This window comes from Hyaena hyaena, unplaced genomic scaffold (genome assembly GCF_003009895.1).
Source record: "Hyaena hyaena isolate Hyena2069 unplaced genomic scaffold, ASM300989v1 scaffold_252, whole genome shotgun sequence".
NCBI lineage: Eukaryota > Metazoa > Chordata > Mammalia > Carnivora > Hyaenidae > Hyaena > Hyaena hyaena.
In genome coordinates, this window is record NW_024080884.1 from 1,469,368 (window position 1) to 1,525,289 (window position 55,922).

At 44.1% G+C, this 55,922-nt stretch overlaps 2 protein-coding genes across 2 annotated transcripts; both read left to right on the plus strand.

Moving 5' to 3' along the window:
• The first annotated feature begins 12,216 nt into the window (after nucleotides 1-12,216).
• Nucleotides 12,217-21,309, plus strand: FAM111B (FAM111 trypsin like peptidase B). Its single transcript, XM_039245019.1, has 3 exons — nucleotides 12,217-12,364; nucleotides 13,542-13,708; nucleotides 19,070-21,309. The coding sequence occupies exons 2-3, from the start codon at nucleotides 13,628-13,630 to the stop codon at nucleotides 21,185-21,187; spliced, it is 2,199 nt and encodes a 732-aa protein (XP_039100950.1). The 5' UTR covers nucleotides 12,217-12,364; nucleotides 13,542-13,627; the 3' UTR covers nucleotides 21,188-21,309.
• A 15,170-nt stretch (nucleotides 21,310-36,479) lies between these two features.
• On the plus strand, nucleotides 36,480-47,671 carry FAM111A (FAM111 trypsin like peptidase A). The gene is made up of 5 exons (XM_039245021.1): nucleotides 36,480-36,549; nucleotides 37,414-37,535; nucleotides 39,019-39,048; nucleotides 41,425-41,588; nucleotides 43,985-47,671. The coding sequence occupies exons 4-5, from the start codon at nucleotides 41,508-41,510 to the stop codon at nucleotides 45,719-45,721; spliced, it is 1,818 nt and encodes a 605-aa protein (XP_039100952.1). The 5' UTR covers nucleotides 36,480-36,549; nucleotides 37,414-37,535; nucleotides 39,019-39,048; nucleotides 41,425-41,507; the 3' UTR covers nucleotides 45,722-47,671.
• Nucleotides 47,672-55,922: the final 8,251 nt, after the last annotated feature.

Consider the following 55,922-nt stretch of genomic DNA (forward strand, 5'->3'; position numbering starts at 1 on the left):
GTTCTCTGCTATAATTTGTTCCAGGACTCCTTCAGCACCTTTCCCTCTCTCTTCGTCTTCTGGGATTCCTATGATACGGATATTGTTGCGTTTGACCGTATCGCTGAGCTCTCGAATTCTTCTTTCCTGTTCCTGGATCAGTTTGTCTCTTTTTTTTTCAGCTGCTTGTTTTTCTATAATGGTGTCTTCTAAATCACTTATTCTCCTTTCTGCCTCTTCAATCCATGCATTGGAGGCCTCTAATTTATTATGTATCTCATTTATCGCATGGAATATATTTTTGTATAGCATTAGTTAAGATTCTTCTACATCTTTCTTCCATATGGCTAACTAATGATCCTAGTACTATGTATTAAATATTCCACTGAAACTTAAATGTCTCTTTTGTCCTATAACAGATTTGTATGCTTTGTATCTATTCCTGTATTGGAATCTAATCTTTTGTTATGCTGTGTCAGTGGCTTTATGGTAAGTTTTAATATCTCATCAAGGAAATCTCTCTTCACTATTCTTTTCCTTAATTTTCTTTTTTTTTTTTCTTATGGATTTATGTTCTGTGTGAACTTAATTGAGTTTTCCTGTTCCCCACCAACTCTTCCAATTACTTATTGTAACTGTGATCAGAACTGGACTCACTTGTTAAAATAATTTTGGGAGGATTGAGATTTTCATGACACTAAATCTTTTCATCTAGAAACATAATACGTATTTAAATTTTCTGTTTCGGTTTTAATACCATTTGGTAAAATGTAGTGTTTTCTTATGGTAAGCCAAATGAAATAAAAACCATTCAGGGGCTCCTCAGTGGCTCTCAGTTGGTTAAGCGACTGACTTCAGCTCTGGTCATGATCTCACAAGTCCTGAGTTTGAGACCTACATCCGGCTCTGTACTGACAGCTCAGAGCCTGGAGCCTGCTTTGGGTTCTGTGTCTCCCTCTCTCTCTGCTCCTCCCCTACACATGCTCTCTCTCTCTCTCTTTTTCTCTCTCTCTCTCTTCCAAAAATAAACAAACATTTAAAAAAAAACATTCAATTTACTAGGGTATTTTATGCCTGTCACAACTGTTGGTGGAATTATTTTCCTTTTCCATTTCTGAGTACTATTACTTTGTTATTGATTTGTATTTCTGTTCTTAAGTTCTAAACACGCTAACAAGATTCTTTAAGATTCTGTTTATGTGTTTTTTTGTTGGAGTCTCTTGGACTTTGTAAACACATAATACTATAATATGCAAATACAGATTATTTGCTTCTTTTCCTGTATAGAATTGGTTTTCTAGTTTCTTGCCCAATATTACATGTGCAGAACCTAGCAAAATAATACCAGTTAAGAGCAGCAATATCTCCAACCTTATCGCATTCCTGACTTTAATGTAATGGCTTTAACAATTCACATTTGTAATTATATTTGGTCTGTCTTTTTATGTTCAGAGTATCTTCCTACTATTTTTATTAGAATTTATGTTTGGAATAGTGATTGAAATTTTACGGGCATTTAAAAAATTTCTTTCTTTCTCTTCTTTTTCTTTTGGCAATTGACACACTCACACAGTTTTTCATCCTTTAACTTTGACTACACTGAAAGATCTTCTGAGTCTAAGTCATTCTTGCCTTTCTAAAATAAACTTTATCCATATCTATAATTCTTTTGATATATTGCTGGATATTTTATTCAGAATTCTTGCACCTATATTCATAAGTGAAAAGGTTCAATAAATATGTTTTATTCCTTTGTATTGTAATCAGATTTTGGATTGAGGAGTCTTTCCAGCTGTTACCATGGCTTAATATTGAAATTATGTGTTAATTTTTGGTTTAGGTAGAAGTTAAATATAAAATAATCTGATTTTGGGCACTTTTTAAATGATGAACATTTCCAGTTATTTTTATCAGTCAGCTAAGGTTATTTATTTCTTTTAAGTTCAGTGTTTGTTTGTTTTTTAATGTTTTATTTATTTCTGAGAGAGAGAGAGACAGCATGAGTAGGGGAGGGTCAAAGAGATATGGAGATACAGAATCTGAAGTAGGGTCCAGGCTCTGAGCTGTCAGCACAGAGCCCGACGCAGGGCTCGAACCCACAAACCGTGAGATCATGACCTGAGCCGAAGTTGGACACTTAACTGACTGAGCCACCTCGGCGCCCTGAAGATCAGTTTTGAACGTGGAGGGAAATCATCCATTTCTTTTATCAGTATACATGTTGCCTCGGAGTCACAGGTAAGCTTCTTTTAGAATTCTCTTGTTCCCTTTGCTGTCTCCTTCCTCATCTCTAGTACTGTCTGCTTTTTGCTTTTCTTTCTCTTGTTTTTTCCTTAAAAAGTCTTACCAAAAAAGAAGTTTGACTCTTTTTTTCTTGCCACTTAAAAGGGGGTTTATTATTTTGTCTATGCTTTTTTCTGTGTCTCATTCTCCATTTTTTTTTTTTAATATTTTTATTTATTTCTAGGAGAGAGAGACAGCGTGAGCAGGGGAGGGTCAGAGAGAGAGAGGGAGACACAGACTCCGAAATAGGCTCCAGGCTCTGAGCTGGCAGTCAGCACAGAGCCCGACGTGGGGCTCAAACCCACGAACCTCGAGATCATGACCTAAGCGAAAGTCGAACCCTTAACCGACTAAGCCACCCAGGCGCCCCCTCATTCTCCATTTCATTATTTTCAGCTTTCATTTTTATTAACTGCTCCCTTTGCTTTCTTTTGGTTCACTTTGATATTGTCTTTACAATCTCTGAATACTTTGTCTATCCCCAGTTATTCTTTCGAAATGAGGCTTTTTTTTATTTTAAAAAATTATTTTAATGTTTATTATTGAGACAGAGAGAAACAAAGCATGAGCCGAGGAGGGTCAGAGAGAGAGGGAGACACAGAATCTGAAGCAGGCTCCAGGATCCTAGCTGTCAGCACAGAGCCCGACATGGAGCTTGAACCCACAAACCGTGAGACCATGATCTGAGCCCAAGTCAATAGCTCAATCGACTGAGCCATCCAGGTGCCCTGAAATGAGGCTTCTTAATACATCTACTATTCTGAATACATCAAGGTTTTGCTTTGAGCCACATTGAAGAATCTGCATTTATCTCTACAAGCACCCTCCAATTCTTGAAGGATTCTTTTGAATGTTTATTTATTTTTGAGAGAGAGACAGACAGAGAGAGAGAAAACACAAGCAGGGGGAGGACAGAGAGAGCAGGAGACAGAGAATCCCAAGCACAGAGCCACACACGGGGCTTGTTTAACTCATGAACTGTGAGATCATGACCTGGTGACCTGAGACAAAGTCAAGAATCAGACACTTAGCTCAGCCACCCAGGCACCCCTTGAAGGATTCTTTAAAATTAGTTACACTACTTTATATTTCAGTTTACAGCAATATAATTTTCATTAAAATATACTCCCAGCTGAAACCCTCAGACTTACTGTTGATATTTACTTTCAGAAACAAATATTGTCTTTCCATGGAAGCTGTGGCTTGCGAGAATTGGGTTCCAAGTCTCTTTCTTCCAAGTCCATGAGAAAAATATGACAGCCAATTGCCTAGAGTGTTGCCGAAACTTCTGATGGCCTTATTCCTGGCTAGAGGCTTCCGGCTTTGAAGGAGGCAGGCCCTAACGCAGAAGCAGATTTGACCCTGGGACTCAGGGCTCAGCACATCTTAGCCCAGTCCAGCAGGCGCTTCCTCTTCTGCCTCATCCCTCAGTGCACATCAGGCTTTATACCCAAGCCTGCATGACTCTGGTAAGAGAGTGAATCCCATACCTGATCTTGCACCTGAATTAAGTAAACAACAAAGAACTATGAGAAACAGGAAAGAGATTTTTAAAGGTGGCAGAAACGAGGATGCAAGTATCAGTAAACATAATAAACATGCGTGGATTAATTTTCCCATGAAAATACGGGTCTTTCATGTATGGAGTTAAAAGCGAAGTCTGAGAAGCACGTGGGCTTTAGTCCACATGGGCTGCCATAAAAAAGTACCACAGACTATGTTGCTTAAATAAAAGGAATTTATTTCTCACTGTTCTGGAGGCTGAGAAGTGCCAGAGCAAGGTGCTGGCAGGCAGGTTTTATTTTGGGGGGGTCTCTTGTCTTGCTTATAGGTGGCCACCATCCCACTATGTCCTCGTCCGGTGAAGAGAGTGAGCGAGCTCTTGTCTCTCTTCCTCTGCTTCGAAGGACACCACTGTGGCAGCCCCACCCTCATGGCCTCATCTAAATCTCTTCACCTCCCCAAACCTCACCTCCAGATGCCATCGCATTGGGGGCTGGGGTTTTAACATGAGAATCTGGGAGTCCACCAGCACCAGTCCAGAGTAAGGCACATGTGAAAGAAATCATATGAGGGGTAAAGGGATGGAAAAAAGTCTAGCAGACCAGTGTTAAACCAAAAGCAAGGTGATAATGTGAACATCCAGCAAAACAGAACGAAGGCCAACGTCTGCCAAATACAGAATCCTCCCACAAGATTGGTCGTGAGTCTTCTAACAACACCAGGCAGCTACAAAATGCAGACAAAGAAAGAAAGATTCATAAGTCCACAGTCGCAGCAGGAGAATTCAGGACACTTTTCTCAGAAAGCCACCAAGCAAGTGGATTAATAATAATAATAATAATAATAATAATAGAGACTATTCAGATTTGCACAATACCATTACCCCTTGACATTTTGGTTATGCACTTATTTTGTGTGAGAATTCCTGTAGAAATCGGGTTGTCTGTGGATCACAGCTGGCCTGCAGGCACTATGGAGGGGAGGGATGTACTTCCACAAAGGAGTGCTGGCCACTTGTTCTAAGTCTACAGGTGCCTGGTCCATCAACTACATACCTGGCAAGCTGTGCACGTCTGATCTGAGTGCCCACACTCACCACATCACCCTGTGGCTAAATACCAGCACTGCCCAGCTGCTGAAGACCAACAGGGACATGAAGGTGTAGAAGAGACAGGATTTGACGAGATGGGATAGGCCCCAGGAAAGGCATGTCCTAGGCCATTCCCACCCACTTCTTACTTCCGCATCTCCACGCTTGAAAGGTTTTTTTGTATATATATAATTTATCATCAAGGTGGCTAACACTCAGTGTATACAGTGTGTTCTTGGCTTTGGGAGTAAATTCCATGATTCACTGCTTACATACAACACCCAGTGCTCATCCCAACAAGTGCCCTCCTCAATGCCCATCACCCATTTTCCCCTCTCCCCCGTGCCTACCCCCCCCCCAACCCTCAGTTTGTTCTCTGTATTTATGAGTCTCTTATGGTTTGCCTGTGAAGATTTTTTTTTAATAGTTCCTATCTCCACAGCAGGTCTGTTCCCTCATGTGTTTGGACCTGAGGTTTTCCTCCAAGTTCATCTGTCTACTCAAAATCTCTGGCCCAGTGACAGCACTTTTTCTTTCCCTTTTCTCTGCTGTTGCAAATTTATTCTGGCTTTATTTCTTTTTTTTTTTTTTTTCTTTTTCCATTATCGGATGCAGCTATTGGTGTGAAGAAGACCAGCATGTGCAACTCAGTTCACCACCTTGATAGCCTCTCCGCCTGGGACTCTGTCCTCACCCCTTCTCCCAGGCAGACCCCAGCCCCCACGTCACACCAGCGCCAGTATATGTACCTTAGGCAGTTGCCCTTGCCAGCCCTTGAACCTGGGCCCATCCTGATTCCCTGTGGACACTAAACTCCCCTGAAATATTACCCGAGTCTCAGGCTTTACATCGGAGTCTTCCTGTGACACGGCGAGCTATTTATTCTTTTGCCTTCGTGGAGGCCTGGCTTCAGGAGCAGGGGCAGCCTTACCATTGATCCCAGTGGGCTGTCCCTGAAGGTAAACTTGCCCTGCTGTGTTTAGAGTACAGAGGAGAGGCAGTCGGTGAGGTGGGACCATTTCTCCCCACTTCCTTACCTGAAGGAGCTCCTCTTGTCACAGGAAAAACTTAGGGACATTCCAGCAGAAGCCCCTGGCAACCAAGCCTTGCCTTGTCACCATGGGAAGAGTAGCCTGTGTGCTCAGGAGTGCGATTTTTACAGTGATGGGGCTGCGGGGCTCAGTGGGTTAAGCGTTCAACCCTTGGTTCTGGCTCAGGTCATGATCTCACAGTTCGTGAGTTCGAGCCCTACGTCGGGCTCTGTGCTGACAGTGAGGAGCCTGCTTGGGATTCTCTTTATCTCTCTCTCTGTCCTTCCCCCCAACCTGTCAAAATAAATAAGTAAACTTAAAATATATTTAAAAATTTAACAGCAACGCCCAGGAGTGAGAATAAAAATATTTAAAACCCAGTAATGGCACCAACCCTTCAGACCAGTTTGTCTTTCCAATTTCCTACACCAGATCTGGAGACTGTGGCACTTCCCTAGCAGCCCATAGGCTCTCCATTTGTCCCTCCATTCTGACACCCCCCGTGCACACGCACACACACACACACACACACACACCCCTCTACCATCCTCTTGGGCCCCTGATTTCATCTAGATTTAGTCCAAATCTTTATCTTCCTGTTCCCCAAACTCTTGTGTTGTAGGATCCTCGTGAAACCCCTTTTGGGCATCCTCACAGACCTTTTCGAAGCGATCCATGAGAAATGTATCTCAGATAAACTTTTCCCTTCAAGCCAGAGCCGCCGATTTTCTTATGCATGAACACTGAGCTACTTTGTTGGTGGGAAAATACATTGAAAATCAGTGCTTATGCTTGCGTCGTCATAGATTATCACTGGAAGGGAAGGGCGTCTAGAGAATGGGATGAAAAATTATTTCCCTTGCAGATTTTTTTCTTTTAAAAATTATACCCTGTATCTATTCAAAAGATAACATTTTCCAAAGGTGATATTGTCTCCACTAAAGAATCTTAACTCACCTATCCATCATAGTCCCTTATTAACTTTATGTTGATCACTAATATTTTTCCTAGTATCGCAATTGACTGCAAATTTCTCTTCTACTATAGGAAACAAAGCAACACCTCCTCTCCCTCTGCTTCCCCATGAACCAAAATAAGATGGTGTCTTTCAGGAAGGTTCATTCCTTAACTTCCTCGCTTATCACACCCAGAGGAGTGCGTGAGTTGGCTGAGACCAAACACCTCACTCCTCCAGCCCTGCTGGCCTGGAGCACAAGCCTGCGTGGCTGAAGCCACGTATGGTAGCCTTCTCTTGCCATCAGTCATTCCAGAAAGTCTACCACGGTCACTGAGATTTAACCATCTACATAAAATTGGCCAGAACTGTTTTGCTCACCAGTGTTTCCTGTCCTCATTATCTGCTGTTGTCTGAGGTCTGTGTTCCTACTTACTTACTGTTTGGTTACAATTCTTCCTCCAGTATTTTCTACACATGAGTATGTGAGTGATAGGATTTTTGATGTCTCCCAGAACCACAAATATCTTTCTCTGATCCTCAGAGGACTGACACCCTGGGACCCCACGTGTGAGGCTGATTTTTATTTCCTCCAACTTTCACATGACAAAGCTGAGGCTCAAAGAAAGCAGGTAACTTCTTCAAGGTCGTGCAGTTAGTAAGGGTGACGCTAAGCAAGAGGGGGTTTCGGACTATGATCAACAGTCAAAAGCACAAGATAAAGTAGGGCTTAGGGCTTAGCTCAGTGTCGACTTTATGGTGATGTAGGGCTGGACAGAGGCGGCAGAGCACATCCCTCTGCCTCAGCGGTGCTGGGATGGCCGCGGGAAGAGGGGGAGGCTGCGGAAACTTCTAGGCTCAGCCACAGCAAGAGGAGCTAGTGCATCTCTGTGCTCAACTTTATCGCTGGCTAGCTATGCTAGCTCTTCAGGGATATGTGCCTGGTTCCCAATGAGCATAAGTCATATCATAACCTCTACACCCTGTGTAGATTTCTCAGGATGTTCTCCATACATTGTGCGGAAACAGGCACACCCGCAAGATTCGTTCATCATTAGTTCAAGACACAGTCTGGGTAAGAAGTTCAATCCAGCGTCAGCTCTCAGGTGTCCTTGGCTGCTGTACAGGGAATAGGTCAGCTAATGTGAGGACAGGCTGTTCAGCCACGCTGTGTAACCTTTCTTTCTTCAGGGGCAAATCCGGGCATGGAGATTAAATCTTCTGGCTCCCAGCCCAGAACGCTTTGTACAAGCACCTTAAGAACTAGAGCTGCCTCTTCCTGGAGGTGCCTGTGTATGGGGCATCCACATTTCCTCCCTGTGGGGTAGGGGCAGAAAAATCAGAGAGAAGAGGAAGAGACTGCTGCTAACAGGGCCAGGAAGAAGGGTTAGGTGCCCCTGGCCCTGATGATCGCAAGAATGGAGAAGCCAAGAGGGGTCACAAACAAGCAGTCTCCCATCTTCCCTGTTCTCCCACCTCAGCCCCGGGCTTTCCCCTCCACCTCCCACCCTTCTCTCTGTTGCTTTCCTCCCACAGTCACCCCTCCCACCCTTCTCTCTGTTGCTTTCCTCTCACAGTCACCGGCACTGAGGACTCTCCTTGCCCTTCTAGAAGCTAGATTCTGATGCAAGGAGGCAAAAAACTAAGCCAAGCAAAATAATCATGTTTATTGTATAGTGAGATATAGTATATGAAAAAATAAAGCAGGATAAGAGGACAGAAGAAAACAGAGGGGGAGAAGGTCATATTCTATAGGAAGTATTCAGGGAAGGCCACCCTGAAAACCTGGTGGTACTCTAAAGAAAGAAGGAAGACAGCCAGGCACATAATCAGGGTGGAAGCTTCTAGACTGAGGAAGCACTTCAGAAAGTGACTGAGACGGTCCTTTGGAGTGAATGAAGAAACTATTTGAACCTCCATTTATATTTTTACCTAAAACATAAAAATCATATGTGCCTAACATTTAACATGTTAATTATTAAAATACATTGGGAGCCTGGTGGCCCCCTTGGTTAAGCATCTGACTTTTGATCTCAGCTCAGGTCATGATCTCATGGTTCATGAGATTCATCCCTGAGTCTGGCTCTGCACTAATAGCGCAGATCTTGCTTGGGATGCTCTCTCTGCCTCTCTTTTTCCCCTCCCCCACACTCTCCCTCTCTCAAACACATAAACTTTAAAAACATTAAGTAAAACATAAGGTAAATAAATATAGATGGGGTGAATGTGAATAGTCAATTTTTAAAAATTATAGGAATGGGAAAATAAAAGTTCAGAGATTACTACAGCCTAAGGCAATGATCTCCTGGAAGGCCCACGTGGATTTTTTCTGCATCATATTATCTGCAACAAAACAGGTATCAATATGCTGTGTATATCTTTTCCCTTCTAATTTATAGCACAGTCCCTACTCTTCTGTATTTTCAATAGCAACTAGCCCCATGGCATGCAGATGGGTCGCTAATAAATGAATAGATGAACAGATGGGCAGAAGGATCAATCAGCGTGGAGAGGTGATTCACTGGACGAACCTTCATGCATTGAAACTCCACAAAAGCAGCCTTGGCACAATAAAGGAGCTCAGCTTTGGCGTCTGACTCGAGTTAAAATCATTCAAGGACTACCCTGGGCGATTTATTTACCTCGTCTCCTAATCTGTGAAATTGTAAATGAATGAAAGCGAAGAACTGAGACAATCATCCGGACAGCTTCAAAGCACAGTGCCTGATGTTCAGTGGACGCTTACCACCTGTTATCTCCACTCTGCTCTCCAGACCCCCACTCCCACGCAGCCGACTCCCCATTATCAGCACCCGAAAATACTAATTTGCTAAGGCAATGAGGTACCTTGCTGGCTTTGACCCCTCGATTCGTGTTACAAAAATTCCAAGGACCCAAGAGTGATGGACAGACAAATGTGCGGAGAGACAGGTGAAGTGGGGCTTAGTTACCTGAGAGCAAGGTAAGTTGGGAAAAAAAGGGGGGGGCGGTTTGAGCCCGCCTGAGCTAGAGCAAACTTGGACGTACAGGTGTACCTTCAGGGAGCGCGTGACGTGGCATCGGCTACTCCGACCTGTCCGTGTGGTGCCACAAATGCACCCCCTAAAGGTGTGGGAAGATCTTGGGCGCCAGAGAATGGAAGAGTGGGCAAACCAACACCACGCTGCCTTTGGCCACAAGGAATGTCAATTCTCACTCACTTTCCCCGCCTCCTTTTCCTCGCCCTTTTCCATAAGTCTCGTCCTCTGGCGCCATCTGCAGGCCGCGCGCGGAACTCCAGCCGCGGGAAGACCCTTTGTCCGCAGCGAGTCTAGGAGACTGGGCGCTGTTCCTGGGCACTCTGTTCACTGGCCTGGGCGATCCTGCCAGGGGACTGCCCGTACTGCCCCCATTCCCAAGAGCTGCGTGTAAAAGAACCCTCGGGAGCAGAAGGAGGGTCACAGAAGTACTGGTAAGGGCGGTGGGGAGTGCAACTGGAGGAGATCAGAGCTGGAAAGGGCTGGAGTGTGCTGGGGTCGTGGAGGTTGACTGGACAGCGGAGAAGCAATGGGTGAGGGGCTCAGGACACCGTGCCTGCCTGTTTGAGTCGTAATCCTGGCCTTACCGATAGCTGCTTGTCTTCAGGCCGATTGCTTGATGTCTCTCTGTGGCCCCACAATTTCCTTTGAAATGGGGATAAGGTTGCTGCCTCCTATGGTTGTTAGAGGATAAAACTAGTTATTATTTGTAAATGCTCAGAGTACTTTTTGTTCAATGAAATTAACAATTGGATTTAAAGATAGCCACCTGCAGCACTGACGGCACGTTTTGAGAAATGCAAGTTACTGGGCCACACTCCCGCCTTACCGAGTCAGGATTTCTTTCTTTCTTCCTTTCTTTTTTAAAATTTTTTATGTCTTTATTTTGAGACACAGAGACGAAATCGAGTGGGGGAGGGTCAGAGAGAGAGAGAGGGAGACAGAATCTGAAGCAGGCTCCAGCCTCTGAGCTGTCAGCACAGAGCCAGACGCGGGGCTCGAACCCACAGACTCTAGGATCATGACCTGAGCCGAAGTCGGACACTCAACCAACTGAGCCACCCAGGCGCCCCCCGAGTCAGGATTTCTAACAAAGGGATCTCAGAAATGTATTTCGACAAGTTCAGCAGACGATCCTGATGCATCATAAACTTTGCGACGCACTGGTCTGAGCGTCCGCGGGTTTTAAAGCTACCCAGGTGATACGTATGGACACGAATGGACAGAGAATCACAAATGGCCAGACCCGTCTAAGTTACAAATAGGGAATCAAGACCCCCGTGAGGAGGCTGAATGTGCCTGCAAGAATCTGTAAGGCTCTAAGGTTAAACTGCTCGCAGACACCGCCGCCCCCAACTAGTCCCGTGGTCTTGCGCGAACTATTCCGTGAAATGGGTGCAAAAGTCGCACCTAACTCAGGGGGTGACTGCGAAGATCAAATGAGACCCAAATAAAAGTCTACTACTAAACACCATCCGGCTGGGAATAGGGGCTGAACTGAAGTGTGCATCCATCTCCGGGCGCTGAGCCCGAAATGCCTGCAGGTCCCTGGGACCCCGCTGGGCGGAGTTCCCTCTGAGAGGTCCGTGATAAAATCGGGCTCCTCGGAGCCGCGAGTCACAGCGGAGGAGACTGGGGGAGGGGGTCCGACCTCTGCGCTTCTCCGTTTGGTCTGTGCGTGTGCACTAGCCTTTCCGCGAGGTTGGCTCATTTGCTGGGGGCGCCGAGTCCCGCTAGACCGACCGCAGCAGCGCTGGTGCCCGCTTTGGGCCCTTCCGTCCGCTGGAAGCCGGTGCGGCGCCCGCCCGGACACCCGCAGGGACTGGCGAGGTTTCTGGCCGCTCCCCGCCAGCTCTGCAGCGGCCGCCGCGTAGCGCCCCGGATGCTCTTCGCGCCTCCCCCGCCGCCACCGCCCACCCCCGGGCGGGCTGTTGGCCCAGCTGCTGCGGACGCCGGGCGCGCAGCTCCCGCCCCGCGAGAGCGCCCTCTGCCGGTGCCTCCCACTCCCGCGCTCGCTCGGCGCGCTGCCCACCCGGGGGCCGCGGCGCCGCGGCTCCAGGGAGGAGGGGCGGGAAGAGATTGCGCAGTCGGTCCCGGAACCAGATGCTGACGGAGGGCCAGTGTGCTGGGTGCGCGCGTGGGAGGGACGGAGCCGCATCGTCAGCCCGCGGGTGGCGCGCGCGCGCAGATTCGAAGAATCCCGCCCTGGGACTCGCCAGCCCACGCGACCGGGTCCCGCCCAGCCTGGCCCGCCCGCCCGTCCGCCAGCTCGGTGGCGGGACTCGGCCAATCGGTTCCCGACGTGGATGCGTTAGTGGCCAATGAACGAGGACAGCCAGCCTCCGCCCGCGAGCCGCCGGCTGGCTGTGCGCCCAGCGCGGGAGCGGGGAATTCCGCTTTCCCGAGGGAAGAGGCCCGGCAGAGAGGCCGCTGAGACCCGTTCTTTGCAGCCCTTGCGAATCCCGGGGCAGCGGTACCCGCACCGTTGGACAGATTCTTCGCATCGGTGAGTGGTGCTCTGGCCCGGAGTCGGACGTGGAGCCCTGCGCGGGTGGTCGTCAAGGGCATAGGCAGAAGAACCTTGATCCGGAGCCAAAGAGGTTTTGAGGGTGGGGGGATAGGCAGCCTCCCATTGTGGGAACCCCCTTTCCCTCCCCCAGCCTCAGAGGTCAAGAGTTTTGCTCCTGGAACACTTTGAGATCAACTAGGAAGCTGTTTCAGCCACCGCGAGTAGTGCGAAGCGGCCGGGAGGGACGGCGTTAAAAGCCCAGATTTCTTAACTCCAGCCCAGAGGTAGTAAATCCTGATCTTTGAGGGCTGGGAAACGGTATCTTCCTTTTTAACAAACCCGGAGGGGGTAATTTGCAGAACCGTAAAAGTTTGATCTACACCAGTCTCCTTCATTTACAAATGAGGAAGCCGAGATCCCTAGGAGGGGTGTGTGGGGAGAGCGGTTGACGTTTTGGGGTGGTTCTTTCCTGGTTTCTTCCTTTGCTGCTCTGATCAGTTCTCACCTGAATGCCTGAGGGGAACCCTCTTCCCGCATGCAGGGTTCTGTCTGTGCGTCTTTCCCTTCTGTGTCCTGCGAACGTGTGAACCCTTCCCCTCTCTGTCTTTTCACTGAGGGATTCCACCTGGCTCTGCCTTTTGGCCCCTCTCTTGACCCCTGGCCTGGGATCTCTCAAGCAGTCAGCTACGGTGTAAGTGTGTCCTGTAAGTGTGCTGTATTTGTCACTGTCCAAAATTACACAAGGTCAGAATTGGTCCATCTTTTTTCCCCTTTAGGTGATTCCTCCCCTGACTTCCAAAAGCTTTACCAACATGCATGCACTGACCTATATTTGGCTGAAATTTCAAGGGGTACCCACTGCAAATCTGATTCTCAGTGCAGCTGTAGCTCTCTTCTCTCTAGAGCTCTGCCCCAAAAACTCCAGCCACATAGGCCTCTCATGACCCTGAGTTCAAGGTCTTCTCAACTCAAGGGGAACTGCCAGGCTCTGTTGTGTGTCCTTTCCCTGATATATGATCTGGAAACAGCCCCAGATCGAAAGCTAGACAGCTATAGGGATTACCTCATTTGGTTTCTCTCTCTGAGGGATGGGAAATCACTGTTCTGCACTGCCTGGTGCCCAGCATTTGAAAGTTGTTTTGCAAACCTATTCCTTTTCTTTTTTTTTCCCCAGCCATTGTAAGTGGGAGGGTAAATCCAGTCCTCGTTTCTTTAACTTGGCCAGAAGTGGAAGTGAGTCATAGTTTCTGGAAACTCATCATGAATTCCCTGAAGCCTGAAGAGAACAAGTCATCCAGTGCCACAGAAAATGGCCAGAGTACCAGACCTGAAGTTTCAAAGGTGTGTCTACTTTTCAACAACTCTTTGCTAGAGCAACATACCTGACCATAGCACGCTATGAGGATTCTGGAAGGAGATACTCTCATAGAGAATGGCTGTTATAAACCCTCCTTCCATATTGTGGAAAATATATTTGGGGGAGATCACACATATAAGTGCTTGTGTAAAACCAAATGATAGTGTATGAATCAACAATGCAAAGTGGCTGACAGTGTGGACACTTGATATCAGAAGGACAGACAGGCAAAAATAATACAATTCATGCTTACTGAGAAATTGGTGTGTCCCTGGAATTATTCTTGTCACTTCCTATGGATTATCTCATTTGACATTTAGTAAAACAATACATACTGTTATCATCCTATTTTATTTTTTTAAGATTTATTTGTTTTTGCGAGAGAGAGAATGAGTGGGGGAGGTGCAGAGAAAGAGGAAGACAGAGGATCCAAAGTGGGCTCTGCACTGGCAGCAGTGAGCCCGATGTGGGGTTTGAACCCGCAAACCCTTGAGATCATGACCTGAGCCGAAGTCAGATGCTCTGACCCACTAAGCCACCCAGGCACCCCATCATCCGTATTTTAAAAATGAAACTGAAACCCAACTTTCTTAAAGTTGCAAAAATAATGAACTTTAGGGCGAGGATTTGAATCTGGGCATTTAGACTTCATAGCCAGTTTTTGACTGACACAAAATACACATATCAATAATACCAAATCAAGATATAAACAAGTGCTTTTGGAGTGTAGACAGAAAAGTGCTTAATTCACACTCAAGAAATTAAGGCAGTATCAATGAGAAGGCTCTTAATAAATAGAATTTCACCAGGTAAGTGTATCCAGCATGAGGGAATTGTGTGAGCAAAGTCATATACACATAAAAACATATGTGGGAGCAATATAGTTAGACATCATCATATGTAAGAATTCAAGAATGAGATCATACTAGGGAGATATTTTGGTAGAAGATTATAGTAGGTTTGATTTCAATAAGAACTTTTATTTTGTCAAAAAGAATCCTCTACTTGTGAAATAATAAAATGGCTTCATTGGATTAAAGTTAAATAAAATTTAAACTTAATTTCTTCTGTTCACTAGCCACATTTCAAGTGCTCAGTAGCCCTATGTGGGCAATGGCTGCCATACTGGAAAAGCAGATATGGAACATTTTCATCGTTGCAGAAAGTTCTATTGGACAGTGCTGCTGTCCTAGTGTAGACTAGGGACCTCTGTGGCCTTGCTTCTCCAAGTTCACACAGCGGCAGCATTGCGGTCTCTTGAGACCTCTCTGTGATCTGCATTTTCACAAGACCCGCAGGTGATTCTTATGCCCATTAAAATGTAAGAAACACTGATCTGAGATACCCTGAAGATTCTGTAGGGTGAAATCTATCATTGTTATTAGCGTTATTTGCTGATGTTTACTTAGCTTGTACAGTATTGTTTCAAAGGAGGAAATGTTTAGCCCTGGGAGAAAATAAGATGGGTTCGTTGGTTCATCCGTCCGGCAAGTGCAGAGTTCAGCAGAGCTTTAATGCAGCAGTACACCTGGCCTCAAGGACTCCTTTGCTCCCAATCTCTATCCTCTGCCCTTCGTTGTTGGCCTCTGACTGGCTCTCCACACAGTGACGACAGAACTCCAGTAGGTTCAGAGCCTGTACCTACATTTGCTGCCATTCAGATAATAAGTCCATCCTGGTACGCGGAGACAACTTCCTTTTGCATCTAACTCTCCCAGGCTGCGTAGCTCAGCTATTCCTGCACAAAACCCCTGGCTGAGGAGGCACTTCCGGCATATGAGGCTTGTCCCTGAGCTGACGAATTCACTTTTGTACACCTGTATGGCTGCGACAAAATGGGAGAGCAGTGCAGTAGCTTTCTGGGAAAGAGCTGCCGTATCTTCCACTTCTTTGACCCCTATGCTTAAGTATTTGGATTTCATTCTGTAAGTGAGGGAGAAGTTATATACAGGCTTTATCCTTGTGTTTTTAAGGAGGAGATTTAATTTAAACTCTAAGCTAAATATTCACATTAAATGCCTAGGACTACACTGTTCAGTATGGTAGCCAAGAGCCACTTGTGGCTATTTAAATTTACATTCAAGTTAACTAAAGTTAAATAATGAAGGAAGTGAATAATTCAGACCCTGGCTCACACTAAGCGCACTTCACCTGGGCTAATTGTATGGGGTGGTATAGATGTTGGAGATCTCCATCACTGTAGAACATTCCACCAGGCAGCACTAGCCTAGGGCATTCACATCTACAACAAAACTACAGTGTGAAGTTTGCAAACTATTTGGTGGGAAAATGAAAGGCAGAGGGGGAAAAAAGTCTAAAAGAAGAGAACAAAGAAGGAGAATATAAATAAATTTGGAAAAAGTTGGAAAAGGAGAAGGCACTGAAAAGATAACAGAAATGAATACAAAGAAAAAATTGGTTACCTTACCAGTTGTCTGAAAGACTTTAACTTTCATCACTACTTTTCAACCTATTTATTATTAAATCTCTTCCACGTATAATTCTATGGCCTATGACAGATGCCTGTGGTCTTGTAACCATGACCAGAATCAAGATATAAGAGAGTTCTGTCAGCTTAAATAATTCCCTTGTGCTCTGCCTTGTCCAACACCCACCCAAACCTCTGGTGATCATCAATGTATCCTTCACATGTTGCCATTTCCAGAATATTGTGGAAATAGAGAGGGGCCAAGATGGCGGAGCAGGATGGAAGCCTTTTGCTTCTCTCGTCCCTGAAATGCAGCCAGATCAACAACAAACCATCTTGTGCACCTAGAAAATTGATCTGAGGATTAACACAACAATGTGCACAACTTGAACCTTAGAACTCTCAGTAGGTACATGAAGCCATGGCAGCTTAGAGGGGTGAACCAGGGGAGAGAGAAGCCACAGGGGGTAGGGAGCTGGTTTTACGGAGAGAGGATAGAGATGGGGGAGAGTGCAGGAAAAGCACTCCTCCCAAAAGCAGCTGGAGAGAAAGAGTGGAAACGCTCAGAAGAGACTTAACAAGAAAGGGAGAAAGGAGAAAGGATAGGATTTAAATACCATTACGACTCTGTAAACAGAGGAACTGAGAACCTCATGTAAATAGAACCATATGCTGAATCATACCTTTTGGGTGTGGCTTCTTTCACATATAACAGCATTTGCAATTCAGCCGTGTGGTTAGATGTATCAGTAGCTTTTTCTTCTTACTGCTGGGTGGTATTCCATAGCACAAATATAGAGTTTATCCATTCACCTCTTGAAGGATGTTTGGGTTTTTCCTCTAGTTTGTGAGGTTTTTTTTAATACTTATTTTGAGAGAGAGAACAGGAGAGGGAGAGAGAGAATCCCAGATAGTGCAGAGCCTGACATTGGGCTTGAACTCACTAGTGCTGAGATCATGACCCAAGCCAAAACCAAGAGTCAAATGCTCAACCTACTGAGCCACCATTTGTGTCTTTTATAAATAAAGCTGCCTTGAGTATTTGCATACAAGTTTTTGTACGTATATCAGTTTCATTGCTTTTGAGTTCTTACCTATGGATAGAATTGCTGAGTCATATGGTAAGTGTATGTTTACCTTTATAGGAAATTGCCAAAATGTTTTCAACATGGCTCTATCATTTTGTATCCTCACTGCCAATGTATGAATCCCAGCTGCTTCACATTCTTGCCAACATACAGTATTGAAAGTTTTCCTGATTTTACTTATTTGGCTAAGTGTGTAATGGAGAAGTATGTAATGGTCTCACCTTGTGGTGAGTTATTACTAATAACTAATGATATTGCATATCTTTTCATGTTCTTATATACCATCCATATATCTTCTTCAGTGAAGTGTCTGTTAAAATGTTTGGTCTGCTTTTATATTGGTCTTTCTGATTTTTTGTTGCTGAGTTTTGGGAGTATTTTATATATTTTGGAAATGATCCGTTTGTCAGATTCCTTTTCTTGTAATTTTTGTAGATAATTTATCTCAGTTTGTTGCTTATATTTTCATTTGCTGCATACTATCTTTTGGGGGAGAAAGTTATTGATTTTAAAGAAGTCCATTTTATCACTTTTTTTTCTTTTTTGGATCATGCTTTTGGTTGTATTATCAGAGAATTCTTTCCAAACCTAAGATCACAAAAATTTTCTTAGGAGTTTTCATCAAGAAGCTTTACAGTTTTAGATTTGTCTGTGATCCATTTTGCATTAACTTTGTTTGTATGGTGAAGTATGTGGATCATACAATAGTAATAGGAAACAGTGCTTAATTAATGAGTTCATTTGTTTGTTAATTTTGCATATGGCATTGTGTTCGAGCACAGTTTGTTAAATCAGCTACCCTTTCTCCATTGAATTACCTTTATATCTTTGTTAAAAACTGAGCAAAACTTGATTGGATCTGTTTCTGGATTCACTGTTCTTTTTTTTTTTTTTAATGTATATATTTCTTAAATTTTTTTGATGTTTAATTAGTTTTGAGAGAGAGGGATAGAGACAGAGCATGAGGGAGGGAGGGGCAGTGAGAGAGGGAGACATAGAATCAGAAGCAGGCTCCAGGCTCTGAGCTGTCAACACAGAGCCCGACATGGGGCTTGAACTCACAGACCAAAGTATAGCTCTACTAGAAGCAGGTAATGCAAATTTACAAAAGCAGTCAAATTAAATGTCATTTCATCTATCAATTGGCAGACATTTAAAATCATAGTACCAAAATGCTCTGAAGGAGTCAACCATATGGTTGGTGTCTGGGCATCAAGGAGAGAAGGAGCAGCACAAGTGGACATGATTTTTCTGGAAAGCAGCTGAGCAGCATGTATGTTGTGAAGTACATTTATAACCTTAGTGTCTGTATTTCTACAGCTGGGAATCTGGCCTAAGGAAATATCCAGATATTCAGCCAAAATGTTTTAAGTATAGAAATGTTTGTTCTATAAAAATTCGAGACAATCTAAGTATCCAGCAATAGAAGAATGAATTCAAAATTATTGTGAAATAAATATATCCTGTGGCCCCACAAATTGTGTTTAAGAGGTTGTTGGATGGCATGGAATGTCACTAAATTTAAATGTTTAATGACATGTCAGCCAATGGCAGATTGCCTAGGGAAGAATAAACTCATGCAGCATAGCACAACTTAGGAAACCTAAAGTGTGTATCTGCACATAAAGTAATAGAAACAAATAAAACAGAATGTAGAATGGTTATCTCTGGTGACGGAATAATGATGGGTGATTTTTATCCACTATTCATTATCCAGTGTATTACTCAATTTTTATTCAGAATATCTACCAGTTTTATAATTAGACAAACGTGAAACATTTTTATTAAAGGTGATTCTCATTAAGTTTTTAATCTTTCCCTTTTTTAAGGATACTGCCATCAAGCAGACCTGTCCAGGAAGAATTGCTGTTCAGTCTCTATCTGACATAAAGGAGTGTGGCAGGGCCAGTAAGCTTAGAAGTGAAGTCAAGCATGAAACATCTGTAGAAATCCAGAATCCAGACTTGAGCACCATTAAAAAATGTTACTTTACTTTTACTTTGAATAAAAACTCCAAGAAATCCGACCGTAGTATATTTAAAGCACATGGTAAACCAAATGAGAGTATCGACTCAGCCCTGAGAGCCAATAACAATTTCAGTGAAAGGATGAAGAATCATTTGGATAAGCACATTCTTGTTTATGAAGAAAAAACAATAGGAGGATATGTAAATTTAGGAATGCCTCTCAAGTGCCTACCTACTGGCTCCCATTTTAAAATAACATTTGGTCAAAGAAAGAGTAACCAGGAAGGTGATCAGATGTTACGCCAGTGTGAAAATCCATACATGGAATGCGTTCTTTTTCACGTTGTTGCTGTTGGGAAGAGGATAAAGAAGATTCTTAAGATCAATGAACTTCATGAAAAAGCAACTACACTTTGTGTCTATGCCCTAAAGGGTGAGACTATCAAAGAAGCTCTAAGCAAGGATGGTCGATTTCGATCGGACCTCGATGAATTTGAATGGGAAGTAATGGAAGATCATAAGACAATTCATGGAAAAGAGTCCCTGGCGGATGATGTGTCTGGAAAAACTTTAGAAATGGACATTTTTAAGAAACAAGTTGCCAGGAAAGGTACCCATAATAAAATTAAAAAAGAGAATGAAAATACCACTGAAGAAATCTGTCCGCAGGATCCAGTACAGTCTGAGGTTAGAGAACATGAACCAGAGGAAGATGAGGAGACTGAAGATGTAGAATACAACAGAGGAAAAATTCTCCCATCTCGGAATCTAGGGCGTGATATTAAAGGTAAAAGACAACGTACAATTTTCAGAATTAGAAGTTATTACAGTAGTAGTTTCAGCAGAAAATATAGGAGAAACAACTCACGTATTAGGCAAAGGCCCCATCCAGGTATGCAACATGTTAATCAGTATATCCAAAGGAGGGCAACTAACCTCTGGCTGAAGTATTTGCAAAGGTTGGACAAAGTGATAATGGATCAATATCCAAATTTTAATGAAGAGGCGCTTTGTATGACAAAGTATTTTCAGGATGAACAGAAGAAAACCAAACTGCCACCATTTCAACAATTCAGCATTTATAAAAAGTACTTCGGAAAGGTGACCGAAAATTCTACTTCTGTTGCAACCTGTGAAGATCTTATTCATCTTAGTAAGTCGGTTGGGTTCATGAAATGGGATAATAATGGAAATACAGGCAATGCTACTTGCTTTGTCTTCAATCACGGTTATATTTTCACCTGTCGACATGTAATACATCTTATGGTGGGAGAAGGCACAGATCCAAGTTTGTGGCCAGATATAATAAGCAAATGTGCAAAGGTAACTTTTGCTTATAAAAAGTTCTGCCCTACGGATGTCGATTGGTTTTCCATTGAGCCATGGTTTGAAGTGTCTGATGGAACTCTAGATTACGCCATCTTAAAGCTAAGAAAAAATGAAAATGAATTTCCTCCAGGCCTGTTTGGACAGATTTCCTCTCAACTGCCTAGTGGTTTGATTTATTTAATTGGTCACCCAGAAGGCCAGGTCAAGAAAATAGATGGCTGTGCTGTGATTCCTCGGAATCAGCGGTTAGAGAGGTACCCAGAGCATCATCAGGATGGGTTGATAGCACCCCATGCTGCCACTTACAATGTTTTCTCTATGTTTACCCAACGAAGTTTCCTATCAGAGGTTTGGCGCACAGACACACTTAGCTATGATACTTGTTTTTCCAGTGGGTCCTCTGGCTCCCCAGTGTTCAATGCATCTGGAAAATTGGTTGCTGTTCATACCGTTGGGCATTTTTATCAACATGGAGATAAAGTATATGCCCTTATTGAATTTGGCTATTCTATGGGGTCAATTCTTTGTGATGTTAAACAGAAAAATGAGAGCTTGTATAAATTATTAAATGAAGAGAAAAATGAGAACCATAATGAAGACCAAAATAACAAGTCCTTTCAAGATCATCAGATTGAACTGATGGAACATTAGAAAAAAAGATGTTTTCAAGAAAATATGCCAAGAATTTAGAGTATTCAGGGCTGTTTTCCTTAAAGTATAATGAATATTCTTTTTTAATTAGAAAATGATGTGGATGTTCAAAACACATTTAAGAGTTCAAATAAATTCTGACTTTTTTGGTCCTTGGCTTTTTTTCTTATTTGAAACAATCTCAAGCCTCAGTTAAAATACTTAGCTCTGTTATATACATAACCAATTGGTATTGGTACATAGACCAATTTGGTATTTGCCATTCTAAGTAATTAGGATGATACAACCATCCAATCTTCCTAACTGGTGAGGTGACCCCTGTTCTCTGCATAACAAAATAATGAGGAAATACACCTTTAGAGTGGAGGAAAACTCAAAATTCTTTGGTTATTGGGGCACCTGGGTAGCTCAGTTGTTTCAGTGTCTGACTCTTGATTTCAGCTCAGGTCATGATCTCATGATTCGTGAGATCAAGCCATGCATCAGGTTCTGCACTGACAGTGGAGAGCCTGCTTGGGATTCTCTCTCTCTCTCTCTCTCTCTCTCCCTCCCTCCCTCCATCCCTCCCCCTCTCAAAATAAAGAAACATTTTTTAAAAGTTATTTGGTTATCTTAATTTTTCCCTTTTGTGCCCCCTGTAACATCAGCCCTTATTGCAAATGACAAAAGAAAAGTCCAGCTCTTCTGTTCTTTCCACTAGTTCTGCCCTTCTGTGGAATATAGAAGCATGACTTGCTTAGTCCCCACCCCCACCCTCATATCCAGAGGCTAGAAAGCTAAAGGCTACATACCCCCGTCTAATTTGCAACTAAGATTCTGGGTATAAGTCAGATTCCTCAAAATAGATTCACTTGCCTTTTATTTGAAAGATAGAAATAAGGTGGAGACTTTCTTCTGCTCCATCTTCTGGCAAACTATGTCATAGAAAAATGAGTGTCTAGCCACGTTATACTGGAGGTCAGCTTCAGCAGGTCCAGGGGTCCCTGAAGGATGGATGGTGTCGGCAAGAGAGAGAGTGAGAGAGCCCTGAGATTCTTTCTGATCACCAGGCAAGCATCTCTGTCCTGTCAGTTTTGGTGTCTTTATTTATAGGTCAAACAATAACATGACATCATAAAAAGGAATTTTTACAATGGATAACTCTTTGTGATAAGATGCTTTGGAAAGTGTACAGAAGCAGGTTTTACAGAAGTATTCTTGCAGAACTACTCCAGTCAGTGAGGTTGAGTAAATCTTACAACTAAGGAAATAACAGGGTATTCTTAGTGAAAAACTAGATAACATACATATTTGTTCTAAGTTAATAACGCTAAGGTTAGGTCATAGGTTAAGTGTATAGATGGGCTAAGAGTCATTCTGTCTGGCTCACAAGAGAACGAATGTTTTTAAACTGGTTAATAAGTTGTTTGTGGAAACCTTTTTGACTTGATGCTGAATGTATAAACACCATGGAGGCCCTAAATGTGTCAACCTTTGTTTTTGGGTTATGTTTTAGCTACTCTTATCTATCTTTATCCCAGCCACCCCTGTAAGGGAGGGTGTTTGCAGAAAGTAGGCCTTAGGGAAGGGACTGCCATACATCACCAGTTAGAAAAGGTGTAAGTATTAACTTAAGTTCTACCCTTATCTGTTCCTTAACTCTATAATTAGGCTCTTTGTCTCAGGGCCAGTCTCAACTGTAACTCTTGTGTTCTTAACCCCCTTTATTATCTAAGTCTCAGATCTGCAAGACCCATGGGAAGAGCCTTTTGACAATCATCCACAGAGCTTTCATCTAAAATCTCTTTTGAAAAGGCAGGAATATGTTTTTCCTTATGAGGTATCTGTGTTCGGAATATCAGTCTGATACGGAATATTGTGAGGCCTGGTCAGTACCAGCAGGCTTATTTCCAACATGAACCAGTAGTAGCAGAAAGAGATACCAGTTTTCGTTTCTTATGGCAGGAGCTGTGCAAACACTGCCATTTCCTTGCTGTGACTGTCATCCAGTGAGGCCAGTGCGGCTCCCGGCAACATTAGGTGACCGTGTCTAGTCCTCAGCTTCACGTGGATTGAGAGGTGATTGCAAGCAGTAGCAGCACCCAAACTCTGCATTGCAGTGCCTAGTCGTTTGCTTTGATAGTGTCAAGAGGCCTTTGTAACAGCTTCATCCAGCTTCCGGATTCCGGTTTGCAGCTGACAAGGTGTGTGCTTTTTTTTAAAATTTGAAAGTGTCTAAATTAACCCAATATATATATGTACGTATGTATGTTTATTTATTAATTATTCTTTTTAAAATATAGTTTATTGTCAAGATAGCTAACATACAGTGTATACAGTGTGCTCTTGGCTTTGGGAGTAGATTCCCATCATTCATTGCTTACATGCAACACCCAGTGCTCATCCCAACAAGTGCCTTCCTCAGTGCCCATCACCCATTTCCCCCCTTCTCCCTGCCTCCCCCATAAACCCTCAGTTTGTTCTCTGCATATAAGAGTCTCTTGCGGTTTACCTCTGAGAGGGTGTGTTCTTGAACTCAATTCCAATATTGGCCCTTTGAATCCCTCCCATTGCTTTTATCATCCTAAAGATGTTCTGGCACTGAATCCCTTCAGTTGAATCTCTTTTACCTGCATGGAACTCTGCTATACCCTCCTTACCAACTAACAGTTGATCAGACTGACCAAATATGTGATTGTCTCTCAACTGTGCAAAAGCCATAAATCTCACTCAGAAATTGTTGGTTCAGAAGCTCTAAATCTGTATGTCTATTAGGAACAACTGCTAAATTTCAAAAATAAAGTAGCAGCTTGGACGAGAGAAGTTATTGCTCTCTCATGTAATAGACTACACGTACAGCCCTCTGTGGTTGTGGAGTTCAAGGTGTCATGATAGGTTTTCTCAGTCAGGTCCAAGGTGACTACTAAATTTCCAGCCCACGCACCTACACCACAGGCAGGAGCGAGAGAAAAATGTGCAAAAGAAAGGTACACCCCTTTCTCTTAAGAACACCTTCTAGGGGTGCCTGGATGGCTCAGTCAGTTGAACGTCTGACTCTTGATTTTGGCTCAGGTCATGATCTCACAGTTGTGGGATCAAGCCCTGAGTCAGGCTCCACACTCGGCATGGAGCCTGCTTGGAATTCTTGCTCACCTTCTCTCTCTGCCCCTCCCCATTCACATGGCCTCTCTCTCAATCCCCCCCTCACTCCCTTTCTCTCTCTCTCAAAGTAAAAAAAAAAAAAACATTAAAAAAAAACCATCTAGAAACTGCATATATCACAGTCGCTGGTACCTCTTGTCTACAACTTGGTTACATAGCTCACTTAACTGAAAATCAGGTTGTGAATATAGTGTTTATTTTGGATGACCAGATGCCCAGCATGAATTCTATTACTTTGGAATAAAGGAAAAATGGATGAACTAGTCATTTTAACCACAGTCCCATTCATATAGCCTCTCTAGTGTCTAAATATACTGTAGTTTCCACATATGAAGCATACTTAACCCACTCCCCAGGACAGTCCAGAATTCTGGGTGGTATGCATGTGTCTTTATCACATTTGGATGCAGCTTCTCATGGCCCAGAGATGAGTCCGCCCATTCCTTTCACCCTACTCACACACCCAATACACCCTATGGAGTATGACCAGAATCCAACAACTTAAATTCCTATTCAGAAAAGACGATGGAAGGGGCCCTGGGTGGCTCAGTCGGTTAAGCGTCCGGCTTCAGCTTGGGTCATGATCTCACGGTTGGTGGGTTTGAGCGCCATGTCAGACTCTGTGCTAACAACTCAGAGCCTAGAGCCTGCTTTGGATTCTGTGTCTCCTTCTCTCTCTGCCCCTCTTCCACTCATGCTCTGTCTCTGTCTCTCACAAAAATATTAAAAATTAAAAAAAAAAAGGCGATGGAAGATACAACAGTCACAGTCCCATAGCAGGGATCAAATTCGTTGTGTAGGAGATGCCAGGATGCCCACCTCCAGCAGAGAGCACAATCATGGGTGAGTCCACTGCAGCTGCTGTTCACTGCTCATGGCAGTTGGCATTGCTTTGACCACTGTCCTTCATAAACCTCAGATTTTGACCTTCAGGGTGTTCTTTCTGCCCATCGTTTTCTGTGGCCATTTCTTATCTGTAAGTCAGGATATTTATGTATAGTGAAATACATCCTTTTTGGTATATATGCAAACATATATGCATATATGCATTCTGACAAACACATCAGAGTTACTACTATCACAATTTAAAAAAGTGAGTGAAACAGCATTTAAAAATTTTTTAATGTTTTATTTATTTCTGAGAGAGAGAGAGAGACAGCATGAACAGAGGGGAGGGTGAGAGAGAGAGGATACAGAATCTGAAACAGGATCTAGGCTCTGAGCTCGCTGTCAGCACAGAGCCCAACACGGGGCTTGAACCCACAAACCGTGAGATCATGACCTGAGCCAAAGTCAGAAGCTTAACTGACTGAGCCACCCAGGCGCCTCGTGAAGCAGCATTTTTAATAAAATGTACAGTACAGTCAGCATGCTTACAGAAAATGAATGATAATTTTAGTCAGTGTATAGCTTTCACTAACTTCTGAACTTGCTGTTGTTTCAGGGGAGCGATCTGAAGCATCCTACATGGCAAGATGATATACCTGCTGTTAATGTTTGTTTACTTTGCGTCTGGAACATTCAAATCAGAATCCAAACAAAGGCTATACATTGTGTTTGGTTGTAGGAGACTCTTCAGCTCCCTTTAATGCATAAATTCCCCCCCCTTTATCTTTTTCCTGACATGTTTTTATTGAAGAAAGTAGATCCTATTTGTCCAGTAGAGGATTCTACATTCTGTTCTTTGCGATTCTATCTTTGCGGTGTCGTTGAATGTGGAGCCCTGTATTTCTTGTAAACTGGTAGTTAGATCTAAAGACTTGATCATATTCAGTTTGGACTTTTTGCGAAGAAGACTTCCTAGGTGGTGCCTTGGGATGTCTGGCCTTCCAGTTACTGTGGGCTAATATCTGAGCCTTGTTTTCATTAGCATCATGAAATTTAGGATAAAACCCACTGGCTTCCTAAAAGGGAGCATTGTTGAATAAGAATCTCTGGAGAGTTGACCACTTCAAATAACTAAGCCAAAATAATTTCCCACCTTCTTTTATTAAGAACCTTTAAAATCCACTTCCAGAAATATTCCCTGGTTTTTGATGGCAAGGTCTAGAACTTCAGAAAGTTCTCTTTGCATGAACCTTCTTTCCCACACATTCTGCAAATCGCCCTCAGATCATATAGTAAGTTTAAATCTGGTGTGAAGGTAAGTGTTGTGTGTCAACCTGGCCCAGCCCTAGGGTGACCAGACACTCGGTCAAACATTATTCTAGGTGTTTCTGTGAGGGTGTTTTTGGATGAGATTAGCATTTAAGTTGGTAGACTGAATAAAGCAGTTTGCTCTCCCTAATGTGGGTGGGCCCCATCTAGTCAGTTGAAAGCCCAAAGAGAATAAAAAGATTTACTTTGGGAGGCCCCAAGTAACAAAGTATGCTTCCTGTATGACTGTCTCTGACCTGGGACATTGACTTTGTCCTGCCTTTGGACTTGAACTGAACCATTGGCCCTTTTTAGATCTCAAGCCTGCTGGGTTTTCAGACTTTCAGACTCCAACTAGAACTCCACCATCAGCTCTTCTGGGAGTCCAGTTTGCTGACTCACCCTCCAGATCTAGGGACTTTCTGGTACCCCTAATCACATGAACCCATTGCCTACAATAAGTTAAATTATATTGTTTTATGCACATTTATGGGTTTTGTTTTAGAAGAACCCTAATAAATAGTGTGTCAGGACCACTACAGTGAGGCGTGGTGCATGAGGGAAATGTCTCATCTTTCTTCTACCAGAAGACAAAAGAGAAGCAGCAGAGAGAATATGTCATTCAAGTTTAGGGGCTGATATTTTCCATGTCTTAGAAGCCCCCCAAATACCATAACTCCAATTCTAAGGAACTTACCATTTGTAAATAAATGTCTTAAATTTCACAAACAGGATAGTTAAATTTGTGAATGCAATTCCCATTGGAATTTAGTAACATAAAAAATATCCATCTCAGAGTTCTGGGAATGATGAAATGGGTATTTCAGACTAAACCTGCCCCCCCCCCCCAACTCGGCCCACCCCCCACAGAGACACACTGATGAACAAGCAGAAAATCTAGATGAAAAATAGGAAACACCTGTATGAAGGTATCAAAACGCTACCAAAGCAGCTAGGAAGTACAGGGTCAGTATCCCGGTGAGGAGGGAAGCTCAAAGGAGTCAGTTTTGTAATTAGTTCTGCTTTTGTCTTACAGGCACCTGCCAGTTCTGGAAGAGATGAGAGGCTGAGTGGCTGAGCAGACATTTGAAGAGAATCATGAAGCTGAGGAGGCACAAGAGTTAGAGCTAAGGCCTATTAAGTAGTAGGGGTTCTAGTAAACACAGGATTTTGAATGCAAACAAAGCATTGCACCCATAAATAATTTTGTGCAGGAAATACCTCAGCCTTCACAGGGATACAAGGCAGTTTGAAATCACCTCAAATTAGGTTAAGGTGATCTGGGACTGCTAGTGACGCCAGCCCAGCCACCTCCCAGAATGAATTGTAAGGTCCCTTCGTATCCTCCTTGAACCTCAAATTTGCAACATAAAAATGAAATCTCAGACTTAAAGAAGGTAAGGGATTCGTATTGGTGAGGTAGATTAAGATGGCGGAGATGTAGCCTGGATGAGAAGGATGTGGCCATATTCTGCAGGGTCCAGCCTCTGCAAGCCAGGGTTGACCCAGAGAGTGATGGTTGGCGTCGGTGAAGAAGACACGGAGCCAGCCTCTTCAGGTGGACTGCTCAAATTTATTTTTTAGCTTAGGGTTTTTATATCGCAAATCCAAACAATCATGCTTCAACAATTTACATTTTTTGAATACAGTCATAGGACTTAACATTTCTAAGTTTTCTTGGCAACAGTGATTTCACGGTACATGATTTCCACTTCAACTAATAAAATTGAACCAGGTAGTCATAACAAAGTTTTACATATTCTTTACTACGTATGGCAGGGTATCTAAGAAAAAGTGAAGCATACTGCCACAATACATGAGATCACAGTGCCCTTTAACTGTTTACATTCAGCGGACATGCAAAAACAGGACATACTTGTACCCGCGGTTGTAGGTAACGGACTCTCACAACCCCTTACTAAGAAAGAACAATGTCAACATTTATCATAGATGACGTATGGAAGTGTTTTATGTGAGTCAACTAGAATTTGGTCTCTGCATTTACCAATCTCATTCTTTGGCCAGAACAATCCATAAGTTGCCTATATGGCTTGAGGTCAGCAGGCAAATATTTCTCTAACACTTTTCCGAGAAAGTCTTCCAAAACTAGTAAGCCTTCTTTTTGTCTCTGCTTATGGCATAATATGTATTCTTACTGGTAATTAGACCCATACAAGGAAAATGAATTCTAGGTTTCTTACAGACCCCATGTATACCGAACTCTCTCCAATTTTGCTAATTGCTACAATATTCATTAGACAACATCTGACTGAGGGGGCGGGCATGATATTTAGGTATATTCCATTTTGGAGGAAAAGGGGAACTTTGGGCAATTCTGGTTCCATATTAACCCTAGAATAAACTAACGGCAGAAGTGATAGCAAAAGGCATAGACTAAGCAGAGAAGAAGATTCTTTATGGGGTTCTTCTGACTGCCTTGCAGTCTTTTCCCACAGGTTTTTCCCTGGGCCTTGCCATCAGGGATGACCTGTGCAGTTTCGGTCTCCAGCAATATTCTATCCAATACTAACATGAGAAACGTGTACTGCATTATGATTATTTACTTACATGCCAATTGAAGGGCCCAACATGCTTATTTGAGAAACAGACCTTCCTTCTTGATTATTACCTGAATAATGAGGAATTAAGTTCTACTCTCAGCATTTGACTCTCACTTACCTACCAGACCACGGGAACTGACATTTCCTGAAACTGGAAGATGAAGTCATGCAACAAAAGGCAAGGTGTCACCATAACCAAAAGACATCTTTAGACATGTTCATAAGGCTGTGGGCCCAGATCCTGGGAGCCCAGGTCTCCTCCTGCCCCACCACACACCTGCTGCTGCGACTAAATGTCCACTGAAAAGTCTTCATGGCAGCTTCTAACTGGGGGGAATGCAGACCCTTAGCCTGTAGAGGAAGCCTGTCCCTGCCAGTGCCAATCCGGAGAGCCTGATCATGGGCCACTGCTTGAGCTAGCCTGCCGCTCCATCTCTGCTCCATCCCTCTGAACCAAAGAGGGTCCAACCAGATGCCCAGCAAATGGTGGTTCCAAGTGCTTATAGCAAACATGCATTTTCCACCCACCAACATTTTCCATAAAGCTCATCACCGGGATGTGCAGGAGTCAGACACAGACCCTGGGATTTTGCCACAATAAGCACATCTGAATTTGGGATCTAGAGCTCAAATGTCACCACCTCTGTGCTGCCATCCTCGAAGCCCTCCCGGTGACACCACTCCTCCTCCTCATTTCTGTATTTATAGCACATGTGTTATAATTCTTTTTTTTACCTGTCTTTCTCACCTACTAGATTGCAACTCGTTTTGATGATTAGGACAATGCTACATTCCTCTTTATATCTGAAGTGCTTAACACTATTTTTTAGCACATACATAAAGCTCCAGTTACTCCAAAAAGAGTGAATACATTTGTTTAAAAGAAGAATTTAGATTTATATTTCTTTGACACAGGCCAATGAGAGATGAGTGAAGGCTGTCACATAGAAGGTATGTGTGGGGCTTCTGTCCTGGGTATTTGTCCTGGAATCACACAAACCAGCTAGCAATGAGGCCCTAAGGGTCCCACTCCTCCAGCATTTCCGACGTTGCTGCCTGGTCCTCGCCGACTTCATCCAACCCTGCAAAGGGCAGCCAAGAAGAGAAAATCGGAGGCTGGCCCACCCCTAATGGTGACTTGTGGAATCCACAAGAACATTGGCTTTGGCCTGGGTTTTGTTGTTGTTGTTGTTCTTGTTTACTGTGGAGGTCAGTTATAGAATTAAAGTCGAACAACAACAAAAAAAGAACAACCCACTCAAGAGGAAATCTGACTAGTGATTTTCGTGGTCAGTCTTATCATGTTGTCCAACCACCTCCCTAGTTGCCAGCAAGTGAGGTGAGGACGGTTGCATAAGTGAATTCTGTTTATCAGGAAACAGAAGGTGGCTGTGATCTGCAGCACCAAATTACAGTGTGCTTTTGCTGTTGTTGCTGCTATAAAAAGGCTAGGGAAGAAACTTCAGGTTGAGGAATTAAACTTCCTAATATGTTATATATTGCTTAACCCAAGAAAAATATATAACGTAAAATATATTCTAAAATCCAGCCTGCTTTCTCCTTTTTTCAGGGCCAGAAATACCTGGCAGCTAATTAATTGAAACAGACTCCTTAGCCCTGCACCAAGAATCTCTTTACATGTTTGCAATGCATCCCGGGTATGATGAGTGATGGAGAAGAGGGCACTTGATTCCCAGCAAGGTGAAGACGATCACTAGTAAACTGAAGAGGCAGTGAGGCAGCCCCAACAGGCCAAGCCAACCTCAGTTCTGGCACCTTTAGGGCAACAGAGGGATCTAGGAAGAGCACTTGACAGTGGACGTACAGCTCCCCAGCTCCCCAGCTCTCGCCTAGGCTCACCTCGCCTGCTAGCCCAGCGTTCCGCGAAGGGAAAGCAGTTTCCTGAAAGCCTCAAGCTCTACCCCAGGAAACTGAGGGTTGGGCAAACCGCCTCCCTATTGTGCTGCCATTGGGCAGGAAGGATGTCAATTATCGCCCCGGCTCCACCCACTCCCCGGGCTCCACCCACTTCCCCCCCGGCTCCACCCACTCCCTCTTTTCCGCGGGCGCCTGTTCTGGCGCCACCTTCAGGGACTCCGCGCGCGGTGAGGTAACGCCCTTGCTGGACGAGGTGCTTAGGGACATCGCTTGCGCGGCAGGGGCTGTGCCGGGAAGGGGGCTGCGACGCAGATCTCGGGCCCCAGGGCGCAGAGTCTACGAGCAGGGCGGACGCCGCGAGAAGGGACCTGGAGGAACAGGTGGGGGCGGCGGGACGCGGGAAGAGCCGGGCGGGAAAGTGCTGTGTTGGGGTGGAGTCACGAAGACCCGTCTGACAATGGAAAGGAAGCAAATCCTAGAGCCTAAAGCCTTGGCGCCAGCTTTCTCCTCCTCAAAATGAGGTGATAAAAATTGTGCCCATTTCGCAGAGGTGTTGGGATGATTTTACAACTTGTTGTAAAAGTTGTAAAGTGCGCGGAACACTGCCAGGCCCAGGGTGTGCGATGTTTGCTGTAAAGATCGTCTCAGCCAGAGTCTCTCACCAGCATGATTTTAAAAAAGATGCACCTGTCTGAGCCGACTCGCCGCGGATCTGTTGAACCATATTAGGCTGGCTCCAAGAAACTGCATATTTATGGGGCGCCTGGGTGGCTTAGTCGGTTAAGCGTCCGACTTTCGCTTGGGTCATGATCTCGCGGTTCGTGGGTTCGAGCCCCGCGTCGGGCTCTGTGCTGACTGCCGGCTCAGAGCCTGGAGCCTGTTTCAGTCTGTGACTCCCTCTCTCTCTGACCCTCCCCTGCTCACACTGTCTCTCTCTCTCCTAGAAATAAATAAAACATTAAAAAAAAAAAAAGAAACTGCATATTTAAAAGACTGCCCCAAATATTTCTCCTAGACACTAGAGTTGGGGAGTCACTCACCTGGGGCAACCTCTTTGACTTGCAAATGAATGAACTCAGGAGTCCCCAGAGTCACCGCAGAGCCCTAAAAGGCTGTGAGGCCCTAAAACTAAAATCCTACCATACATCCCTCTTTCTGCCCAGCTGGTTACGTGGCCCCTAGCAAATTTACTGTGTTTCTAAGTTGTGAAATGGGGGCAAAGTCACACCCACTGCCAAAAGGGGGAGGGTGTGAGGGTTAAATAAGACCCAGGGGCGCCAAGCACAACCCCAGCGGGCTGTAAGTGATGAGTGAACGTGAGAGTCCTACCCTACCCCACCCAGTTTTATGAGGTGCCAAGGAGGGTCCCAGCCAGGGTGTCCCAAGGACGGACGTTCCCTTATCGCCTTCCCCAGTACCTCATCCTGAGACTCGCGCTTCCAAGACGTGCTGTTGGGGCTCCGTCCCGCCCAGCCAGGTCGGGAGTTGTTGGTACGCCTGGAGGGACCCGCAGACACCGCTGCGTAGGAAGAAGGACCGAAGCCGCTCCAGCCCGCGCGCGTCCCTGCGCGTCCCTGCGCGTCCCCGCGCGTCCCCACTGCCTAGGCTCTCTGGCCTCTGGCCAAGACTGTGCTGCGCGCGGCGAAGGAAGAGCCCAGCGTGCAGGCAGCCCCCTTGGGGTCTGTGCAATCGGGGCGCTGCAGGCACCCTCCTAAAAGTCTAAGCAGAGTCTCCTGATGAGGGTGTTACCTCCTGGTCTCGGGCCGATCCAGAGTTTCTATGATCTTGCTCTGACTTTAGGAATCCGGGTCGCTCAACACTTATGACCTCAAGATGAAATGATATCAGTTCGTCTTGCTGGTGCAAGAGTAATTTGGCATATGCTTTCTGTATAGTAATTTGGCAATATTCCCCCAAACGTAGAAGTCATGTGCAACTTTTGACGTAGGGCACAGCCTTCTAGACAGGAATACACCAAACAGAATTAACATGATGCCAATAAAAGAAGTCACAAAGACAGTGTCTATCGTTTATGGAGCATTTGCACCAGGTGTATTTGGACAGTTATTACAAGCACCGCCTCACTGAAGCCGGGCCACCTCGTGAGGCAGTACTAGCAGAAGCGTGTTCTTTAGGTGGTGATGGCAGAAGCCAAAGAAAGACAGTGGCACCCAAGGCCAAGCTCAGCAAGTTTTGGTTCTGTGCCGGTTCACTGTCTAAAGCAAATCAGGTGGCTAAGCCTGACCTTAATGAGGTAGGAGGGACTGCAAAGTCACAGGGCGAAAGGTGTGTATACAAGGAAGGGTGAAGATTTGACAACAATTCCTCACACTCTACATCTGCTTCTTCCAGTTCTCCAAAGACTTTCCAAAATGGGAGGAATACAATTAGGGATCCCCTATTTCCCAGAAAATCAAAATAAATGTTTTCTAAGGCAAAATTACATAAAGCTTTACAAAACTTTAACAACAGACATGGATAGTGTGTCCTGGAAAAGTACCGTGCTTAGAACTATATTGTTTTAAACTGCTCTTGGGGCACCTGGTGGCTCGGTTGGTTAAGTGGCCAGCTGCCTCTTCGTTTCCACTCAGGTCATGATCTCATAGGTTTGTGGGTTTGTGTATTTGAGCCCCATGTTAGGCTCTGCACTGACAGCAAGAAGCCTGTTTGGGATTTTCTCTTTCCTCGTTCTCTCCCCATCCCCTCAAAATTAAATAAATAAACATTAAAAAAAAATAATAATAAACAGCTCTGGTTCCATGAATGTGAGCAACATATTCATTCAACTCTGTATCTCCTAACAGCCAGTACAGTATCTGGGAGCAGGAAATCTAAATGAATGAAACCATGTTGGAAATTCTATTATGTGTGTACTTTTCCTCCTTCCCAATTTGAGGGCAGGACTCTTCTCACCTTTTCACCCTTTATAGAATCAGCACTGGGTCTTAAAAGGTATAACCGCAAATTTATGTGTTGATGTAAGGATTGCATAAATGACAAAAATATGCAGGAAGAGATGAGCCGCTGTGCCCTTTGCCTTTAAATATTACAGGCAACCGTAGTTCAATAGAAAGAGTTTAGCCGTATTTTCAAGTCCTTACAAGAATGTTTCTGGGCAAGTACTTACTAAACCTTTGGTTTGTGGATACAGAAAGATGACCACACCTGGTAATGGGAAAGAGTCTATAGGTGTGACCTAGGAATTGAGAAATAGTCTGTTTGATTAAGCACTGACAAAGAATACAATGATATTTTTAGTTTCCTGGTAATTATAAGAACGCTGGTCTTTAGCAGACAAAAGAAAAAAAGAGGAAGCTTTCATAAATAAGTTTAGTGGTCAAATAGCTTTTTAAAACTTTTTTTGGCTTCTAGTCTTGACAATGTGAATTTTTGGTTTAGTGCTAGCTAGCTCTATTTTGTAAGTTTGAAATCACAACTTCATTTTTTGTGAAATTGGAAGAAAGAAAAACAGTAACCAAAAGATGTAGGGACTATGAAGGGGAAAAATGTAACAGTAATCTTTCATCCAAAAAAAGTTTATTTTACTATTACCTTAAGGCAAAATATATTTTACTGCAAATATATTTAAGGTTTAGGAAATGTTTGTTATTTTATTCCCTTTCTCCAAGAAGTCAAAACATAACTTTCCAAGCCAGAAATGTTTTAAAATTAAAAACTGTTAAAACTATACAAATATTTAAGAAAAAGTGATAGATACTTGACACATAGTAGGTATAGTTGCACAGATATTGCATAGATAGGAACATATTTTATATTCTAACTTTTCATTATCTTCTTGTGCACTAATATTTCATAGAAACAAAATGTTGAAATCTTAACATCCATGTTTTAGAAAGTGGTGTTAAGCCTATTGTCTACTAAGTCACTGCTTTGTTTAAACACTGAAATGTACAAAAGGCAAAAAAAAAAAAAATGGAAGGAAGGAAAGAAAGAGAAAAAGACGCAGAAAATGATTCACATCCACATAAACACATTCTCAGTGGACTGTCTAGATTTATTCTGTCATTATAGGTTTTCTTACTCAATAGTATCTGCACATACAGTGGCTTCAAGAATACCAAACAAGGACAACGTCACTCTTCTTCATAGTTCAGATCCCTTTCCTAGTTTCCAGACAATATCTCAAAAGTCTATCCAATGCTAACAAATCAACTGGAATAATGGACCAGGAGTTTGCTGGTCAACGTTGGGAAGTCACCAGCATAGCTCTCCAAAACCGGATAGATCCGGTTGGGCAATTTCAACCTCCGTATTTTTACCACCCCTTCCTTGTCTCTGGAATTTTTACTTTTTTCAGAATCTTCAATGAAGAAAAAAACAAAAAAGGATCAGCCAAAGTTAATTCTTTGGTGATCACTGCGTGCAGTGCTCAGGATTCGGAGAAGATATTTACTGGTGAAACTTTCATACAATCTGGGCTTCCTATTTGTTTTTTGCTTTTTAAAAAGTTACTCCATCCAAACCCTAGAGAACCCACAGAAGAGGAAGCAGTAACTGAAGCTACGTTGGGTGTCTTGTATGCACATTAAATCCAGTTCCCCAAAATTATCACATATATTGTAGTTAGCAACACACTCTTCAACCCTATCCCTTTACACGCATCATATATTCCTCTGTCAATTGCAGAAAAGTTGTCACAGTTGTAACCGTGGTTTCTTTTCAGATACAGCACGGAATGCGTGCAGATCTGCTCGTGATGGCAGATCCTTCAACAACAGCTGGCTGTCTGCAAACCCTACCCTGCTGACGCTGTCGGCTCTTGGATTCGTATTCCCGGAGTCCATACCGTCTTCTTCATCAGGATTGTAAACTCCTGCATATATGGATGGGCGTTTGGAGAATGGATTTATGACAAAGTCGTTCACTCCACCTCCATTCGCGGCTTCTTCCTGACTGTCATCGTCTTGGCACCTGTGCCATCTGCTGGGAATGCCAGAGTCGCCCAAGTCCCCCGCCTCTCCACCCACCCGCAGCGCCTCCAGCGCGCTGGAGCTTGTGACAAGCTGCAGACCCCGGGCTAGTGCCTCCGCCTCCATCTTCACCAGCATCTGCAGGAGGGCACAGCTGGGCATCCGGAAGCCGCGTTTCCACCCACCCATTTCGACTGCGGGTTCCGTCGCGCTGGCCTGAAGCCGCCCCAGTGGCTCCCGCCCAGGGCCCGGCCTCCCGCCCCGCGCCCTCTTAAGCCCCTTGCGCCCGCCCCCAGGAACTGTATCGCGGATTCGGGGCGAGGGAAGGCAGGCAGATGAAGCCGCAGGGACGGCAGTGAGCGTCTTGCGGAGGCAGGTCTAGCTCGCTCACGGCCACTAGGAAAACTAGGGAGGGCGGGGCGCTGACTCCCGCGCCGCGAGCCCCTGCCGGGCCGTGGACGCGCATTGGCCGCGCATCGTTGACGCGCCTTCGCGCCCTCCAGTGGCCGCCAATCGGCTTCCTCAGTAGGAGAGCCGCCGTCCAATGAGGGCAAAGGAACGCTGGACCTCTCCGTTCATTGGCCAGAAGCGCAGGCACCACTTGCCCAGAGGCCATTTGCCCAGAAGGCGGAATACCCGGCGGGAGGCAAAGATCACCCCAAAGTCGCAAGTTCGCGAGAGTGACTGCGGAATTTGGGAGGAACTCTTCTGTTCGGTGAGTCACCCCTTTGGTCATGGAGCTTAGAGTTTTGAAGAAATTCACTGACAGGGACCCGATACAGATAAACTTCAGGCTGGGGGAGATGGGGCAGAAAAAACCCCATAGACTTGGATACTGTCATATCCTCCAAGGATTGAGGTCTGTTCCTGGAAACTTTAAAAAAAAGAAAAAGAGTGAAATAAAAGGATGTGTATTTCTTCTGCAGTGGCCAAGGGGAGAGCATGTTCTAATTTAAAAACTGGATGTGTCATTTATAAGACCCAACGTTAACTTTATGAAAACGTTTCCTAAGAAATGCAGCCTCTCTGTGTGTCTGAATTCTGTGTGTAACAAGCCGTGTCAAATGTGTTTTCCTGAGTGAGCTTCTTTCCAGGATAAAATAAACGACACATGGTGATTGTGTTCTCCTGCATGTTCATCACTAGGAGCACTGAAGCCATCCACGTTCACATAGCTTGCAACTACATTAATATGACTTATCTACGATTTTCATCAACATAAATTTACTATCTCAGCAAAGTTTTGCCTAGGGACATGAGAGCTGCGAATATCTTTATTGTATATTCCAGGAACTTCCTCAAAGACCCAAGCACTCTTCAATTGCAGTCATCAAAGTACAGTTTGCATCCCAAACCTTGAAAATCCTTGCCTTGTTATCCACCAATTCTAAACTGTCACCCAGGGCTTAGGTTACTTGTCCTAACCAATTCCCCACATTAAGGACTTGATTTAAACCAGACATCAAAATCTCAATAGATAACCCAACCTGGCTCCTTCTGAGACACTACCAGAGTTCTGTGAAGTTATTTCTTCCCCAAACCTCAGGAAGCCATAAGCTTAGCCTTGTCTTATCAACAGGTAGTTCTGTTGAGATTTCTGGGAGCCGGCACTTGACATCCTCGGAGGGCCCGGCGACTCCAGATTGGCGTGTTCGTCTGAGGTCCCTTGAACTTTCTCTCCGGTGCTCTCTGAACTCAAAGGTGAGAACAGTGAGTCTTGCATGAGGTTCAGCCCCAGCTTATTTTTTGTTGAGGTCCCCCAAGGGCTGAGTTTATTTTACCTCTGGGAGTAAAGATACCTTCTAAGGAATTCTTGTGATTATCTGGCCAGAATTTTAGAAGGTCTACGCTTGGTGAAAACCCAAGGGAAGAGAACAGGCCTTGACTCCCCTAAGTCTGTTTTTCAAACAGGCCATGGGGATGAAGACGTTCGGAAAGTTTTGTTTCAGGCTGGAGGCATTGAGACAAACACGCTTTCTAATGGTTTATTCTGGAGCCCCCCTCTCCCCCTCCCGACATCCAGGCCCATTTCCGGGGTATCCAAAGAAGCAAAGGCCGAGAGAGGGCGGTAGGGAGAGGTGGGTGCAGGCCGAGGCCGAGGCTGTTAGAAGCCGGGCGGCTATAAAAGAGGAAGGAACCCAGCAGTGGGCGGGGCAGTGGGTTGCAGAAGGCGGGAGATGTTCTAGAAGCTCAGCCCTGTCTCCCGCCAGTAGAGCCCGCCGAGCCGTCCCTGGCGCCCCTTCCAGCCGAAGCTCCGGGGTCTTGGTTTCCTCCCGTAGGCACCGATCACAGGTGGGCGCTGGATTCGAGAGCGCAGCGCGGGCGGAGTGCGGAGGAGAGCGGGAGCGCTAGCGCGCCTGCGGGGCGCGACCGCCAGCCACCCGCGGGGACCAGGGGGAGCTTTGATTTCCGCGGCGGCCGCTGGTTCAAGCTGCAGGGGTTGGGGGGGGTGGGGTGGAGGAGTTGGGGGCTTGTTGGGGGGGTGGCCTAGGGTCCGCCGAAACCGATCCCTCTCCTAGCCTGGCTCAGCTCTGTGCACTCCTCCAGAGGAGGAGGAGGTGGAGGAGATCGAGAGGAAAGGGCAGGGAGGAGGAAGCTGGAGGAGAGGAGAGAGAAGTGGACGTGGAACGAGAGAGGGAGAAAGAGAGAGAGGAGTGCGGGAGGAATTCCAAGGGAGAGCCTCTGGGTGGGCAGGAGATGGACCCGTCTTTCATCATCTCCTTGCTGGAGGACGTTGGACAAGCCTTTCAGATCAGCAGAGGCTTCTCCAATTCTAAGACCCGGCTGGAGGCTGAGAGCTAGCTAAGGACACATTTGCTATGATATGGTTCAAGCTGGATACTGGAAATGATGTTGGGGCGGGAGGTGAATATTGGGGTGTTTTTTAAACCTCTTGCCCCTTTCCACTGCGAATGCTTCAGTTCATCCAGTATAGTTCAAATGTCACATTTCCTTCTGTCCATTTTATATTCTTTGGGGGGGAGGGAGATGGCGGGGGGGTCCATATGTAATAATCACTCCTAAATCAACTGGGTCCTCTCTCAAAGTCTGCAAGGTTGGGTCATCCTCAACAGACACTGAACTCCCAGATTCTCTTAACTGCTGGACAGTAAGTTCTTGCCTTCAAGGATCTTACAACATAGCCCCATGGCTCAATGATATGTATCTATTTCTGTTTCCCCAGGTTCTCTGCAGTTTAAAAAGTATCCCTGTGGTAAGTACACTGGTACTGATAATAGTAATAGTAGTAATATTTACTTGGCAGCCTGTTATGTACCAGGCACTGTTCTAAAGGCTTTATGTGAATTGTATTTTTTAATCTCCACAAGCAGGGAGACAGATCCCGCCACCCCTCCCTGTCTTAGAGATGTGGACAGTGAGATAGACAGTGGCTAATTAATATGCCCAAGGTCATGCAGCTAGTAAATGGTAACCAGATATATATAACCAGACATATAAGGTGGTCTTCTAAAAACTAACATTGATGCAGCAACTCCATATTCTTTACCTCATTTAGAATCATGGCCTCATTTAGAAACAGGAGAGTTTGGGCTCAGAGATGCTGGAGTTTCCTGGGTAGCTCATTACCAGTAAAGAATGAAGCCGTATTTCCTACTCCACAGTGAAATGGTTAAGAGAATAGGCACAGTCTTTGAGAACTTGCACTTGACAAGAAACAGACAGGCTAGAGCATAAGTTAAACACCAAGAAGGAGCCCAGGAGGTGAGCATTCTGCAGACAACTCTGTTTTCTTTAATAAGTCAGGGCTTTTTCTAAAATAAAAGAGACTTAAGAGACAGAATTTTTAAGATTTAAAAAAAGTTTTAATGTTTATTTTTGAGAGAGAAATAGAGAGAAAGGGAGAAAGGCAGGGCACAAGCAGGGGAAGGGCAGAGAGAGATGGAGACACAGAATCCCAAGCAGGGCTGGAATTCACAAACTGAACCACGAGATCACGACCTGAGCCGAAGTCAGACGCTTAACCGACTGAGCCATCCAGGTTCCCGTTTAAGTTTTTATTTTTAAGTAACCTCTACAGTCAATGTGGGGCTCAAACTTACAACCCCAAGACTGAGTTGCACGCTCTTCCGACTGAGCTGGCCAGACACCCTGGGAGACACAATTAAAGACAGCTTGTGTACCTCAATTGGATCTTGGTCTAAACAGATTAATATTGTAAGTATACAAGAAAACTTTCTTAATTTGTAGAGCTGGAAAAAGATAATTAGGAATAAAACGTCACGATGTGTCTAAGTGTAGAATAATCTGGTAAAATAAAGAGATGATCCAGATATGGCACAAAATGAACAATCACTGACTATGTGATAGGCGTATGGAGATTCATTAGACTCTTCTCTTTTTTTGTTGTTTCCTGTTTGAAATGTTCGTAATCAAAAGTATACCTTCCAGAGCTTTGTAACCTTGAGTAAATAGTCTCTCTGGATGCTCAAGTTTTTTCTTCTCAAAATAGAACTAAGAATGCCTATCTCACAGAGTTGGAAAAATTAAATGAGGTCAGGGGAGCCTGGGTGGCTTAGTCGGTTAAGCGTCCGACTTTCGCTTAGGTCATGATCTAGCGGTTCGTGGGCTCGAGCCCCGCGTCGGGCTCTGTGCTGACTGCCAGCTCAGAGCCTGGAGCCTGTTTCAGTCTGTGACTCCCTCTCTCTCTGACCCTCCCCTGCTCATGCTGTCTCTCTCTCTCTCCTAGAAATAAATAAAAATATTAAAAAAAAAAAGAATTAAATGAGGTCATTATAAAGAGCTCTTAGGAGAGGGCATACAGTATCATGTGCAGAATCTATTCAGTCATTGGATCTTCATAAATGTGTCTGGACTGAGGGCTCACCACGCTCTGGGCATCGCGGTTCATCCTGGATACTGAAAACAGAAGTCTGCAGCCCTTCATGGCTTTTGCCCTACTTATTGTTAATGAAGATCTCACTGTTTTATTTACATTGTTCATTCTCTTCTGCGGGGTCTTTAGAAGAAAGATAGAAGGGAAAAGCCTTCTTTAAACAAACGAACAAAACAACAAGCAAGTAGCAACGAAACTTCCCAACTATCTTCCCAGCTAAACTCTCAGTCCAAGATGATTTTGTCTTTATGGTTCTTTCCCCCATCCATTCCCCTGTAATTATGTACTTACACCATCTGTGTGCTACCCCCCACCTTAAATGGGGGCCAGGTTTTGACATCAGTGGAACGAAAACACACTTCTCAGTTCTCAAACTGCGGGAACGACCCTTCCGTGGGGCATTTTTATACCTGTGTTTGAATTCCACCTCTGCCATGTAGCTCTGGCCTTGAGGGTCACCTGCCTGATCTGAGTTATACTTTCCTCATCTGTGAAAAGCAAATACACTTGCTTTTCATGGTATCTGGGGGGATTGGCAATTAGAGATAATTTGTAAAGTATTTGGTAGAGTAGCTAACGTGCAGGGCTCTATAAAAGGGACCCTTTATTGTTGAGGTGATTGTAGTTGTTGATAAAGGGTCTACTTGCTAAGTTAACATCTCTGAAGAGAGGGTGCTAGAGCCCCAGGAGAGAGCATGTTATGCGGGGTCCCCATTAATGTTATCCTCTGTACAGTGAACACAGCTCTGAAGATACGACTCTTGAACCTTTGTGAAACTAGTGTTCCAGCTGAACTGTCTATTCATCTTCAAGCCATCATGAACCATAAAAAGCGCAGATCACAGAAGATCGCATTTGATGAAGAGAAGAATATGAAAATTGACGACTATTTTCCTCAGGTACGTTTGTAAATCCTATTTATGGAATATACAATATGAAACACTGGGTGCCATAGTTCTTTCTTCCAAGAAATTACTCCATGGTAGGTTGAGGCTATTATGTTAAAATCTTTCTCGGGGAGCCTGGGTGGCTCAGTTGGTTAAGAGTCCGACTTTAGTTTAGGTCATGATCTCACAGTTCATGAGCTCAAGCCCACATCCGGCTCTGGGCTGACAGTTCAGAGCCTGGAGCCTGCTTCAGATTCTGGGTCTCCCTCTATCTCTCTGCCCCTCCCCCACTCGCTCTCTCTCGCTCTCTCTCTCTGTCTCTCAAAAATGAATAAACATTAAAAAAAATTTTAAACATCTTTCTCATCCATTTTGTTCTATTCTTTACTTTTAGTATGGTTTTAAAAACTTATTTCTTTATTTTGAGAGAGAGTGAGTGGGGGAGGGACAGAGAGGTAGAGAGAAAGAATCCCAAGTCGGCTCTTCACCATCAGCACGGAGCCTGATGTGGGGCTCAAATTCACGAACCCTAAGATCATGACCCGAGCCCAAATGAAGAGTCAGACCGCTTAACCTATTAATCCAACCAGGCACCCCAGTTTTAATAGAAATACCGGCCATATCAAAGCAGCCTTAAGTAAAAGCTATTGTCACACTTCCTGAATAAGAAAAAAAGTGCAGTGTCATGTATTATAGTCAACATTGGACTGAAAACATTAAAACCATTTCATAGCATGAAACTATATGCTATCCCAAATATGGCTTATGTATTTGCTCACAACAATCACCTTCATTTATATTGTGCTTTCAGTTTACAAAACAAATTTCAAAATAATAATCCTCCAGGCACTTAGGTGGCTCAGTCAGTTGAACATCCCACTCTTGATTTCAGCTTAGGTCACGATCGCATGGTCATGAGTTCAAGTCCTGCATTGGGCTCTGTTATGGGCCTGGAGCCTGCTTGAGATTCTTTCTCTCTCTCCTGTACTCATGTGGTCTCTCTCTGTCTCTCTCTCTCAAAAAAAAAAAAGTAAAAGATAATAATGCTTATCATAACCTTGTTAGGGAGGAAGGGAGGATTTTATTGTCTGCAATTTGTTTATGAGGAGAGAGAAATGACTTTGTGCTTGAGACAGAGTAAAGACGTGGACTGAAGTTTACTGACATTAAGTCAGGGCTCCTTCTAAGAACAGGGCTCTGTGATCATATCAAACTATCATTCTTTCCTGAGTCTGAAATGCTCCTTGAATTTATCAAGAAGAAGGCTGAGAATTTTGAGAATTTGGGGATGCAACATGAAAGCTTTCATTTGGTCTCTTTTACCCTGGTTGTAGCTAGAATATGCAAATATTTAGGGAAGCCAAGATAAGCCTAATTATGCTTCTGTTTGTCCTACTTCATGATAGAATGAGCTAATAGCAACATACTACCCAGTTCCCTTTCTTTTTTACATTTTTTATTTTATTTATTGATTGATTTTTTTAGATTTTTTTTAAATGTTTTATTTATTTCTAGGAGAGAGAGAGAGAGACAGCGTGAGCAGGGGAGGGTCAGAGAGAGAGGGAGTAGATGTTTGTTTTTGAGAGAGAGAGAGTGTGAGCTGGAGAGGGGCAGAGAAGGGGGACAGAGGATCTGAAGCAGGCTCTGTGCTGACAGCAGACAGCACGATGCGGGATTCAAACTCACAAACTGTGAGATCATGACCTGAGCTGAAGTCGGACACTTAACCAACTGAGCCACTCTGGCACCCCCTTTTTTTTTTAAATTAAAAAAAAATTTTAAGTCTCCACACCAACAAACAGCTCGACCTCGTGACTGTGAGATCAAGACCTGTGCTGAGATCAGGAGTTGGACGCTTAACCAACTGAGCCACCCATGTGACCCATTGTTCCCTCTTTGAAAATGTCTCTGTCTATTTGCTGGAGAATCTTTGGAATCGTTGGAAATCCATTACAGTGTCCCAGTGGGGAGAATGGCAAGGATGTTTCTTACAAGACTGGGCTGAAGAGATGCTCTTTGAGAGTTTGTATGTTATGCCTAGAGTAAATTTATATTACCTTATGTCCCCCTTTTTTTTGATACAGAATATTAGCAGCATCACAAAAGGAAAATAAAGGTTAACACATTAATGTGCTGATCATTGTGCAAATATTGTCACACATGACATTACACTGAATCTTTACAACAGTCCTGCCCTTGGCATTCCCGTTACCAGCAAGTGGCATTGCCGCCACGTGAACTTGTGTCTGTTGACCCCTGTGCCCCGATGCATTGAACTTGGGGGAGACATATCATTTAGATACAGAAATCAAGCGCTCTTAATTTTTCATTGGATTTCTGCTGTTTGACCAACCCTTCTTGTCTAAGGTTGTAATCAGAGTTTTAAAGCATTTCACATTTATTTCTAGGTTAATAAAGAAAAAGAGAATAATTCCAATATTCCTCGAATGAAGAGGGGCTCTCAAAGAGGTCCAAAAGATATAACTAACACCCAGGCTCAAGGGCCCAAAGACCAGACTGTGCCCCCCAACAAAACAATTTACATTACCTTGGGTGTAAACTCCAGGAAACACAAACTCACACATAGTGTAAAGGAGAGCTTATATGCAGCACTTAACACTCTCAAGGCTGTCAAGAAGGAGATAGAAACTCAGCAGGGCAAAGAAATGATGGTGATTGGCAGAGAAGGAATTGAAGGGTACATAAATCTTGGAATGCCCCTCAGCTGTTTCCCCGAGAGCTGCCGTGTGCAAATCACATTTGTCCAAAAGAGAAGTAGGCAGAAAGAAGAGAACCAGGTATTTGGCCGACACGAAAAGGTGTCTGGTGAATGTGTCAAATTTTATATTCACCCACTTGGAAAGAGAAAGAAAAGGATCGTCAAACGCTGGAAGCTTCACAGAGAAGGGCGTAAACTCTGCGTCTATGGTTTCAAAGGAGAAACCATCAAGGACGCCCTGTGCAAGGATGGCCGGTTTTGCTCCTTTCTGGAGAAAGAGGATTGGAGGCTCATTGAAAACCTGGACTCCATTCTAGAAAGCACGCAGACAGTGGACGACCTGGAAGGCAAGCTCTTTGAGGTTGAGGTTGAGGTTCAGAAGAGAAAGAGCTCCGGGGCAGCAGCCGCTCAGAGCTCGGGGTCGGGGGAAGGAAACACCAATGTGCTGAGAGAAGAAATTGTGGATCAGTACCCCAGTTTGAAAAGAGAAAGCGAAAAAATCAGAGAAAACTTCAAGAAAGAAATGAGAAAGAAAAAGAGCAAAACTTCGTTTTTTAAATTGCTTGAAGTAAAGTTTGGGAAGATGACAAGAAACTCCACCCCGGTCAGAGTGCACAACTTTCTCTCTCTCGTCGGTGCCTCCGTGGGGTACCTCTCATGGGACAGCAATGGAAATTTGGGTTGTGCCACCTGCTATGTTTTCAAAGACTTGTTCATTTTCACCTGCCGGCATGTAGTGAGTGACTTCATGGGAAAAGGAATAGAGCCAAATAAGTGGGCGGACATGATTGGTCGATGCGCAAGGGTGACATTTAGTTATAACAGTCCCAACAAGAAAGAAGAGAACTGCTTTTTCCTTGAACCATGGTTTGAGATATCTGATGTAATTCTTGATTATGCCGTTCTGAAACTGAAGGCAAATGGACAGCAGGTACCTTTAGGACTCTATAGCAGAATTGCTCCCGCACCATCTACCGGGTTGATCTATATCATTGGCCATCCGAATGGAGAGGAAAAGTCTAGTGATGCTTGTAGTGTGATCTCTCAGGGTCAGCGAAAAGAGAAATATAATGAACGGCTTCAGGCTGAAGAGGGAGAGGGTTGCAATTATGGGATGGAATACATCCATATGTATACTCAAAGAACCTTCGAGGAAATAGCTCACAGCCCTGATGTGATCACCTATGACACCTCTTTTTACTTTGGGGCTTCTGGCTCCCCGGTGCTTGATTCAGAAGGTTCGTTGGTGGCCATGCATACTGCTGGCTTCACTTGTAATAACGAAATTGGGTTATCGTCTCACCTCATTGAGTTTGGCTCTACCCTGGAATCCATCCTCCTTGATATTAAGGAAAAACATGGACAGTGGTATGCAGAAGTATGTGTGGGTCTGCAAGATGTAGAAATGGTGAGTGATGAGGATTGAAGGTGGTGAGAATTCAGTTTATTTACTCGCTTTAAGGGAATTGTTATGTATGGGGTGGTTATTCTGTAAGCAACGGCAGTCATTTTCTAAATTCCCAAATGGTTCATTTGATTTTAAAAATTAGTTTTAGAACACTTCCTATGTGCCACTCTTATAAGCACATGAAGACTTTAGTACTCACAAGTGGCTATTATGCCTATTTTAAAGTTGAACAACGTGAATAATGATGAGATTATGCCACTAACACTAGTGTGCTGTGGGGCATTCCCCCCCCTCATTTCTTTGTCTTCCCATAAGTTCAGTAGCTTGAAGGCAGGACCTAACGTGTGTTCATCTCATTATCCCCAGCATCTGGAAGAGGCAAATAAATGCTTAGAAAATGTGTGGGTCCATCAGAAGCACAAGTTAGGGCTACAGTTAAGCTTAATTGAGGAACTAAATGCTTGGTTGGAAGTAATCTCAAACAAAATTTTTAGAATTTCCAAACTCCTCATATTACTAAAACTCAGGGTATATGTGTTGTGAAATTCACAGGGTAATATCCACTCTTTTTATATTTATAGGCTATTAGGTCAGAGAGACTGTCTTAAAGATCATATTACTTTATTCATATGTCCCTAGTTTTTGCCTAATAACCTTTTTTGTTTTAGAATCACATGCACGTTATATTTAGCTGTTGTGTCTCCTAAGGCTCCTTCCTCGTGGCTGTTGCAGGTGCTCAGGCTTTGACCAGTGACCTTTGACAGTTAGGAAATGTACTCGTCAGGCATTTTGTGGGGTGTTCTTCCGTTGGAATCTGTCCGATAATTAGACTGGGGTTGTGAGGTTTAGAGGGCAAAGCCAGAGGGGTGAAGTGCCTTTTCACTCTGTTATGTCAAGGGTACACATTATCCACCTGACTTATGATTGGGTGTTGGCTTTGATACCCTGGCCAAAGTAGTGTTGATAGGTTTCTCTGCCATAAATTTCCTCTTTCCCCCTCCTTTCTATAATGCACTTTTTGGAAGGAACTTTTATTAACAGCCCACGCCTAAGGAGTGGGGAGTCCTTCCTTTTCCTTATGTGGGGAACTCCTGGAGTATCTAAATAATTTATCCTGCATGGGATACTTGCTTCTTCTCTCCTATTTATTTACGCCAGTGTGGGCTCAAAGATCTCTGTTGAGTTATAATCCAGATTACTTTATTGTGTTCCTCAGATTTTTCCAACTTTGGTCACTGGGAGCACTTTGATTTGGCTCTTTTGCCCCCATTGACATATTCCCAGGACTGTGTTGTGTTTGTTTCCTGTTTTCTCTAAGCACTTTCTTATGTTGTGGTCCTTCAATATGTTCTAGGCTCCTTTTGTATATCACCTGCCCCGTCCCATATTCAGCCATTTCTCCAAAGAGCCCTTGGTTACTTTTAATGGAGAAGAATGTTAGAAACCAAGATCTGGGCACTAGGTATGATTTTGCTAGTGGGGTGTTATATCTCTTATACCCGCCCAGCAGACAAAGCAAAGAATTATGTATGTGTATATTAAGTCTGGTACAGTCAGCCTCCCTAGCTTATTCTTGGTTTCACTTTCTGGGGTTTCAGTTACCTGGGGTCAAATGCAGTCTAGAAGCAGATGATCTTCCTTCTGACTTATTGCCAGAAGGTCAGTGGTAGCCTAACGGTGCATCACAATGCCGATGTCATCCACCTCCCTTCATCTCATCACACGGGCATTTTACCATCTCATATCATCAAAAGAAGGAGGAGTACAGTACAATAAGGTATTTTGAAGGATAGATGACATTTACATAGATTTGATTACAGTACATTGTTATAATTGTTCTGTTTTATTATTAGTTATTGTTGTCAGTCTCTTATTGTGCCTAATTTATAAATTAAACTTTATCATAGGTATGTGTGTATAGGAAAAAACATAGTATATATAGAGTTTAGTGCCATCGCCTAGGGGTTTTGGGACATATAAGGGTCAGGGGGGGTGGGGACTACTGCCTATATGCGTATCTGCAACCATTTCTTTTTAAAAAATTTTTAAATGTTTATTCATTTTTGAGAGAGAGAGAAACAGAGCGTGAGTGGGGAGGGGCAGAGAGAGGGAGACACAGAACCCGAAGCAGGCTCCAGGCTCCGAGCTGGCAGCACAGAGCCCGACGCGGGGCTCGAACTCACGAACTGCGAGATCATGGCTTGAGCCAAAGTAGGATGCTTAGCCGACTGAGCCCCCCAGGTGCCCCTCTACAAGCGTTTCTATGTGTAACGGTCTGTATGTGCGACTAGTTAAACATTCTTACCGATGTCTCCAACCCCAGTATTGCCTCCTGCCTTGGTCATCTGTGAAGTGCTAGTCCCACAGTGATGAACTTGGCTCCTACCGTCCCCCACTCACTTCCTTAATTCACTTTTCATTCATAGAGTTGTTCACATGCAGCAGGATGGGAAAAAACGAGTACAGGGTGTGTTTAGTCTTATAGTCCCACTCCCAGTTACTGGGGTCAGCACCTCTCCTCCACGCCCTTCTGTGAGGTGCTTTGTACATGTGTCGTGCAGTCAGATCCTCTTGTCAAAGTCTCCGTTCTTCCTTTCACCTCTCAACCTAAGTGACTTAAAATCTGTGTACCTTAAGGTTCACTCTTCATGTGAATTCCATGGGTCTTAACAAGTGCATCGTGTCCTGCATCCAGCATCACGCTATTTTACGGAATCGTTTTACCAGCCTAAGAGTCCCCTGTGCGTCAGCTGCTCAACCCCCTCCCCCCCCCCGAGCAGGTGGTGATCACTGACCCTTTTACTGTGTCTATAGTTTTGCCTTTGCCAGAATGTCACTTAAATGGAATCAGATAGTATATAACCTTCCGGCTTGACTTCTTTCACTAAACAATGTTCCAGTAAGGTTCCTCTGCATCTTTTTGTGGCTGGATAGCTCATTTATGTTTTGCCACTGAATAATATTCTGTTGTGTGCATATGCCAGTTTGTGTATGCATTCACCTTTTGAAAGATCTCTTTTGCTTCAGTGTTTGGTGAATATGAATAAAGCTTCTAAAAGTATTTGTGTACGAATGTTTGTGTGAACGTTAAATTCTCCACTCAGTTGGGTAAATATCTCAGAGTGTGATTACTGGACTGTACTGTGAGATTATGTTTAACTCCATAAGCATCTGCCAAACTGCCTTCCAGCATGGCCAGACCGTTTGGCATTCCCACCGGCAGTAAATGCGAGTTCACGTCGTTTCACATCCTCACTAGCATTTTCTGTTATCAGTTTTTATTACATTTAACTTAAAATTTTTTTTCATGTTTATTTTTGAGAGAGAGAGAAAGAGACAGCATGAGCGGGGGAGGGTCAGAGAGAGAAAGAGGGAGACACAGAATCTGAAGCAGGCTCCAGGCTCTGAGCTGTCAGCACAGAGCCTGATGTGGGGCTCGAACCCAAGAACCGTGAGATCATGACCTGAGCCGAAGTCAGACGCTTAACCAACTGAGCTGCCCAGGCGCCCTGGTACACACTTTTAGTATCAGTCTGGATTCTGCCAGCAGAATAATGCCCCTGGATTATCCTCATAGTACTTTTGAGCTCTGAACTTCTGAAATTGAGAGAGGAGAACAGAATGATACAGAAATATGAACCAGGACTCTTATGGGAAGAAATACCTCGATATTTAAGTGACGTAACAGAAAAAGAGGCTGTAGTGGCTAGAACTGTGTTTCCCAAAACGATATGTCCAACTCCTAACTGCTAGGTGAGACCAGCCTGGATTTAGGGCAGACGGGGATCCGACGACTGAGGCCCATATAAGAGAAAGGAGAGGAAGGTTTAACATACACCAGAAAGAGCCGGGGGGGGGGGGGGGGGGGGGGGGGGGGGGGGGGGGGGGGAGGAGGAGAGGAGGAGGAGGAGGTGGAAGAGAAGAAGGAAGGAAGACATGCAGATCTGAAAAGCCCAGGATGGGACAGTTGGCGTGGGGGCTAGAGGAATGAAGGGAAAGACCAGCAAGCCGATTAGTCTCCCTCCAGGCTGCAGCCCCTTTCAGAACCGCGCCTCTTTTGGATTCACCTGTCCTTCCCTCCTTACTCAGCAAGAGCCCACTTTGTCACTGGCTTGCCAGCCCCCAGGTCTCTCCGATTCCTTCACTGTGTCCACTCAGCCCTGGACTCTGTCCAGGGTGCTCACTGCAACTGGTTTTGGGAACAAGTAAAACATTAAAAGTTCATTTGGCCGCCTCCAAACAACCGCCAGCTACCTAAAAAACAAATTTAGAAGCATGTAGTGACTCTCCTCTCCCTCCTCATCCCTGATGCTCTCCTTCTTTACCAAAACCACAGCTGCTTTAGGAGAAAGATCATTAGAGATGGAGCTGAGATCACCCCGTGCCCAAGGGGGACCGAAGGCAGTATACACTTGTGTGAATATGGGAGGGAGGACCCAAACGTATGGTCCTGTTGAATTCAGGTGCTCAAGTCACCGAACTACCCTGTCCCAGGAGAGGAAAAGGTTCTGGGCACAGGTGTGGTCGAAGGCCCCAAGGACTGAGGGATGGAGCTCAGGTAGCTTGCGTAGGGGCAGAAAGTGGTCCCTGGGCCTTGCTGCTCATTGGGTACTGAGAGGTACAGGGAAAGGACCTAGCTCCGGGTTTTAGGTGCTGACCCTGGAGCTAGAGGAAAGAAGGGAAAAGATGGATAGCTATTCATTTTCTCCTCCCTAGTTGTCTCCTTCCCTGCCCTTCATATTCTTACCCCCACTACCACCACCGTGAGCTTCCCTGAGCTCCTGGATGGACCACTTTATTTGCATTGCACTTGTATGGGAAGAAAGGCACCCTAATTGAAGTAATGAGGTTTAGGCAAGATTGAGGTGGGGAAGGAAAGCTGAAGTGGTCCTGTGTATGGTTACTCTGGGTGGCTTCAGTGATTGCTGTTGTGGAGTTGATGTGTTGTGGAATGATGGACTTCCCATCTCCGAAGTGCCACAAAGGATCCTCCTGTTAAGGAACTGCTTCATATTGGACATACAGCCTGTCCCCAAACCACTTCCATGCCCCGTCTGAATATTCCAGAAAAAATAATATATAGAACTTCCAAAGAAAGGAAGATCCCAATTTGCGTTAAAAACAGAAAGGCAACTGGAGGAGAGGCCATTTCCTGGTACAACCTCGCCCCCTGCTGGATGTATCTAGTAGCGCACCCCTTCTAAACAAAGGCAATCATTGACCTGTTGCTAAATCAGCCTGCATTGAAACTGACCTCTGGGACTCAGAAGGTCTCTTTCATCTGGCATCTTCTTTTTAAGGCAGTTCGACTCAGATTCTTTTACTAACAAAGGAAGGATCCAAAGGCCTTGGAAGTCAAATACAAATGGTATATAAATTAAAGAGCTGAGCCGGCCTGGTTTAGGCCGGAAAAAGTAGAAATTGCTTTATCACCTGCATATCACCTGGATTTGTTTATTCCTACAGGGGGTCTCCCTAGCTTCTGACGGAGTGCAACCAGATCGTCTCGATATGGTCAGGGACAAAACTGACTGCAGACTGAGTCGCAGAAGGCTCTGTCTGCCTCTGGTGTCCTCCACTTCCAGAATGTCCTCCAGGTATCCCCACTGAGAGCTAGGGGTATTGACTAGTGCCACGTCCAGTATCAAATCCTGAAATTCAATTTGTACCTTATCAGCACTATAAGTCTATAGAGAACCCTGTCCCCATTTTTCAGTCCCCATTTTTCATTGGCGTATTGGCGGGGGGCATGAAAATAAATTAGTGCATGGGGCGCCTGAGTGGCTCAGTTGACTGAGCATCTGACTCTTGAATTTGGCTCAGGTCATGATCCCAGGGTCGTAGGATCCATCCCTGTGTTGGGCTCCACACTGAGGATGGGGCCTGCTTAGGATTCTCTCTCTCTCCCCTCTGCCCCTCTCCCCAGGGCGTGCTCCCTCCCCCCCCGATAAAAAATATAAACAAACAAACAAATAAATAAAAAGTATGATCCTTAACGATCTAGAGAATATAGGAGTAAAAGTCTCTATCATATATATATTTATCAGTTGACCCCTGTGGGAAGCTAGTAAGTCTGAAGGACAGCAGCTGACTGCCTCAAAGTCAAACCAAGAAGTACATGGTATTCAGCCATTGACTGGATTAATGTGCTCTTTTGTGCCACTATCAAAAAAGGACGTCCTAAGCAGTTCAACTCACATGGACTAGACGATAGCATATGTTTTCTTAGTTTTGTCCAAGACTATATTAGCACTCTGTCTGCTTGATACAATATAGATAGAAAAAGTCTGGACTATTTGTGCTTCCTGAAGACCATCACATCAATCCACTCTGTCAATGACATCGTGCTAATCAGGCCAGGTGAGCAACAAGTAGCCAACACATTGGAGGTCGTGGTACGCACGCATCTCAAATGATGGGAGATCAACTCTTTGAAGAATCAGCAGCTCACTAAATCAGGGATGTGCCAGGACATCTCATCCAAAGTAAGAGATAAATTGTTGGATCCTGTGTGCCTCACTATGAAGAAGGCGGTACACTGCCTCTTTGGTTTCGGAAGGTAGCATATCCCATAGCTAGGTACACGGCTTTACCCATTTGTAGGGTGACAAGTGCCAGCTTTAAATCAGGCTCAGATTACAAAAAGGTTCTTCAGGAGTACCTGGCTGGCTCATCCAGTAGAATGTATGACTCCTGATCTTGGGGTTGTGAGTTCAAGCCCCACATTGGATGTAGAGATTACTTTTTAAAAAATAAATAAGGTTGCTCAGTCAGTTAAGTGACCTGACTCTCGGTTTTAGCTTAGGTCACGATCTCAGGGTTTGAGTTCGAGCCCTGCATTGGACTTCTTGCTGACAGCACGGAGCCTGCTTGGGACTCTCTCAATCCTGCTCTGTCTGTCCCTCCCCTGCTCTTGCTCTCACATGCTCTCAAAGTAAATAAATAAATTCAAATAAATAAATAAAGGTTCTGTAGACTCTGGCTATGGGAGAAACAAAAACAACCAAAACAAAAGGAAAACGGTGCTGTTACTTGGACGGTGCATCCTCCTGGCTGACTCTATATCGCAAGTGTCAGATGAAGACAAAGATACCATGTAGAGTTGGAGTGCCTGGATGGTTCCATCAGTTAGCCATCCAACTCTTGATATCAGCTCAGGTCGTGGCCTTGTGGTCGTGGGATCCACCACGCTCAGCGTGGAGCCTGCTTGGGATTCCTTCTCTCCCTCTACCTGTGCCCCTCCCCCACTCAAACTCTCTCTAAATAAATAATTAAACATTAAAAAAAAAAAAAGATACCATGTGGAGTTTATGGCAACCCTAGCGGGAGAATCACAATGCAGACTCTTGGGTTTCTGAATCAATATCATGCCATGTGCACTGGAGAATTATATGCTGTTTGCATAGCAAATCCTGGTATGCTACTGGGCTCTGTTAACGAGGGAATGCCTGATCTTGAGATACCAAGTGACCACGTGTCCAGAAAACTGCCCGTTACGTGGTGGGTTCTCTCAGGTTTCCAAATTCATAACGTCAGGTATGGCCAAACACCGTCTCTTATAAGATGGGAGTATGAGCCTGAGGATGAACGGGACACAAGATCACAAGTGAGTCGCATGGGCAATGTGGAGAGCATCCGTACAAAGACATCCACATCCCAGTCCTCCACCCCCACCCCCCAAGCGTATGTTAAATTACATGGCAAAGGGCAAAGGTGGGCCATCTCTCATTGGCCAATTTACTTTCTGAGCTCCCTGGTGACCAAAACTGTTACAGGGCACAAGCTCAGGAGGTCCCAAAGACCACGTTCAGGTTTAGTAATTTTATAAAAGATCCACAGAAGTCGGAAAACTGTTATGTTCATGGTTTTGGTTTATTACAATGAAAAAAAAATACAGATTAAAATCGGCAGAGGAGATTTATTCCAGGCATACAGGCTGGTTCAACTTTAAAAACTTAATTGATATAATGTGTTGATGGAACGACACATCAGCAAGGTAAAGAATAAAAATGACATGAGTATATCAACAGATGCAGAAAAAGCATTTGACAAATTCCAACGCCCATTTATAAAAACTCTCAGCAACCTAGGAATAGAGGAGAAGTTCCACAGGTTGATAAAGAACATCTACAAAGCTTATAGCTAATTTCATACTTCATGGAGAGAAACTCGATGCTTCCCTGGTCAGATCAGAAACAAAGCAAGGGGGGCGCCTGGGTGGCTTAGTCGGTTAAGCGTCCGACTTTTGCTTAGGTCATGATCTCGCGGTTCGTGGGCTCGAGCCCCGCGTCGGGTTCTGTGCTGACTGCCAGCTCAGAGCCTGGAGCCTGTTTCGGAGTCTGTGACTCCCTCTCTCTCTGACCCTCCCCTGCTCATGCTGTCTCTCTCTCTCTCTCCTAGAAATAAATAAAACATTAAAAAATTTAAAAAAAAAGAAATTCTAGAAACAAGGCAAGGATGTTGCTCTCACCTATTCATTATCATGATGAAAATCCTAGCTAATGCAATTTGACAAAAAAGGTGCAAAAATGATACTAATTGAGTAGAAAGAAAATTATCTTTATTCACAGATGAGGCGATTTTCTATGTACTATGGGTAAAATCCCGAAGAATCAACAACAGCAAACCCCCGGAAGGAAGAACTTGTAACAAGGTTGCAAGACACACAATTACTATACAGAAGTCGATTGCTTTCTTACACATCAGCAATGAACAATTGAAATTTGAAATTTAAAATATAATACAATTTATTAATAAACTGGAGAATTCTACCAAACATTTAAAGAATTAACATTGATACTATAAAACACTTTCTGCAAAATAGGAGAGGGCATAATGCTTCATTTTATCAAGCTAGTGTTATGTTGATACCAAAACCACACAAAGATAGTATAAAGAGTGAATGAGTGAGGGAGAGAGAGAGAGAGAGAGAGAGAGTACAAACCAGTACCTTTCATAATTTTAGACCCCCAAAACCTCAAACTATTAACAATTAGAATCCAGCAATATTTTAAAAGAACTACTCCTGATGACTAAGTGGAGTTTATTTCATCAGGGATAGAAATCTGGTTCATTATTTGAAAATCAATCAATGCAATCTTCCGTATTAACAGACTAAGGAAGAAAAATCACATGATCATACCAACTGATGCAAAAAAAAAAAAAACCCATTTGGTAAAACTCAATAAATGTTCATGACAAAAAAGTCTCAGAAAATTAGGAATAGAGGACCTTGGTAAAGAACATTTGAAATAAACAACTATAGCTGATATATTTAACGACGAAAGACTAAATGCTATCTCCTAAGATCAGGAACAAGGCAAGAATGCCCACCATATTCGACATAGACTGGAAATTCTAAGAATTATTCTATGACAAGAAAGGGAAATAAAAAGCATAAAGATCAAAAAGGAGGAGGGGCGCCTGAGTGGCTCAGTCGGTTAAGCATCTGACTTCAGCTCAGGTCATAATCTCTTGGTGGGTTCAAGCCCCATGTCAGGCTCTGTGCCAAAAGCTTGGAGCCTGGAGCCTGCTTCGGATTTTGTGTCTCCCTCTCTCTCTGATCCTCGCCCACTCACACTCTGTCTCTCAAAAATAAACATTAAAAATATTTTTTAAAAGAATTTTTAAAAAAGGATATATAGATGCCAAAAAACCTAAACATATGACCTTGCAATTGTACTCCTGGGCATTTATCACAAAGAAATGGAAACTTTACATTCATGCAAAAACTGGTATATGAATGTTCATAGCAGCTTTAGTCATAATAGCCCAAACCAGAAACAACTCTATGTCCTGCACTGGGTGGGCAATATGGTACATTTGTACTGTGGAATACTACTTAGCAATAAAAAGGAACAAACTCTTGGTACGCACAACAATCTGGATGAATCTTTAGAGAATTATGCTGAATAGAAAAAGCTAGTCCCCAAAGGTTACATAGCCTATGACTCCATTTACATAACATTCCTGCAAGGACAGGATTATAGATATAAGGACTATACCAGTGATTGCTAGGGGTTAAGGACAGGCTGGGAGGGGGAGGGGTGGTTGTGGCTCTGAAAGGACCACATAGTGGATCCTTGTGGTAATGAAAATGTGTATTGTATACCCTTGTATACAAAGTGTATCTTGTATGATATATGATACAGTGATACTGTGTCAATAAAGGAACAGGATTACAACTATTCCTTATCTTGACTGTGTCAATATCAGCAGT

Coding starts and splice junctions, on each gene's coding strand:
- FAM111B (XM_039245019.1), top strand. CDS start 13,628: ATGAATTCCCTGAAGCCTGAAGAGAACAAGTCATCCAGTGCCACAGAA. Junction 13,709..19,069: donor CCAGACCTGAAGTTTCAAAG/GTGTGTCTACTT, acceptor CCCTTTTTTAAG/GATACTGCCATCAAGCAGAC.
- FAM111A (XM_039245021.1), top strand. CDS start 41,508: ATGAACCATAAAAAGCGCAGATCACAGAAGATCGCATTTGATGAAGAG. Junction 41,589..43,984: donor TTGACGACTATTTTCCTCAG/GTACGTTTGTAA, acceptor ATTTATTTCTAG/GTTAATAAAGAAAAAGAGAA.